Source organism: Aythya ferina (assembly GCF_964211825.1).
Source record: "Aythya ferina genome assembly, chromosome: 2".
Taxonomy (NCBI): domain Eukaryota; kingdom Metazoa; phylum Chordata; class Aves; order Anseriformes; family Anatidae; genus Aythya; species Aythya ferina.
Window position 1 is genome coordinate 27,063,712 of NC_140297.1, and position 65,553 is coordinate 27,129,264.

Consider the following 65,553-nt stretch of genomic DNA (forward strand, 5'->3'; position numbering starts at 1 on the left):
CCATTCAAATATTCATTTACTGACGTATTCAGTCTTCAGCAACTCAATTATTAGTTTCATTAAGGTTATTTAAATGCAGATGTGAGCTAGAGCAAGAGCGTGGAAGACAATCATTTCACACTCTAAAAGAAGCATGACTTATGCAAAGCTCATAAAACCCAACTGAAGCAAATCAGACCCCTGCACATTATCTGCTGCCAGAACAGGATAAGAAGTTGTGATGTCTGCTCAAACTATAGAGACTATCTGTGGTGTGGCACATCGGTCATGGTCATTGCTTTGACCCAAGAGGCCTCCAAAGGGCATTGTGGTGGTTGCACTGAGGGTGATGTGCCACAGACTAGACCAGCAGCAGGCAGAGACCCAAACCCCAAGTGAGGGCTAGTAAGCACCAAGAAACTCCTGAGAGCAGACAGCTAGAGCAAAATCATTGCAAAATTTCAGAAAAGGGAGAGATGAAGGACTTAATTTTAAAAACTGTGACTTCCTTTTATCTTTCAATATCATGTAGGAAATGGCAGAGAATGTCTGGGTCTGCTAAAGCTAACTTTTTGTACATTTTACCCCTTTTCCAATCCATATTCTGATCTCTTTGTCAGGCATGAGGGATGCTTCCTAAAACACATTCAGAAGTTTCCTCCTTGGTGTCAGAGAAGGTGAGAGCCTCCCTTTTGGTTGCAGTTGTGGTTATGTTGTGGTACAACTCAAAAGGTCCCGGTCTGTTGACAGCATTGTGTTCTCCATTAGTTATGCTATTTTTCTTATCTCTTTGACTCATAAAATAAACAGAACAAGAAGTAAGAGAACATGCAGTCAGCCCAATGTTATGTTATCTTTTTTCCAACCAGTCCTGTTGAGTCATGGAGGACATATAAGCCCTTGGCAGAAACAGCTATAAATCTATTTGATGAGCAGCTGCTTGGCTGCTTTTATCTGCTTGTTTTATCATTTGGTAATCAATGACAGATTTTAGCTTTGATCTGAGTTAGAAAGAAATAAAAAAAGACACTTTTCTCCAGTAAAAGCACTACTTCAAATTGTAGGTGATTTTAAAATGTGAAAGGATATAAAGTAAACCAAGATCTTCAGGACTGAAGAAAAAGTCTTCTCTTAACCAGCTCATGCCTTTAACTTAAAATATATCAATTAAAAAAAAATCTGAGCATAATATAAAGATATGTATGGTTGAAGATCATTTTATTCTGTGATTTGAAGTTCTTTTAATAAGTCAAAGTAAATCCAAAGGAAAGCTGGTGAAACTTCAAGACAATGAGATGTTTGTACATCTGCAGTATATCTGTGTCTACCAGCTCCCTGCCTTTGCTGAGCTCAGTTTTGATTCAGCAGGTATTGGCTTCAGTTCCAAGTCTGGAAATTGAAAGATTCTGCTATTGAGAGAATTAGCCAGTTGTAGGAGAGATTATTTGACTGGAAATGAACCTTTAAAGTTCATTTTGAATTCTCTTATTAGCTGTGTAAAAAATGCTAAAAGGACTTTGTGATATTATTTCTACTAATGGTTCCATCAGTGACTAATGGCCTTGTTTAGATCCTGTTACAAATTCCCCATAATGCTAATATGCAAACTGCTTGATGACACTGTGCCCTCCATTTGCTACTTTTTTTGGTATATGTATTGCCTGTATGAACAAACGTCTTTCACCAAAATTACCTAGGGAGACATTTCAGATCATTTATACCTCATATCATCAGGGGAAAGACATATGATAGAAACATCAGTTGTGTCCAGCACACATTGGCTCATAAATGTCCCTTTCCTCTGCCAGCCCTACAAGAAACTCAGAAATCCGCATGAAGACAGATGCACCACTCCTTCATCTCATCAATTAAATGCCAATAACGCTGCATGATGCTGATTGCTGACTTCTCTCTTTTTTGGAAGAAAAACCAGATTCACTATGTGAAAGGACTAACAAAGGACAGAAACCCATTTTAACCACAACCTCTCTTCCACACTTCTGCAGCCCTGGGAATTTCAAAGGCTTTATTTAGCATTTCTTTGAGACAGATAAATATTACCACAAAGTGGTGACTAGAATTTTCATTTTATAGAAAATTTCACTGTTTCAATATTTTCATTTTGAAGTGGAGCAAAACAGCACAGGGAAGTTTCCATGAAAAATAACTGAGGAAAAGACTGGGTGGAAGGCAGCTCAAATAAAATGGTCCAATTTTTCTTCTCTTCCCCCCTCCCATGTGAGATTCATCATATTGAGAAATGACAGTCATTTCAAAAAAAAAAAAAAAAAGAGTTTAAACCATCACATTAATAAAATTAAATTCTTCTCTGCATGAATGTTCATCTTTGACTAAATAGTGTTATAGTATTTTTTACAATGAGGAAATATGACACTAGGGAAAATTATCCATGACATGGTGCAATAGGATGGGCTGCTGGAGGAATGTTAATGTACTGGAGGAGAATGAAAGAGGCCAGGAGTCTTCTCAACTTTTTCTCTCATGTAACTGTCTTTGGCTGCAGCCTCTTTTCTCCATATCTTCTGCACCTGTTTAAGAAACCATCAGGTGTAAAGCACTGGTAGTCTGGCAGAGCATGGCCAAGAGCCCAGGTCTGCTGGGGAATCCAAAGACAGAAATTACAGCCTGTGACCAGTCAGAAGGAATAGGTGGGAAAAAGATTCCAGAATTGGTCCTATGTATTTGTGGCCTCCACTGAGCTCTGGTAAGAGTGGTAAGTGCTCGCTGTCCCTCAAATCTTGATTAAAAAGAAAAGTGTTTTTCCTCATTTATTGATGATGAATATGAAATGAAATGAACAGCTACCCAGCATGGCTGTTTGAAGAAGCATCACACACTAAATTTAAAAAGGAGAAATTACTGAAAAAAAAAATCAAGTTGTGTAGGGATTGCACCTTTGGTTGGGCAGGAAGAGACAAGTCTCCATTTGTGTTCCTCTTTTCTAAAATCTTTAGATGTGGACTCAATGTCACCGTTGAATGGGATGAGAGCAACAAGCAGACACAAATGTGTACATGGTACAGTGAGTGCAATATCAAACTGCACTAAGGTGATTTGGCAAGTGCACCTGCCTTGTTGTGCCCCATAGTGCTTAGGTCTCCGTTTTGTGAGGATAATATTTTCATCACCCTTTCTAGAATAAATCTCTGAAGTCTTACCAGCCAGATCTTTAGTTGATTTAAGTTACTGTGATCCTTTGAAGTCCGCAAGGAAACACCAATTTATAGCTGCCAAGGGCCTGGCCCAGGGTTTCTAAATGAGAATAAACATTTTAATTACATATGGAAAAGCCATTAATTCCAGATTGCATTGAGAGCCAATGGTTATAATTGAATCATAGCTTTCCACTCATGACAGCCTATGACATCAGCAGATTATTTAATTATAGCTTTCTTTCTCAGCCTAGGGTTATATATTATTGCTCTCTGGAAAACTAGATGAAATTAATTAAGAAATAAGGTGTTAGACATTATCTCTAGATGAATGGAACCCCTCTGAGAAAGTATTCAGATATTGTTGAATGTCTTTCAAGAAAACCCTGATGAAATCAGAGGCACCAAGATCACAAGTGAGCTGGGGCATGCCCAGTGGCAAGATCGTTTGAATGGTGCCCCATTTATCTCCAGTCTGCCCCTACAGCCCAATTCCCAGTGAAACACCTGAGGGACTACACAAAGTTGTTAGTATGAGTTTGTCTGTTCAGCCTGATGGTTTTGTCAAGATACTGGCATTCAGCAAATACTTTTGTCCCCAACATCTCTGTAACATGACCACATGAAACCTTAAATAGGTGTTGGTGTGTCACACCAAAAAGCAACAGTCACACTTTTCTGTTTGTGTTTTAGTACCCCCTTGTAATTGTCGAAACGACGATGTGACAGACGCCTTGCCTAAGTAGTAGCACACTATACCTTGGAGCATCTCTCCCAGGAAAACCAATCTCTCTTCTCCAGACCAAAGCTAATGCAAAAGTCTCCCATCACCCGTCAAAACTGTCCCTGCCACTTACAAAGCATAACCGAAAACTTTAAAAGCTGCTAGCTGAGTAAAAGCATCTTTGCACACAGGAACTAAAGGTTGCATTAAAGAAAACATCACCTCATGCAGTATTTACTAGGAAGAAAACAAGGCCCCCTTTTTTAGCACCCTTTTGTTCTTTCCCTCATGCTACAGGGTTGTCTTGCAGGTTTTGTTCCCATTTACAGGTCTCAGAAAACAGAACATTTAAGCTTTCAAGACTCCCAGCAGATGTTTAACAAGTTCAGTCAAACTGAAGTCTGTGCTCCAGCCTGGAGCACAATATTGGTTGACAGCAGAGGCTGGCAGGTGGGACATTACCTGACACCACAAAAAGCTTCTAGCAACGATCAAAATGAGCTGTCTGCAGGAAGCAAGGGGAAGGGGTAGCAAGCAGTGAAGAATACATCAACCTTCAAAAAGTTATGGCTGAATGAAGCACTTTCTCCTGGGCTAGGGGCCCTTGCAAATCCAAAATTGCCTGCTCTGGTAATCTGCAGTCCTGGCTCTCTGTACCCCAGCTATGTGTTTTATCCAAACTGGTGAGGTCTGTATGGAGGCAATAGGGGAGATCAGAAGCCTCGAATTTATGTCATTGCTATTTTTTTTTCCCCTATATCAACACTGTGAATTTAGTATATACTAGTTTAGTACATACTATACTAGTATAAAGGATGTTATAAAAAAATAGTCCTGGTAAAGGACCATGATGGGCTGACCTTGACAAGCTGCCAGATTCCTACCAGCTGCTTTTACTCCTCCTCCTCAGCTGGACATGGGAAGAAAATAGGATGAAAAAGCTCTTAGGTTGAGGTAAAGAGAGAGGGATCACTTGCCATTTACCATCATGGGCAAAACAGACTCAGCTTGAGTTACATTTAATTTATTTCTAACTAAAATAGAGTAGAATTATGAGAAAAGAAAAATGACAAAAACTTGAACACCCCCAAGCCCTTTTTCACAGGCTTGACTTCATTCCTTTGTTACCAGCACTTCTGTCTAACCTCTTCTTGAGCAGTACAGGGAGATAGGGAATGGCAGCTTCAGTCAGTCCTTAACAGTTCATCCCTGCCACTTTCTCCTCCTCACGCTTTTCCCCAGCTCCAGCGTGGGTCTTCTCCATGGGCTACAGTCCTTCAGGATAAACCTGCCCCAGCACAGTCTCCTCCACAGGCTGCAGGGGAATCTGTGCCAGCACCTGGAAAACATCTTCCCTCTCCTTCTCTGACCTTGGTGTTCACAGGGCTGCTGCTTCTTACAATCCTCTCTGTCTCTCCCTCCCTGGGAAAGCCTCACTGGGCAGTGGAAAGCCCCACCCCACCAGACTGACACTTGCACCCCCCCGTGAGTCTGATGTGTTTTATATATATTTTTTTGCCATCCTGTCTGTAGCAGGGTTTCCAAACTCTGTGTTTTTCCCAGAAATGTGTCATCCTATCTAAATAACAGAATAATTAAAAGCTCCAAAGTTCTAAATGTGGCCCTAGACAAAACTTTTCACTGTCACAAAGACTGTGTGGCTAAGGATGTTGATCCTTTGCATAAAGACTACCTTCAGGGAACAAGTACAAAGGAGCTGACACAGGTAAAATAGCCCAGGGAGACACTTTTTGTCTGAATTGCTGTAGTTGATATGCTGAAAACAGGGAAACAGAGAGGAAAATAGAAGTGGAGTGTCTATCTTTTGTTTTTTTTTTTTTTGTTCTAATTCTGTTTTGAAGCAAGCTTCCTCAGCCCCATCAATTCCTGTCTAATGAGACAGACTACCCCTTCTTCAAAGTATCCTAGAACAATATTAAGCATGGGAAAATTAGGAATGTCTTTTAGAAGAACTAAAACACCGACAGGCATCCAAATGGTCTCTCCTGTTTCCCTTTCTCCCTTTCCACCTGCATGCATATATCTCAGGGGCGTCTTTTGCAAAGGACTGTCCTGGTGGTATTGAAAATGGAATAGGCTTATGCTCCAAGATCTGTTTGCAAAACAGCTTCTGCAAGTTAAATAATTGATGCTGTAATAGAGCTGATGAAAGTATACTCCATACAACTACACGGGTTGTACTGTGCATGTCAGACACGGACCCTCACCCACCTCTGCCTAGGCACACTGCCTGTTTCCTGCCTAATGCTCTAATTCTTCTTTACTTTGTGAGAATATACTCTGATAGTAACTTCGAATCTTCATGGGGAAAAACACGAGCTCTTCTCCCATTGTTCTTTGCTTCAGTTTAAAGTGGATGTGCTGCTTGGCGAGCACTATATTTTCTGTACACAGAAAGGTCTCTCAGACGGTTTGTTGCAGGGCTAGTCTACACTGTAGCTCTGAGACACTAAGATGCTTCTCAACTCCCTCTCTGAAGTGCCTGCATGATATAATTGCTGATTTACAAGACTTTTTTTTTTTTTTTTCCTGGCATATATAATACAGCAAAATAATGCTTAACTACAATAAAAGATAGCTATTTTTCCCCTCTTTCTGTTTAAGTACTGTTTGAGTAGACACTGTGATACTGCATTATGAGCATTGTGGAAGACATCACTTTCAAGGAGCTGGTAACCTTGGGCAAGCCAGCTCTGCTCTACTGGACCTTTTGTTTAGGGCTTGTGAGGCCCACATGTCAGCAGGAGCAGCCGCTGCAAGGCAACTGATGGAATGCCCTGTGCTGGCCTGCACTGCTCACTGGTAGATGTTATGAAAGAGATAATATCCCTACCTGTCAGGAGAAGATATATGGCTTTGTTTGTAGCAGAAAAACAAAACAAAACAAAACAAAAAAAAAGTAGCACTGTACGGGGGGATGAGGAATCTCTGTATGGACAGGATCTCTGCAGCGTGCTGTGGGAAATGCATCCAGGATCTGTCCAGTGCTGCATGAAAGCAGGGTTCCCTGCATCTGAAGGGATATAAGATTTGCTTCCTCTCTTTATTCTACCTAATTAAAACAGCTATTTTATTACAGCATCTGTTGCTGTGCCTTTCTTATTAAAACACATAAAGAATCCTGCACCACCTGCCCCCATCACTCCGATGCAGAACAGATACCTGAAGGTATTCCTGCACAATATCATGCCAGAGATTAATCAGACTCTCATCTATCTCTGTTATTCTCATATTAAAATCTTACAGAGATGATGTCATGTTTTGAAGACAAATTCTAAGACTTATCATTAACAGGAATAGGAGGAGTGTTGTCTGCAGTTAGGGTCATTTTACAGGAAGAATATCTGTGGGGATGAAAGAACAATACATCTCTTGCTGGGACTGTGCTCCTCCTCACATGAATGTGTGAAGCTTTGCATCCCCATGGAGACTCAGTCCTGCCTTCCTTCCTGCAGCTGAAGTCCCTGATGGACAGCCCCATCTGTGGTGAGAAGCTGCTGCCCTCGAATTTATTCCTCCTTCACTCCTACCCTCTGGCCTCCCATAAACTGCCTCCCCTGAGCCACAAGGCGATCACCTCCCTGCCCTGCCTCTTCCCAAAATATCACTGGCTTCCTTGGGAATGGTCTATGCCTCATGTCATCCCAAGAAGAGTCTGTGCCTTCAGTCCTGCTGAAGACAAAACATCTTTTGTGGAGAGTTTTCAACAAGTCCCTCAGTCTAAGTCTAGAAATTGGATTTATGAATGGCTTGTCATATTGCTTATCTTGCTTTATCTTGCTCACACTCTGTTACTGTGCTGCCTGGTGCTCAATATGTCAATCCCTTGTCTGGAACAGATCAACACACTGCTATAAACTCCTGGCATCAGTTATCACTTTCCCTCTCAAGACTACACGTTTCCCCATCCAAAAGGTTTTTCTGCCTCAAATCCATAAATATTGTTTCTTTCAAAATGGGACTACATGCACTAAATAATACTTATAAAGTAGTGAAATAAGTAATTTTAAATAGTCATTGCTCAACGCTGTTATATCTGGTATTATGAATGAAGCAAAGTGATTCCTGTCTATAGTGCATAAAGCACTTTGTACACTGTTAGAAGACTTTCATGACATGTTTTAGAGAGGGCAGAGATCTTTACATTTCTATGTCTATTTGGGGGGAAATAAATTGCAAGTTATACAAAAATAACAAACTTAATATAAACTAAAACTAAAAACCTCTCTGCAGAGACTGACTTCTCTAAATAAGATCTCTACAATGAAGTTCTTCTGTAGGTAAAGTAACCTCTATAAACAAAATTGCTTCTGGGAATATCTCACAAGTAATAGGTTGTGAGGATGAAAATGATTCTAGATAGGGGACTAGGTCTGACATGTAACATAAACTCTCCTAGGTTCTGTTATATAGACCTGGCTTTCATCTTGCTAGAGCAGTCTCACCCTTGATGGAAGTGCCTCATGCTCTCCTTGTAAAGAGAGCACAGGTGTGTGGCAGTGAGAAGCCAGGACCTTGAGATGGAAGTCATATCAGCTAGCTCATTAGAATTGCCCATGGATATAGCTGTAAGACCCACCTCTTTCAAAAGTAGAGACATCTCACTTGGAGCAGAAGAGAGGCATCTCATGGCCCTGAGCAGATTTCTGTCTTCCAAATTGATTAAATACTTTTTTGCATTAAAGTGAACAAAAGGAGATTTCGTGGTCCTCTACCATTCAATGAACAACTGCACGTCATTGCACATCACACTACTGAAGTCATGCTATTTAAGGCACCATCATTTCTTTCAGAACACGGAGATAATGCCCAATAAAATCTCTCCAGAAACCCATAAAATGATTCTTTGAAGGAAGCTCTCACAGTTATTCAAGCCTATTTGTCTTGGGGAATTTCTTTCTAATTTTTTCATATCACGTACAGCTGTAATCCAGAAATTCTCAATTCAATCTTCTGTTTAATTGTTTTTCTGAACTTATACATTTAGAGTAAACTGAGATCTCTGATGCAGTTCTGAGGCAACTGAAGAGAATACTCTGCTCAAGTTGACAGGGTTGTGCAAATGTAAATTGTCATAAATTAGACCCACTGCTTGTTTTCCTTTGGTTTCTAAAGACTAGTTTAACAAATCTTGTCACATAAGTACCTTCTAGCACTGATGTACTGAAAAAAGTTTCACTAATCTTAAATCTAGGCCATTTAAATGATAAAAATCAAACCTCTGAGACTTTCAGCTCACAAACCTGCGTTCATTTTCCAACAACTCATTTCATCTGTGTTTCATTATGAGTTCGCAAAATTAAAATTAAAATCCTTTCCCAGCAATCTTACTTTTCCTGCTTTCTTTGTCAGCAGCAGCTTTTGTCTCAAGGTGCTATCTCACTTGGTACCATAATGTTTTGGTGGTAAAAGTGGTAAAAAAATGCCACTCAAAAGACGAAAAACAAAATATTTTTTGCCTTAGTTTCATAATATCACCTTCAGAATGAGCAAGCAAAATTCTCAGCACCAGCAGCATATGGCAAGAATCTCCTCTTCTGATCTACAGAGAAACCAGTTTTCATGAAATAAAAAATGCTTTTAAAAAGCTTTCTGATATAAAGTTGCTTCAATCCTCCAAGCTCTACTTCTCCTTCCCCAGTGGACAAACGGAGAATGAAGGCTTCATTATGCCAATGATTACTGAACACATCTTCTTTCTAGAACAGCGTATACCGCACAGAATATAGCAATTACAGTGAGGCTGAGGACTGTACATATCCTTAAAAAGGGGTGTGTGAACGCACCCAAGTGGAACCAAAAGCCCAAGTGAAGGTATACTGCTGCTTGTAAACAAGAGCGTACAGATCATTAAGTCCTCTTCCTGTGTCTTCAGAGCCTAAGGGACCAAAGTTATCTGTACCAGAATTAGTCCAAGCTCTCACGTGTAAGGCTGTGAACACTGACAGAAAGGAACTGGATTCTCCTAGGATGCTCCCTAGCTGTAACTACACCTCAAAGATGGCACTGCTATGTGGTGTCATGGGTGCAGATGTCCTCATGCCCACTCCCTGTGCTTTTCCAAGGTGGAAGCTGCACTGCACCCCTGGGTACCTCTCTCAGAGCTCCCCCAGGCAGCTGGACCTGTGAGAAAAAAAGGCAGAAAGAGGGCCAAAAGAAAGCTCTGACCACCAGTCCCAGAAAGAAGACTTTCTACTCCTTTTCCTTCCATAGATTTAACCAGATTGATCACACCTTTATCCCCAGCATCTCCTGTCTGCCCCCTTTGCAGAGACTGGCTCTGGAAGGATTTCTGTCCCAACTAGTGCTTTGTTAGCCCTCCTCCCTGTTCTGCTATTGCAAACTTTATAAAAGCAAGAAAGAAGCTACAAGGTAGGTATTAGTTTCTCACCTAAAGCTGAAATTTCTTGAAAGTAGCTAAATGGCCCAGCTGGGAAATACTGAGTTAAGGAGCCCAGGAGAAGGACTGCTTTAGGCAAGAGGTTTTAGCTGTGAAGGTTTCTTTATTTGCTCTACTTGCTGAGTCCACACGCAGTCTATTTCCTTGTTGTGGTTCTTAAAACCTTCTTAGGCCTAGCTTCATTTCTCACCCGTTGTTTCCTAAAGTGCAAACATTGTACCCATCACTGCAGGCCTGCCTCTCTCTCTGCTGGAAGGATAAAGCCACATTAAGTCTGAAAATAATTTCTTCATACAAGGGCACAAGTTCATTACAGGGTACAGCCAGGGATTTTTACAGGTGAGGATCTGCCTCTCAATCCATGTCTATCATCTTGAGTGGGAGGCTCACTCCAAATCAGTATTTTTTTGCTCATAGTATATACAAGGACAAGTTTGCAAACATTCACCACCATTTGTCTTAAATAGTAATATCCATAGTATACCATGAGATCATGTTAGCCCTAGTTTTTTTACCAGCATTGGTGTCAGGGCTGGGGTAGCACAATGAAAAGTGAAGGAAGATGACAAGTCCATTCTGCAATCTACTCTCAGAGCTACAACAGATTTATTCATGAAACTGCCAGGCTCTTCCATTTAAGCAGGATTTCTGACTTCTTGCTGTCTCCCCTTATTTTCATGGTGGACAAAGCTCCCTTTTTCACTTTTATTAAGCTACAGGAAGGAAATTCTCTGTGTAAGACCATGGGACCCTCTCTATCAGCAGCAGAAAACTCCAAGCTACAGTAAATCTACTCTGTCAGAAAAAAAAAAAAAAAAAAAAAAAAAAAAAAAAAGTCATCTCAGGAAGGGTATGTGATGGCTGTAGCAGAGGAATGCTCCAGATGCTCCAGCTGGTACACACGGGCAGCTACAGATGCTCGCTGAATCCTTCCATGCAGGAGTTGACTCCTAAGTGATATATCACAGCTTCTCCCAGTACAATAGCCATGGAAAAAATCTTTTATTGATGCTCATATGCTCTCCTTCAGTAAAAGTAAAGAACGATAATAACAATGCATGGTTCAGCCTAATGGTATACTTTATTCTATTTTATTTATTTTCCCAGTTGATCAGCTGGCTGTTTAATCAGATGAATCATATACTGTATTCCATAAGCCATAGCAATTTTATCTGCTCTGGAGCAATGCAATGATCCAACAGTTTTTCCTAATGCATCACAACAGGAAGCTGACTAAAAATCATAGTTCCCTACTAAACACAGCCGATGGAGCTAAAAAACTGCATAAAGTTGCAGAATGGGATAATTCACAATATTCTGCATTTGACTGGGGAATTATATGACTCCTCTTTAACATGGCAACTAGTGTTGTATTTTGGGCACTTGTTACTCTTCTTAAACGTGTCTTATTCTTTAAGAAGGACCAGATAGACTAACTATCCACTGAAAGAGCATCATAGTACTTTCCAGCATCATGGGCTTGGACAAGAAATTGTCACTTTGGCTGGAAAATATTAAGATTTTTTTTTTAATTTCTTTCCATTAATGCACATCATTGGCAAGTAACATATATATATTTTAATGGTTCTTTCTGAAAAGGCAGCAGGGTTTGTGAACGCTTATTCCTGAATTCAACTTATCCTAGCAGAGATTATTTTTATTACAGTAAAACAAATTTATAATATTGAACTGTGAAAATCACAATCACCAATACTAGCAAATTTTCTAAGATATTTATCAAATTTCAAGCTTAGTGAACACCTTTATTCTACCTCTCAAAAAATGTTTCAATGATCCCCAGAATTAAAGTGCAATGAGAATGTAGAAACTGTAGTTGAGGTGGTGTCAGTCTGGCCTTAGTGGTTATGACCAGACCTGACAATGCAACAAGATTCAACATTGTGGGACTGGCATATTCTTGATAGATAAATGACTTAATAAATTTTTATATTTCCCCTTGTTTGTTGTTGTTGTTGTTGTTGTTGTTTTGTTTTTGTTTTGTTTTGTTGTTTTTTTTGTTTGTTTGTTTGTTTCTATTTTTTAAGAAGCAGTCCTGATTTCAGGTGAATTACCACGTTCTAGTTTACTGGCTCGTTGTATAGTTCTCACTGCTTAGTGTTCCATGTATTTTAAATAAACCATCTTAATGACTTGTCCCAACCTTGTATTTTTGCCTTCTAAATTTTCCCTTTTTAAAGGCAAATCTGTGTGGGAAAATGATTCTAATTACAATTCTGGAGGACAGTGAGATATGCACACTAGTATTTGTGAAACACTCAGGAGTAGCAATTGTTTGCATGAATAAAGCAGCAAGTCCTTAAGCTCTCACAAAAGAGAATAATATGCTACGGATAGTAGCTGCATGACTTTACCGTGAATACTCATAAAGCTATTAGTGCTTTATTTTTTTTTTACTGTTCCATTAATACCAAATTAAACTATACCACAAACATGCACCTTAGTAATCACACACATATAACTTGGAGACACTGATAGGTATTAAGCAGCTGGTAAGACCAATGTGTAAAATGTACTTCAAGTACTATACTTGCATGGCTTGTCTGTCAATTAGCAAATACACCAAATAATTCAACTATAGAGACAATAATTTGCATTGTGTGGCTAAACACAAATAACTGCCCTATCTTGACTAGCAAGACACTGTTGACCTGAACTAAGAATAGATCATTCATATGGGATGATCTATTGTATCATGAGATGCTATGAACAACTTTGAATGAGAGGAAAGAAAAATTCCTTTCCATAAACCTCAAAAGCCTTCACTCTCACTCTCCTCTGATCTCTGGTCTTAGATTTCAGCAGTATCTGTGGCAAGTGAATAAGAGGTTGGCTGGTGACACAGACGTGAGCACAGACTTAATTATTTGATACTTATCTGGTCTCTTGGGAAGTTGGTGTCCACTTCCATGTGGTGATCAGCTGTCTCCTGAAGAACATTATACCCCCTAAAAAAAAATAATAATAATATTAAAAGGTTAGCTGTATGCTAACCTATGCATCTCCATGTTTAAGCTCAACATATTTCTCAGGTAGGGCACAAGGCCACACTCTAAGGCACTGAAACTCATTCTGTTTACTTAACAAGAAGTAGTCTCATAGTGATGCAAAAAGAGCCAGGATAGGGTGAATTAGTAGCATGGAAGGACCAAGAGGGACATGCCCTTAGTCAATGCCTCAAAGTGGTGGGCCAGGACCTGCTCCTGGGAAAAACAAGACCTGATATTCTCTGTGCAATGATATTTTAAGAGCAATCAGAAAAGAGTGGTGAGCAACACATTCACCTTCACCTACTTGCAACCTGATGATGTGGCTAAAAGCTAGAAAGAGTGCTACTCAGGAAAAAAAAAAAAAAAAGATTCAGACCTAAGTGGAAGGGAATAAATTGCATCTGCCTAAAAGCCATGCTAATTTATGTATTCCCTTTTTTTCTATACCGTTGTTTTTTCAGTGTGCATATATATTACATCTTTATCTCACTTTACTATTCAATAAATATATATATACATATATATATATACATCTGCTGTACATAGCCAAGGGGCCATCTGCAGAAAATATATTGGAAAAATTGCAGATCTGTGAAAAACTATTGTTTAAAATACACAAATTATTATTTCATGTATTGATTTATCCTGCAGAAAAACGCTGTTAACAGAAGACAACTCACTTTAATGTGCCTGCATTGCCAAGGATGACAGAAGGAAAAGGGGTACCCAACCCCAGAAAATCAATTTATGGACTCAATGATTTCAGTTACTTTGGTTTCATCAGAAGAAAGGAAACACAGCAAAGAGTCAGATTTATTTTGTCTGGGGCAAATGCGTTTCATTTTTTTTTGCTCTCAATAAACAGTAGAAGAGGACAGAGTTTTCAAAACAAGGCAAAAAGTGACAGATCATTAATTAAAAAGTAAATAAGGAAAAGTAAGTGATTTGTTGTAAACAAAGGCAAGAGTGAAGAGAGCCTCTAATTGAGGGACAAGTTGGAGAAAAACAATTAAGATAACATTTAGAAGAAAGCAAGAGAGGTGGCAGAGGATAAATCATCCACCAAGAAAACCTCTCTAGCTCATTAAATACTTCATAACTATTTATTACAAGCAGTTCTCACTCCTCTTCCCAAGATTTTCTCCATGGGATCATGGCCAGAGCCACATAATTCCCAACATTTGCCTGAGGTTTACATATGTACATTATAAGTGTCTACATATCTAAAGGCTAGGGCAGAGGTGCACTACCAGCGCAGTTGGATGCTGTGGTGTTCCACCACACCAAGCCATAGGTCTGAGAAACCCCATTTGTTCCTCACGTTTAAAACTATACGCTTATTTTTCTTCTTTCCTTACCTCAGTCCTTTTGTTTTCCCAGTTCAGAACCAGACACTTAGAACAGTACTCACTCTAGTATAATATTAGCTATTGCCCCAAAACTACCTTTTAAAATAAGGAATCTGTTTTCTAAGCCCAAGAAGAATTGTGGGTGGGAGAGTGGATTCTGCTATATTACAGGTCTGAAAGAAAAAGGATATAAAAGGATGAACATTAGCAGATTCTGCATCATCAGCTAATTTTGTTCATATGAATATATCAGCACCATAAAGTGTCTGGTAGCTTAGGGCACTGGCATGACATTTTTCTGCTAGGTTTCTTTTCTGTTCCAAGACTTGTTTTAAAGTATTTTGAAACTAGATAGCATTTTTCCATGTTTCCATCTATATCTTTCAAAAGATTAAAAGGTGGGCAATAAGAAATTTTTAAATCAAGTTACAGGTTTTCATGGTCTGAAAATTATTTTGAAATTATTGGAATTGACAGAGATCATGACCAAAGTCTGCATGCAGAATGAAGAATCGAGTCTGTAGCTTTGAACACAACACAGGGGTTGTGAATATACTCACTTAGTTGGTCTGAAACAATTACAAAGGCATCTGCTTATTATCATGCTGGTCTGCATGTAAGACAGCTTGGAACCACTTTTAGGAGACCAGAAAAATGTACTGGCAAATATATGGCAGATAACAAAACCCACTGTGCCATCCCATGAACCATGGCTATCCCCAAATCTGCACCCCAGATCCCCCCAGCATTCTTACAGCTCCCTCACACAGTTTGGAAAAGGACCACTTAATTTTTGACAAAGGGATTAAACAGTACCTGCATAGGGTGAATCATATTCTGGAGGTGCCAGGTTTTCCCCACGGAACTCTGGAAACTAGTTTAGACTAAATGTCTAACTTAAATAAAGATACATCAGATGACCTCTGGGAGGTCACTAATGTTTGCACAAAATATTAATTAACCATAGGAATAATTTATTACTCTAGTATACCAACACTATCCAATCTGTAGCATCTCTTAAGTATGCCTGAAATCATAAAGAAAGTGCTGAAGATTTCTGGAAAAAGTGTCACTAGGCTGTGGATACAACTTTGCTTCAGTCATACTTTACAAAGGGTCTTCCTGCTGCAACTGAAAAATCTTTATTCAGTACGAGCTGATTTACCAAGCTAAATACAATGAGAATGGAAGTTATTGCATGTAAGAACATTAATTCATTCCTGAGCTTTTAAGATAGTACATAACCTGAAAAGCTATGCTATGAGTTAACCTCAGTATCATGATTTACCACTATGAACTTATATAAGTTAAATAAATCACCTACAGGGCTGTAAATATTCATGAAGGATTGGGAATAGGCACTGGTTCTGCGCAGTGTTACTTGGCTTGCTGCTATCAATATTAACAAGGCCTCGCGAGCAGTTGCTTTGGTTGTGAGTGGTGTTACTAAGTGTAAAACTATAAATATTAATGATGTGGGCAAGGCAAGCTATTTGGTTGTGAATTGTGCTCCTTTCTAAACAAGCATATATATTTCACCCTTCCATGTTTTGATGTAGGTTTAAGCAACAGCCTCAGCCTCCGCTGCTGCTACAGTGAAACCGGCACGGTGTTTTGACAGACTCATCCATCCCAAATGCACGAGGTGGTTCCATTTCAGAGCCTTGAACACAGCTCCCTTTGCCAAAGCCTGTCTCAGTCCTGCTACCAGAGCTGCCTTCCAGGGCGTTTAGATTGAGACTGTATCTGCTGAACCCTTGGCAGCCCCAGACACACATTTTGTACTTTACTTGATAAGCAGTGCAGATGGCAGCACTTATGTTTAACTTTTTCCTGATACTTCTCATTGTAGAATTTTGTACTCAGTTGTTGTAAGTTTTCCCAAAGCTTTCTGATGTGTCTGCCCCCAGCTCAGGTGTTCTGTTTATCTGTTTCCTATCAGTGCAGCAGCAAAAGCAAGGACACAGAGCCTCCTTGCATGCTAGAAGAAGGCTGCATCTTCTCCCTCATTCCATCCAATTCCCTCCTGGCTGTGAGAAAGGCAATGGAAGTCCTCCTGTGAGCAAGTTTAGGAATAAAACAAAGAAACCAAGTGATGAAAAGCACATAGGAGTGTGAGCTCAAGGTAAGGGGATAATAGATTATGTCCTCGGTGCAAACAGCTTCTAAGGACAGGCTCTCCTCTCATGTCCCCACACCCCCAGAGCCGGGACTTGTGGAGGTAATCCCGTTTGGAGTAGTGTCTTTTCCTCCATGCCAGCAGAGGCCAACCTCATCAGAGCTTCCTCAGACTTTTTCTCGCCCCACCCAGGGCCTTTCTTTGCTTGTGCTCAGGGAAAACTGCAGTGTTTCATCTGTTACCACAGGGCTTGGGGTTAGAGAAGCTGGAGACGTTAAAAAATAATTTTGTTATGAGCAGTTAATAGGACTGACTAATATTCCAAGACAACTGTGTCAGGAACTTCCCTTGGCTTGTATGTTTCTCATAAAATATGACCAGACAAGGCTCAGGGGCTTCCAAAATACCTGGAAGTGGGAAGCAAATATTCATGTTAACACTTGTTACAGTTTTTTGCTTGTTTGTTTGTTTGTTTAGCAGACCTTCTAAGAATGGAGGTCCACAAGGAGAAGTCAATTTGTGAAGAGAATTATGGGAGGAATGGTTATAGGGCAGAAAACATTAGAAGGAGTACAGAGGCTGCAGATGCACAAAGGTATCACTGCTTGTGTCAGAAAAGAGAAATCAGTTCTCTTAGATTTCATTTCCCTCTTTAGACTTTCATTTAGTAAGCTAGGTTAACATAATTATTTCTAGATCTCCGATAGTGAACATTAGTTGAAACTACATTTTATTATGTCCATGTCTTCCTGACATTACTATCTTTACCTCAGCTCCGGTGAAACCTACATTTTCTGCAACAAACAACCACAAAACTACATTTTGATTCTGAAAGTGTCTTTTTCCATGCCTCTTCTTCCATTTCTAGTTTGTGATGATTTTTTCAGAGTGGCTGTTAAAAAGAAATGGCTTTTGACAATGAGTATCATCCAAATAAAGTTTGTAACATAATACCAATAATATACTTTATTCAATAGATGAAAGGCAGAATGAAGAAAAAAAAGAAAGAAAAAAAAAAAAAGAAAAAAAAAAAAAGACAAATTCTTTATTTCCTTCCTCCAGAGATATGAAGTAGAGAGGTAACAGACTCATTAGTTTTCTAGAGCCTGTACACAAAATTAATATTTTTGAGGGTTTTCTTTGAAGTATAAGTATGAAATTATTGAGAGGTTTCTGTTTCAGGACCCTATGGAAACCAGACTGTAATAGTGTCTTAATATTGTTTGAGAAGTGCCAATTCAGCCATATTTAACTTTCTGAAAAAGATTTTGGAACCCAGGAGGAAAGTCTCTTAGGTTGCATGATATTCTATAAACTGGCATTTCAAAACCAGATAAGGTCTGTTGGTTTGTAAATGAGTTTCTATCTCTATTAGGGCAAAGTAATCCTGATTAATGTCCAAAAGTTCACTGGTGTTCTGGTTCTCCATGCCTGCTCCAGATAGTACTGAAAAGTTTTGACTAGACTTTATTTTTAGTACATAGGACATAGACTAAGAAATTAAATTATATTGGTATCCTTGAAATATTTTTTATGCAGATGTAAATGTCAATTTGTACTCACTAATTTTATTTTGTCATATTCATCAGCAATATCACCATCATCCATGTGATGTGTGTGTGTGTTTGCATGTATATGTATATATGTGAGAGGGAAAAACTGATCACTTACGCATCACTCTGTGATATAGTCTCATGATCTGGCTAATACTTTAAACAAAACAAAACAAACAAACAAAAACAAACAAACAAACAAAAACATTTATCTTTACATACTGTTACTATGTAGGATGTCATTCCCAGAACACCATTTCACCAAACACCAAACAATGAACACCAAAACAATGAGTTCTCATTGTTTTTTCCATCAAGGTTTAGTTGCTATTGACCTTTCCATCCTATTAAGTTTTTCCTCTCCAAGTGTTAGTAGCCATCTCCACACCAGTAAGTTCATCCTCACAGTGAGGCCTCACAGACACATGTGCTTGCTCCACTCCTTACTGCCCAACTCTATGTTTCAGGGAAACATTTCACAAAGTGTGTTGTCCTTCATCATATTCAAAGTTGCCTTGCACCAAATAAAGCCATGTCCAATAGGTATTTACATCCTTTATACAGATTCATTTTCAAGAGTTGAAAAAATACTTCTAGGTTTTACCTAATCTTTATATTACTGCCTAATATGATTTTGACTAATACAGCTCTCCACATATTATGACCATTAATCATTATTTGCATATTGCTCATTTCTGTGGAGGTACTATCTTCTGTATGATGGAAATAAAAGGCAAAAGTGGTTGCATTTTTTAGCATCTATTTACCAATGAAAAAGAAGATTTTTATCTACCTGACTAGCTCAATAACCCATTTAGTAATTATGGTAAGAATTTCCTAATGCTAAAGTAATTAGGCTAATTTAATTAGGATAAAAACTGACCTAGGGATGTTCTCACAGTTTTATCTAGATGGCTGAAAATTTTTAAGAAGGAGAGTGTGAATGACAAATTACTAATATTTTTATTCTTATAGAAGTATAAGTCTTCCAGACTTATAAGTGTGTATAAGTATTACATAAATATGCACTTAGAAATGCAAGCCCTTCAGGATACATGCAGAACACCCATCCCCAGTGATTCCCTGAGATCAAAAGCCTACCTGCACATAGGAAAGTGAGGAGGCATAAATGCAGTTAAATTAAAACTAATCTACTGTTCAGCCTAGTGTTTCCAACTGCTCTCATATGCACTATTCAAGCAATTGCAATCATTGCCAAAGACTGTTTCCACAAATACAGACTACCATGCTGTTTATCCTTTCCTAACCCTGAGGACAGCTACTTCACACACCCTAATATACCTCATAGCATGGCTTTTAGTGATTGCTTAAATGATCAGGTTTAAGCTTTCAGATATACAATGGCATTTTATTTTAAAGAATGTCAGTCAAAACTGCACTGTTCATTTCTAATGGTTTGGTATCTGCTTGCTTCTTGATGCATGGAGAACTGGGTGATTTCCCAGTTGTGGCTGAAATACTAATGTTGAAAAAAATAAAAAGAAACACAAAATCTTACATATAGTCTGAATATAGTGCAGCAGTGGGGATGGGTCCCGCAATTAGCACTCTGTATCCAGACCATGCAGTTGGGCTAGCTGCTGTATCTGTAGTAAAAGTTGGGCAAAGCTGGAGGTTGTTATGGAGACTTACTGCTTCTGCAAGTCTAATATTGAAGTCTTACTGTGAGACTGAGCACAAAATCTGAAGAGCTGAAATCTGAACAGGATTAGGTCAAAATGCTCCAGGCTCCCTGTATGTTGCCTGTATCACAGGCATTCTTCTCCAAATGTATGCAGTGGACAATGTGACACTTAGAAAGGCAGGACAAAGCATTTGAGTAGCTAGGTACAAAAATAAATGTCTTGCTGCCAGCATGTAAGGAGGGTCACCTGCCATCTCTGGGGTTACACCTAGGGCCCTCAGATGTTTTATGTAAAGTCATTATTTTCAGTGTGAATGAAGACATTTTGTGGGAAACAAAACCTGATACCCAAAACATAGTGGTGGATAGTAAAGAGCACCCAAAAGAAGAGGACTGATAGCAGCAACACTTCTGAACACTTCCCCTCCCCCTAAACTTACATCTCCAAGACTTCCTGAACCAGGAGTGTCTTTGCATTTAATAGCCCTCAATAGATTTTTCTTCCCTCTGAGTGTGTAGCATGACTGGCTGTTAATAAACCCAAGAAATGAAGAAATGTATTTATCATCGTGGGAGAGGAGTCCCACAGCTCACCTCTGCACTATGTCTCCTGCTGGTGCCTAATAATGCTCCCTGCTTCTTGTGCATGGAGAGCTGGTGAATAACCAGGTCATATTCATCTCTCCACAGAGGACCATTATCATCTCCCCTTCACGTAGGTCATATAGCCTAAAAAATTACCAGATCATCTGCCTGCCACCCACCTGGAGTCCCAGAGCCACTAAACATCATTGTCGACCCCATGACTTTCAACCAGGCTGCAAAGGCTCCGTATACATTAATGCTGTGCATAAAAACAAGGGAGAGTCTGAGATCCAGAGATGAAATACGGCTAGCTTCAATTAGACAAGTTGTTCACTGAGCAGGAGAATTAATTATTTTTTCTTTCTTTAGGATCTATCCTCTTTTAATTTCCCACTGCATTATCCTCTGGCCTGTTCTCCAACGGAGAGGAGTAGTTTCAGTCCTTTTGTTTCAAAAAGCCAACTGTTTTCCTGAAGCTTGAGGAAAATCTTTTAGAGGTCAATAGGTTTGTCAGACTTGGCTGGAACTGTGACTACTGTGTTGAAAAATGTTTACAGCGGGCTGAAGGACTGACAAAGAAATGCACAAACACCATGATACAAGCCTTAATTTTTAGGAGCTAAGCTAAAACCTACACTGGACAAAACAATTTTTACTCATTCTAAATCACATTTTTCATGTTATCTCTTATTTTATGAGCAGAAAGGAATATTAGACAGGTAAATCCTTCATTCATTGACAAGATAACAGACCTGCTAACATAAAAGTATTTTTATTTTACATATGAAAAGTCTTTTAACTGCTTTAATAAGAAAGCATTTATATTCTTTTTTCTATTGTTTTAGTGATTCAAAAGCTGAGAAACCATGAATTAATTAGAGAATGAGTTAGCTAATAAATTAATTTTCTTGCATATTATTTTACTTCAGAATTTCAGCACCTATCTAAGACAGGCAAAGAAAAGGAAATTCTACAGCTAAAATGTTAATATGGACAGGACTTATGGACAGTCTTCTTTACTCAAAGGAGACAGATTATTTGGCAGTGACAGATGTAAAGAAAGGGAGAGAAAATTTGGCCTGACCCCAAATTTAAATCCCCTTGATGAAACTGGGTCCTCCTTTGATAAAGCAACCTTATGCAATATACTGGCACATTGTAGGCCATTGTAATAGTGTAACGCCATTCTGCTTTCCTATTTCCAAATAGAATTTGATGTCTTGAATCCAAAAATATTTGCTTAATGTCTTTGTGTGCCTTCTTCATTACCCTGATACTCTCAGTGCATTTGCAATGAGTTCCCACATCCTTCCTATTATTTCAGTCATGACAAAGCAGCTCTCTGCTTTTGGACCCTATGGAAGCTATCTGTTTTTCTTGTTTCATGGCACCATTTCTGTTAATCAGCTTCTGATCTTCGTTGTGATAGTCTCGAAGAACTTACTTCAGAGCGATGTTTTTCCCGCTTTGCTCTAAAACGTTCAGCAGTGATTGCAGTTATTTGAGACACAGTGATGACACTGACATTTTCGAAACTGTGCGTGGCTCATCAACGAGGGGAAGAAGCTGCAAGTTGTTTTAGGAATAGAAAAGGCAGCTCTGAAGATCAGTTAACTTCCTTTACACAGACAGATTGTTTAAGTGGAAAAAAGACTTGAACATATTTTGTGTTTCTATTGCATCATTTCATAATGTCCTACCACAGCAAATAAAACAATATGCAGTTTAGCTAACATGGCAAGCTACTTAAGGTTTCAATAGTTCCTTTTTTTTTTTTTTTTTTTTTTTTTTTTCCATCTTTTACCTCCTCTCTACTCAAATAAAACCTTCCCAGTGAGAATATCCACCAGATTCTGCCGGAATGAATGATCACCAGGATGGCCTATGTCACCACTTTAGAGAAATATAAAAACATCTCTAGTGAGACTGCCCCAGGTAAGGTTAATTTACAAGGTACATTCTTCTTAGATTAAAAACGGGGTTTCTGATGCAATAAGGCAAATTATGAATGTAGAGAAGAGCATTAGTTTCTACCAAAACTAAATGGAATATATGATGGATAAAGTTTTCAGAACCATTAGAATCAAGTTCTCTATATTCCTGATTTAAATATAATTCAGAGCTTGCTTCTCGTTCCAGAAACCTTAAAATCCTATTTTACAACCCTAAGGGTAAATTGGTCCAGCACTAGAGATTTGAGTAAAAATGAGAATTGGTAATTTTTCTCTTTAAAAAACTGAAGATGCAGTCACCGTCTGGACTTTGAATGCCATAAGTAACACGATCTTGATTAGGATCCCTATAGGATTTCTAGAGCATTCTTCACTATGAAGTCCTACATATGGCTGATCTTGCAAGAAAAAAAATCTGTTGTTTTGTTGTACCAAAAGATTCTGAAATTATCCCAGCTAAGACAGTAAAAAGCATAAATTATCCCCTGTGATAGGATTAATGTTGTGTAACTGTGTCTGTATAGTATTTAATTATGGTAAAATACCTTTATCTAGGCAATGCCTATATTACTGGACTTGGGATGCAGATAGATTCCCAAGTTCAGGTATATAACTTAGCAACATACCAACCCTATCTTACAGCAGAACTCAGGTCCCATTGTCATGAGGACGTGGAGTAGGAATCATGGAGTGATGCAAATAGGTGCTGGTTGAGAGTAATTGGTGGCAGTCCTGTGGCATATCACAGAGTGTATCAAGAATTGACACAGACTTTGGGCTCCTGCAGTAGGCAGCTCATCTCTCCTGTGATAGGACTACAGAGTGTCTCCATGCAAAAATAGTTCTAACTGCTCAGCTGTGAGATATGGCCACTCAGAAGAAGAGGATGAGAACAGAACAGGAAATTTTTGTAATGGATCTTGAAGAAACCAGAAAAGTACTACTGTTCTATGCAATTATAAATATAATAGCTCCTTTTTGGAAAGGAAGAAAAATATAATGTATCTGTTATTTTTATATTACCCTACTGCTATATTATATTATATTCAGACCATCTACAACTTGAGTGGAATTACTATGTGCTAGGCAGTAATGAATTACACAAATCATCTGTTTTCCCTTATGAGTACAAAAAATAGTCACCATAACTGTTTTTCTCTCTTGGTTGTACTAGCAGCCCTGGACAAGCAACAGTTCCTCTCTCTTGAGAAAGTACAGCACAGCAGCCCTGATCACCAGCAGAACATTTACATGGCCTCAGCCCAAAGTGCAAAAATACTGCACCCCACTGCTCCATCTGCAATTTTTTGAGCTCTTTTCATGCCCACCACTCATACCCCACATTTCAGTTTGTCCCCCACAAAAATAACTTTACTTAAGAGGAGCTTCTTGAATCTGGAAATGTTAAAAACTCTGAGGCTGTGCTGATCTGGTAGAGTGTTAAGCCGAAAACATGTAGCAGACCACCTCAGTGCTGTCAGGAACTGACAGTGACTGTGGCTGAGTAGCAAGTAAAGAGGGGGTTAGAGACATGTTTCCCAAAACAGGGACCACTTTTGTCACCGAGTGTGCCATTCATTGCCAAGTACCTCCCTCTGCCACAGAAAAACTTAGTTTGGGGTGTACCCATGGAGGCCATCCAGTCCAGCATGAGGATAACTTCAAAGTTAGATAAGGGGATGGCAAGTGTGCTCTGCAATTCTTAGCCATGGTTAGACTGAGAATTTGCACTGATGTTCCTCAAGCAGTTAGTTGTGTATCATCACACCCAAGGAAATCATCTCCTACAGCAGAGATCCACCCAACAGGCTGACTGCGACGCTGGAGTTTCCAGTCATGGAATCAGTCAAAGTTGAAGCACCTCTCAAAATTTTTCTCCAAGTCCCAAACTCTACTGTTTGCACCATTCAAGTATCTCCCACATGCAAGTCTGACCTGCAGTTCTGCCTTTAGCTTGTAACCTGCTGTGCTCTACTTGTTTCCTCCTTTTCTCCAATGCCTTGCAGATTCTCAAAGGGTGGGACCCCCTTTCCCATTATGAGACCAATTAACTCAAGTTCTGGTCCTCAGGATTGTCCATGTGGGGCAAGTTGAAGATGTGGTTTCATCCCTAGGTGGTTTTTAACGCTTTGGTAACCCCTTACCATCATCTTCCTCAAGAAAGCCATCAAAAATACTTTAAAAGTCTTCTTCCAGCGTGCACAAGATATTTTCTGCATGTGGCTACTTCATGAGAATCTTCATGCTTTTATACTCTTGCCACCTCTTGCTCCTCAGGCACAGTTGTCATCTCTTTTTCTACAGGTTTTGGGAGCGCACAGGGAATATGCCATTTGGTGAGGATTCTTGGAACACAAAAGACTCAGAATTGATCACAGTGCCACAATCTCTGTTCTCCATGGGCAGCTGCAGCAAAAAATTACAGACTTATCTTGTTTGAGAGAAGGCACCAGATAATTTTATGAATGATTTGACATCAGTGGGATTAAGTGTTGCATATGTTTGCTCTGGACAAGGAATACTCTTCTAATCCTCTTCTTACTTCTCTAAAAAGTCACAACAGAAAATAAAACAACAATAATAAATAAATAAATAAATAAATAAATAAATAAATAAAGTATACAGGAGATCAGGAGATAAAGAATGTAGAAGTAATTTAAGAGAAAATGACTTTGCTCACCTGATGTTTGCTTTCTATGACATACATTTGACTATCTGTGTAGGGCTTGGCAGTACATTAATAAAAGAATTGCAATCAAGTCACAATCTGCCAGAGACAAACCCTTGCTTTCAAAAGTTTGTAAAAAAAAATACAGTACACAGTTTGACTCAGAAAGAAAATGCTGCTGTGTTCTGTCTTTCTCAAGCAAAATATCAAGGAAAAAGTATAAAAAGTAGAGGAAACTACTAATGTTTAATGAAACACTTGAGAACATGAAAAACAGAATACATGATATGTCCTGAGGTAATAAACCTCAGATCTATGAGTAATATTTTTATCTTTGATGTGTCCAAATGCATTTAACATGTTTTTCTTCATTTGCTGCACAAAACTTGCCACTCGAACTAACATTTTTCTGAATTATATATCTGCACATTAATGTGGAAGGATGTGAATATTTCATAAGCACAAATTACTTTCATTCTAAGATGGGGAGGGAAATGTCCATGACACCAGCTTTCACCTGGAGCACGTTTATTCAAGATACTTTCTTACAGTAGACACCTTTAGTCTAAATTAATCTTATATTATTATTAATGAAGAATTTAACTGAAATATAGAACATAGCTATACACATTTTCTGTTTGGTGTGGGCACTACAAGAAACTATGACTATAAAAGTACAACATGTTGATTGTTATTAACTTTACAATATTCAGCTGCAGATAGAGAACTGTCCCTCTCTCTTTGATTTCAATTATATATATATATATGTTTATCCAGCATTTAGCACAAAGCAGATCTCTACTGCCCTGATGGGGAAATCTAAGTCTGTCAGCTATTCAAGGAAACATTTATACTCCTACATGTTCAAATATCCATAGTCAACTTTCCCAAAATGCCTAAATGTCTTCTTCTGGAAGTGTACTAGCCATGCTCGGAAGATAGCTACTTAGATATTGAAAGAGGCTTGGACAGTACAGATCTCCGTGATTTCATTACAAAACGGTACACATGGTCTTAACCATGGTTAAATGGTATTAACCTTTGCTTAGATATTTATATTCCTTACAAAGTAAATCTGGACCCAGCACCAATGTAAAATGAAAGCCACTTAAGCTATGTATTAGAAGAACTCCAATAGATGTATGGATACATCTGCAAAGCTTACCAGCCCTGCAAAGAACAAGATCACCTTTCCATCTAGTTTCACTGACCAGAGCTTTACCTGAAGATTGCTACCTTCATCCTTCTTTTCTAAACTTAAAACAAACAAACAAACAAACAACAACAACAAACACCTCAGCTGTATACATTGCCTTTCATGCATTGTCCAGTGAATGCACATAAATTATGGCACATCCACATGTAAACTACATCTTAGGTTAGATAAAATGAGTAGTATATTTCCAGTCATTTTAAAGGACTGCGGCAACTCCCCTCAGCCCTATGGCAGAAGGATTGCAAATCTTTACTTTCAGGGAAGAGAAAACAGCTGACGAAATGTCTAACTTGAAGATGGGCAGGATAACAGAGCTCCACACTTTCTTCTGACTAACCCCAGGTGGTCTCTCTGTGATTACATGTTTGAATTCCATTTTCAAGCATCTAATTCTTCCTTGCTTTGACAGGAAAAGTAGGACCCTGAATTTCATTCCTATGGGTGCTCAAGTAAGCAGCTAACATTTAAAAATTGCAATCCTTAATTTTTTAATGTACTTAAATTATCTTTTTAAATAAAACCTAAAAATTTTAGTAATTTTGCATGAAAGCATCAAAAGTCTTCTCTCCTGTAATTTGGAATACATGCATTTTGCTAAATAGCCATTCCTTCCTCACATCCTGGGTTGCAGATGAGCATTGGTGCTTCTGGAACGCACAGCCCATGTTTGTGGTTACACACACAGCCCGTGCTCATGGTTACACACACAGCCCATGCTCATGGTTGCACACACAGCCCATGCTCATGGTTGCACACACAGTCCATGCTCATGGTTACACACGTGGCTGTGGGAGCGGAGAGCCAGGCAGACTTGCAGGTTGGCAAGGAGTTAGCACAGCTGCAGACTCGCTCATCATTTCTGTCTGAATTCATTATTCTGGATGTCCTGGGAAAATCAGCTTTCTGGGAAACCAGTCAGAGTATATTGATGATCAATATGAACTACCAGAAAATATCTGTATGCACGCACTACAGTGCATCTGTGAGGGCACTGGCACTGAGGCAGAGCACAGACCTTAATGGCCAGCCCTTAATTATCATTCTGATATAAGTCCTGATGCATCTTCTTACTAGCTAAAATACAATAATTTTGCCTTAACTGATAATGCTATGAATCTAAATGAAAGCCACCTCTTGTTGCTGCAACCGAGCAAAAAGGGAAGGAATTCAGCACAAAGGGAGCTGCCTGCTCACATGTGTGCACCCCTTTGTGAGTGAGGCAGGGCTCGGACCTGGAAACTCCATTCCTCTGCTATATGAAATGTGAACGTGATGAAAGCTTCAGCTTCTAGCTGAGTGATGACCCCATAATGTTTTTCCCTTGTGTATACATAGGATACTTGATTGTGGCACCTTCTTAGTTAATACTCCTTATTTTTTACCTCAAGCATACCAAAGACAACTGGCTGAAGTGTGGATTGGTGAGACTCCCAGGCTGGTGCAGTGATCTCATTTCAGATGAACACAAGCCCATTGGAACTGAAGGCTCTCCCAAAAACACAGGTGCTTCCAGATCAACACTGTATTTACCCTTGTTCATTAGTATCCAGAGGAGTAAATGAGGAAGCAAAATCACTCTAGTAAATGTGACGTGAATGCATGGAAATGAAGGGTGAGGGAAAGGGCTCTTGGAGAGCTCTGACCCTCAGGACAACAGCATCATACCGGTTTTAGGTCAGAAGGGACTGTTCAGTGATGTTTTCTGACCTCCAGGATAACGTGTGATCCTCCTGTCTTGAGCCTCACACCTTGGGTTTGGCTAATGCCCCCCAAACTTGGGCTGGGAGGAACAGCATCCTGTAACTGTGCCTCCAGCACCGTGACAGCAAGAGCAGAACAGGCTCCAGGTGGTGCCTTGTGTACGAATGGGGGAGGTTGGTCCTGTGACAGTTCTTATGCAGAGTACTTAGAGCTTTCAGCCATGCAGACCATGCTTTATCTTCTCCAGACAGTCCACCTCTAGCAAGTACATCACCTTTTGCAGCCCTTGGCACCAGTTGCCATCTTGGAGGAGAAAAATGCTCTTCAGCAGGTACAAGATGTTCATCTCCTCCAAGGAGAAACAGCCCTGAGTGTGAGGGGACCTCACACCTCCTGGGACCTTTCCTGGGGTGGGGTTCAGCTTCCTTCTCCCATCCCACCCCACAGTGCCCACAGTGCTCTGAAAGACCATCCCCTGGTGGCAGCAGGAGCCCAGCCCTGGGCACGTTGCTGCCTCTCACCAGCCCAGACACACGACAGGACATCCTTCCTTCTGAGCCCCAGCCAAGGCTGCCCGCTCCTCCAGCTCGTCCTCCAGCCCTTTGCAAATGCTCTCAGGCCTTTCATCACGCACATCAAAAGGAATTCTAGCAGAAATAGATGAAAATAACCTAAACAGAGTTCTCGCTGTATCAGGGACGTGGCATCAAGCAGCGGGGGTGGCGGGGGCAGAGGAAGTTTCTTTGATTTCCTGAGCATGGAGGTGTCCCCCGGGATTTACTGTGAGGCAGTCCCCCCTCCTCCTCTTTCTGCCAATGAAGGCTGGGCTCCCAGCTTGTTAAAGTACCCATGTCAGATGTGGCAAGGCTTTAAAATCACTCAGAAGTCAGCATGGAGTGAGTGGGGAAGAAGCACAGCAAGACAATGAAGCCAAACAGATAAATATCTTCATGTGAAACCCCATGAAAAAAACTCAGGTTTCCATAGCATCCTCCGGCATCTCAGTCACCTACCTCCTTAGGCCACACTTTTGAATTCTCGCACAAATAGCCCTGCTGTGGTCAGGCAGCTACTTTTGTAAAGCTTCTGTGTAATAAATGATGACTATAAATCCATTTCACATGTTTTAAAATCTTTCCAGCTGAATGGTTTGTCAGGAAGTGACCTACTTAAAAATGAACTTGTCACTGACACAAGTTTAGAACTTAAGAGTTCAAAAAAAATGAATGTATTATACGGTTCAAAACTGGAAGAGAAGACAGACGAGCCACGGAAAGATATTTTACTTCAAGTGATTATCAAAGCAGCATGAAAGACTATCCTTGCTATTTTCTCCCTTTCTCTACTTTTTGTCTGCTTTATTTGAGCATCTGAACTTCTTAAATCTTCCACATATTTCCTCCTCAGGCAATTTCTTTTCCTTTACTTTACTTTTATCTCACCATGCACAATGCTATATCTAAGACTAAGTTCACAGACGTTTGCTCCAGGAGCACCAACTTGCACTGCAACAACTTGCCAACAAGTTGTTGCATGGGCCTTCATATATGAATTAAGGATTTAGAAGGAAGTCTCATCAAAAATGTAGAGTAAAAAAAAGCAGAAAAGTCAACAAAATGATGGAGGACTTCAAACTCTTCTGGAGATGCGGTGAACTTCTGCTTAAGGTATATGAGGAAGGAAAAAGATAGAGATGCAACAAATACAAATAAGGAAGATTTTGCTATTAAGAATTTGTGAAAGCTGTTTAACGTGACAAAACTGGTAGGTTGTAGTAACAACTACCTAAACGAGGCAGTTGTAGGAAAATGAGAATTAATTTAAATTTTAACTGAAACTACAGCCTTTTATCCTGATGACTTCTGAATCTTTTTCAAATGTACTGCACTATTGAGAAAAAAAATAAAAAATAAATAAAAATAAATAAAAGAGTAATATTGAATGAAGATAAAGACATATAAATTATTTTGTTTTTAAAACAAAGTAGAAAAGAGACCATTTCAGTGACTTGCAGATTGTACCAGGGATGAGCAGTGTTCATCCCTTTCTGCTGTTGCAACGAGCACCTGGAGGCTACAGGCACTGGCAGAAAGACCCAATGCCAAATAAGCCAGGTACTCAGCATGATGATGGCAGTCTTTGGTGGCAGGATAGATATCAGATAGATATTCACTGTTGAATACAGGCCAGAGGGACTGGCTTTGATGATCCATCTGCAAAATTTCCTAAGACCGAAGCTATTTTTTGAGTGCTCTCTGAGAAAAGATTGTCCTTCCTGCAGAAAAGCTTTGCTGAAGGTGTGCTAGGACTTGATTAAAAAACTACTTTTTGCTTTCATCCATTGATGAAGTAAGCTTAAACCTTCCCTTTATCCTCACAAGTCACTGTGAGGTAGTTTTCAAATAGGCTTGGACAACCAAAGCAGAAAGCCTTAGAGTGAGAGCTCCAGACTCGGAAGGTTCAGTTTGAATCAAATCAACTTATTTATAAATATATTTGTAATCTAATAAGTGTTCGGGAGACAAACAGGGTCTCTGTTTGCATCAGAACAAAGCAATGTCAGCAGTTTTCTGCCAAGAGTGATGAACTTGGTTAATCTGAAGAGCCTGCCTGTCAGCTGCTCCAAGCCCTCTGCGTTGCAAGGAGAGGTCACGTTGCAGATTTTCTGGCTGAGCTCAGACCAGAGATGCTCACAGTCTGCCTGAACTTCCAGGAATATTTTGTGCCACATTTCATGGTTGTCCCTGATCATTCTGTTGGTTATGGCAAATGTGGAAAAAAAAAAAAAAAGATTTACAGAGACAAACACTGTCTCTGTGAGGTGAATACTGTTCTGCATTTGCTATTAACATGTGTCGTCAGAATGGTGCTCAAGGTTGGCTATGAACAAATCCCCGCAAATACTGCATCTTCCATGCCTCAAATCAAAATATTTGAAGAAGTATGGTAAGGTATCTCTGAGTATCTGCATGTCCAGATCTTGCTTTTGTTCAGGCTGAAAGAAAGCAGGCACAGAAACACCCCAGAGGCTTTGGCAAAGGCTGAGCCCCTGCAGCCAGGCACCGCTGGGCAATCAGGCAGCCACCTCCCTGCTCCTCTCCACCAGTTCCCCACATCTCCTGCAGATGTAGAGGTGGTTTTGCAGGGCTTTGCTTCTCTCCCTCTGAGACCTCCAAATGGCTGAGGATAAATGTTTTTTCTCCTCCAAGGACATGCACTCTGTCTCCCATAAGGATCCTGGCAGGACTTCATTTATTCCTTGCTCAGCTGATCACCTATAGAGCTACCAGACTGGGAGGTCAGCCTTGATTGTGGTATCTACATTATGTGTTTATAGTCGGCATCTTAATACCCCACCATTTATTTTCATTTCAGCTGTATGCCTAACTTAGTGTGGACAAAAATGGGCCTTGGATCGTGGTGTAGGAAGTTCACTCTAGATAACTCTGTGCAAATGATACCAATGGCTTGGCAGGACAGAGAGCAATGATGGTTGTGTGAAAGGTCACAGGGATCAGAAGAGTGGGGAACACCATTAACTTTCCTTTTCAAAGCTAGAACAAAAGACCAACATTGCATTTCCAGCTCTTAACAGAAAATTAAGTGTGAGATCAGCCTTTCTTCCTCCTGTACCTGCCCAGGAAATGGCATTCCTGTGGCATAGAGATCTCACTGCTGCACTTCTTGCCTGCCTGTGAGCACAATATGATTGACCCTATAATGTCTGATTTCACAAGTAGAACAATAATCTCTCTCGTGCACTTCATGGATGGAGAGAGAGAGACAGAGCGAGAAAGAGAGATGCATAATTATCACATATGCTTCATGCATTAATATGTACAGGCATATGCTCTGGAAATGTAAACCTTTGTTAAAAGAAAGAAATTAAAGCCAACAAATTTGTAATGTAAAATTTAAAATACAGGTGAAAGTAATTCACTAACCCAGTCACATTTAATTATAAAATGAGGTTGCTGTTGTGAGCTCTGCTAATTTTTCCAATGCCACTTGGATGCTTTGTCAATAAATACTCTTACAGTGTCAAAATCCATCACTGTGTTACAAAGACACCTCATCTGTGATCAAAATCATTCTATTTCCCCTGGAGATCCATACCTATGAAAAATTTAAGAGGTCATCAGTCACAGTCTCTTTCCAATATTTATAAAGTTATAGCTCTGGATAAGAACATTCCCAGAATTCTTGTCACAACAGAAATCAGAGCTGAAATCTGGGCTATTCACAGACAGGATCACTATGCTTAGGTAAACCATGTTTCATCCCAATTTTTTGAAGTTATATAAAATATCTGTTCTAGGGCTGAATCTCTGTTATTTTCAGATATCTGGTGAAAGGATGAAAGGGATCTCAGAATACATGAGACTTAGGCTCTAGGTTTAAGTATCTGGCATATGATTATATAGCATAAAACCACTGAAGAACAATGTCAGGTGCATTCAATTAATGTCTCTGAAATGTTATATATTCAAATAATTCAGATTTGCATTCTGCCCCAAATCTTACATGGCTACATTTAATTTGCTGTTTTCACAGGGCACATTAGCTGTTTGTTGATGGACAAGGATCACTAGATAATAGCATAGCAGCGATTGTCTTTTATCATTAAACTGTTGGACTTTTTACTGGAAACCAAAGCATCATCATAAAATTCAAATAAACATTTCACAAGGATCATCACACAGGATGTATCATATTAAGCCCATCTGAAAAGCAGTTCTCTGAGGTGTGTTTCATAGGCAATTGCTTCCCAAATAGTTTTCCATTAGTGTCGAGATTGAAGCCACAACAAGCGCCTCTAATCTGGTTCCTAAGCTCGATTAGGGAGATGTCTGGATAATAACTCCAATAGCGCTTTTTTCTGCCACTTCCGTGGGAAATGTTGACCACTGTTTGGTTTACCGTGGGTCTAATGATCTCTTGATTCATGAACAAAAGTCTTTGTGCTAGCTGATACAATTCATGCAGTCTCAGTGTACCGGGAGGGTGGGATCTCTGCATTAGACATGTACAGGGTGGACATTCAATGCAGACACCTTGTGCCTACACACTCTCACGTAATAATTCACAATGTAACCCACTAATACTATGCAAATACTTCTGCTCTTGTGCCTGAGGCAGAGGAAGATTTTGGCAAAAGCAAGGACATTTTACTTTGCCCTGATGCAGCCAGAGGGCAAGGACCAGGCCGCACAAGGGCAAGATCTGTAACTGCTTCCAGGTTGAGATGTGGCTCTTCCTCCCCTACTTGAGCCTTCTACCTTGCCTTCATGTGAAAAATCAACTCAGAAATCCTTGCTAGGAAGCAGTTTTGCTAATTAGCCATGAAATCCACTAACTTCCTGACAAGTCCATAAGTGTACTGTCTGGGTATCTCAGGTCAAAGAAAGATCAAGCCGTCGATTTGTTTCAGAAACAGAGAAAGACAAAAGTAAGCTTGACCTATTAGTCATTTTTTCACTCCCACCCAAACTATTAAGTAAGTCTGAGATAACGTGCTTGAATTCATTAAAGTTTCTAAGGAATGGAGAGGACCAAAATACACATCTTTTCATTTTTCATCTCTTGCACTCTCTTAAGAAAGAAAATCCCTGTAATTCCACAGGTCAGGCTATGATTACATCCATTTTCATTGGGCTCTGAATTACAGAAGAGAGAAGACTTTTCAGTTCAAACCTATCATACTTATCACAGCTTAGACTCCTCAGTGACAAAACTGACTTCAGAGGAAGCTCTCAGTGTTTCTGTAAAACATAAGCTTCATCGACATGCCTAGGATTGCCTTGCCTGGAGCCATATCTCTGACCTCTCGGTCTGTTGTTACAGTGAACAGAGGCAGCACGATGAAATAAGACAAGAAAACAGTTTTCCTTAGGGACTCTTCAAAGTTCACGTATCAAAGGGAACACTGCAAAGCTGCAGCACGAAAATCTGACAGCTTGGGTTCCCCAGGGCTGCTGAACGGTGCGATTTTTGCTTGCTCGCTGCTAGGCATGACGAGGAGCGTGCACAGCACTCATGGTAGAAGTGTCAGCAGAGGTACTCCAGCAGGTGCCAGACTCCGTGCCATCCCCAGGCAGGTGTCCCCAAACCCCATCTTCCTCAGCCACCACCTCTGACAGCCCCTGTTGGCCATGGAGGGTCCCTTAGGTACCCAGGTCACATCCTTCCTCCTTTACCTTCTGAGTCCTGCAGGGAGCTGGGAAGAGGCTTGGCCCCTGGCTATGCTTTGGGGGATACTTTGGGGGCTAGGGAGCATTTGTTTGTTGGGGAGGCCTGGAATTAGCTGTGCCTCTATTTAGCAACCAAGATGCTGGGTCCCCACAGGGACCGGCTGCATCCACAGCTGTATCCTAACGCCCTGTCCTCAGAGAGGAGGGTTACGGCTGTCAGCAAGACACCTAGGTGTCCCAGAACCCTGGAACAAACCGAGGGATGGTACAAGGGAGCTGATTCCAGCAATCTTGCCTTTCTCAGAACAAACACTGCTAGCTCCTGCCAAACTCTGCACAAAGTGCCTTACGGAGGCTGCAGCACAGCCTGGGTGCTGGGGATCCACCAGGGCTGCCTGAAACACCACTGGCCTCAGGGAAATGGGAACAGCCGTGCAACGGAGAGGAGCAGGAGGAGCTGTCCGAGCCCCTAGGGAAATGCAAAGCTGCTCTATGGGATGGGCGAAGGTAGGGACATTGTTCCGGGGGAGCAAGGTTCCCCCTTTGCCCCCTCAGACCCGCGCTCAATGCTGCCTCAGGAGGCGGCACGGGGGTCCCCAGACCTGGCGGAGCTCGGGGGGCTCCCTGCAACCCCATGCCTGCTGCTCGCCTCACCCGCACCCTATAGCCGCAACCTATAGCCGCACCCTATAGCCGGGGTCCCCGCAGCGGCAGCGGGGTTTTGGGGGAGTTTGGGGGGAGCCGGAGCGGCCCCTCAGAGAGCTGGGGGCGGGGGCTGCTCGCCGGGGCGGGGGCCGTCACGGGGCTGGGACGATAAAAGCGGGGGTAATTGCATTTAGGCAAATGAGGCTGCCTCGGCCCTCCCCGTCCCCGGGTCTATAAAACGGGGAGCGGCGCCCGCCGACGGCCAATGCGCACGGAGCGCCCGCCCTGCCGCTGCCACCGGTGCGTGAGCCTCGGGAGCCTGTCCGTCCGTCTGTCCGTCCGTCTGTCCGTCCATCCGTCCGTCTGTCCGTCCGTCCGTCCGTGTGCGCCTGGACGCGTGGGGCTGCGCTGGGAGGGTGTGTGCGTGCGGTGTGTGCGGGGCTCCGTGCGCGTCCCCTCTGCGTGCGGGGTGAGGGGTGGGAGGGTGGCTGCTTGTGTCCGTGTGTCCCCCCGCCGTCTGTCCGGCCGCACCCCGGGGTGCCAAGGGGGAGTGGGTGCCTCTCCCCCGCCTGCACGTCTGACCCCGCGAGTCTGGATGCTGTGTGGGGTTTGTTTTTTTGGGGTGGGGAGCCTGCCGGTGGGTGTGCGTGTGCCCGGCCCGACGTGCGGGGTGCCCACACGCACGGCTCTGTGCCTGCCTTGGCCCTGTGCCCCCCGAGGAGCAGGCGGCCGTCGGGGGTGGGTTGTTGGGGTGTAGGGCTGTATGTGCGAGGTGTGTGGGGTTGTAGGAATGCAAGTCCCGGGTGTGGGGGGTTTCAGGGCTGTACGTGCGAGGTGCCCCTGGGCACTCCGGGGCCTCACCCTCTGCCCCCCCAGGACGTCGAGGCGGCGATGAGACTCCCGCTGGCTTTCGCCGTGCTCCTCCTGGCCTCGGCGCGGGCACTGGCCGACGAAATGGGAGCCCCCGACGATCTCAGCTACTGGGCAGACTGGGCCGACGGCGAGCAGGCGAAGGTGAGCCCCGACGGGATGTATGGACACCTCGGGGGGACCGAGCTGGCTCTGTGTGTCTGTGTGCATGCTGTGAGGCTCAGTGCCGGTGCAACCCCTCGGGGGCTGTGGGTCCAGGGTCCCCACTGATGGCTGCCCGCTGTCACCCCACAGGAGGAGCTGCCACTGCCCCTGGAGCACTTCTTGCAGAGGATGGCGCGGAGACCCCGGCCCCAGCAGTTCTTCGGCCTCATGGGCAAGCGGGATGCTGGTGAGTGGGGTGGGGGTATTGTGGCATGCCTTGCACCGTGCCTCCCTAACCCCTTGCATCTCCCTCCAAAGATTTCATTTCGGTTGCTTGCATGTTTTTAAGTGTCATATAAGACAAACACTCCACACCTAGCAGCACGGTGTAACCCTGGTGCCATGCAGGACTGGGCGTGTGTATGGTCTGTAACATGTCCCCTGCATGAAGTGGGAACTGGTCAATGCCACTCGGGGCCAGCAGATCTAACTTGTGCAGGCTTATCTGAAACAAGGTTTTGTAGTCTATTCAAAAGGAAGCACGGTTGTAAACATCACCTTAATTTTCCCTATAGGGTGGTTTCTGGATTTGATGCTTCAAAGTGTTACAGTAGCATCGTATGTGTATGGCTATTCCTTTTATAACTTTATCCTTTTTTTTTTCCTCTTTCCTCTCCTCCTCTAACCAGGATACGGCCAGATCTCTCACAAAAGTAAGTTAAAATGCAAATATTTTCAGTAATTATGAGAAGATATTCAGGTAGATAATAGCGTTTTTCAGGGAATTAAGTAGAAGGTAGTTGAGTTTAGCTGAGGAATGGCAGCGCAGAGGTGGAGAACTGTTCTGCTAAAGGCAGAATACCCCACAGTCAAGTCTCAAACCTTACCTAGTCTGAGCTGCCACGAGCTTAGGGATTTCAAGCCACATTAATGTGTGGATGCTGCAGTTCTCTTTTATTTCTCTGGGGGCTTTCTGTAGCCTTTCTCATCGGCAAGGCAGGCTTACTGCCAGACTTGGAGAGGAACAATTAAGACAGCAAAATCTGGAAGATTACAATAGCAAGCTCCCGAGTCCCTGCGAATGATTCCAGGGGCGAGCCCAAAGGATGGGATGTGAGATGCCGGGTGGGTGCTGCCCATGCTGTCCGGGCATGAATCAGCCCCCACTCACCGCACAGCCTGGCTGGCCATGTTCTGCCCTACAAACACATCTTGCACTGTTAATAAGCGTGCCTTGCTTTGTTTCTGTGCAACACCGCATGGGAGATGGTGTCAGTAGTGCAGTGCTACCCAGTTGTGCATGGTGACAGTTTACTCTCTAAATATATATGTGAAGATGCTTAGGCAAGCTCTGGAAGACTTAACAAGGGAAAAATATCATTTTTTTTTTTTTTTTTTTTTTTTTTTACTTTGGAAGACCTCCTCTGTCCACAGAGGTCAATAACTGCCCCAGCGTTCTGTTAGTTAGGTTTTATAACTGGGGTTATTTATTGGAAGACGAATTAAAGAGTCTGATACAAAGCTCATGCCAAACAGCCTGCTGACTAAAGTAAAAAAATTACAGCCTTCTGAAACTGCTTCGGCTAAAATTAATACCTGTGATGTCTGAAGATCATTTGTCTTGGCTTGTACATAAATCAGACAAGCAAAATTATTTCCAAAGAGAAATTTCTAAGTTTGCCTCAAAGTCAGCTTAGAGAAAGAAGAATGGCTCCTTCTCAGTCCTTACCTGAAACTTCAGCTATCACTATATCCAATATTTGCTGTAGGTCAGAAGTTGGACTAATTTATCCTCTACACATCCAGTGCCTCGAGGAGTACTAATGGGACAGGGAGACAATATCAGAACTCATAAATATTCCAGAAATAGAGCCAGACTGTCTAGCTCAGACATGTACAGACATTGAGCCCCATTGGCTTCATCTCCAGTGTGAGGGCACTGCCTTGTCTGTGGGGAAGATTTTCTTCCACATTACAGGAAAAAAAAGCACCAGTAGGTAAAATAGATGCATCACAGAGATGCAAGCTATGCCGAGATACTGCTTTCTCATGTGTCTGTCCAAATTAATCAGAATTGTACTAGGGGAGGAATAAGAATCAGTTATTGGCCATCGTTTTTCTGCTGTATTTAAAAAAAAAAAAAATAATAAAGTCCATCCAAGTAAATGATTGATATTCATTCTACATGTTCTGAGAGTGGCATGAAAAATTAGTGTGTGAGATGAACAGTTTGGGAGCCAGTGTCTTTGTTGGGAGAGCACATTTTCTTAAAATCCTGCTTATTTAAAATGTATTAAAACAGCCCCAAATATATGTTTTTCAGGGCATAAAACAGACTCCTTTGTTGGACTCATGGGCAAAAGATCTTTAAATTCTGGTATGTATATGACTAAGTCTGGTACTCTGCTATACAGCTGCTTAACTCTGTTGCCTCTTTGTTCCCCCCCACTGGATGGCAGAAGCAGTCTTTAGTGGAGACACGGAGTTCTCTGAGAAGGGGCCTGGTTTTTCTTTCTGAACCAAAATATGTCAGAGTGCCCTTCACTCCAACACTTGGGGTGGCCAAGCACTGTCATGGTGCACATGAGGTCAGGTGAAGGTCCCGAGGGCACTTGCCTCGCTCCCCCTGTCCTGGCTGGCAGCATGTGCTTCTGGTCCCCAAGGTGCTAAGGCAGAAAACAAGAAATGTTATTGATGCACCTGTACCTTTTTCAGTATCTGGAAAAAAATCCAGATACTGAAAACATAAACCTCATTTAAACTTGTAATTGAAATACTGATCTCCTCAGATGAAGGGATACTCTCGTCATCTCTGCAGATCATTATTCCTCATAAACTTGGAGCAGGAGGTGAAAGAGCAGAGACCAGCCATTAACACCACCTCAGTTTGCAGGTCAAGCTGCTAAACATTCCCAGCCTCTTCCAGCTTTACCTAAAAATAGCAAAAAGCATTTTAAGCTTTGAATAGATACAATGAATTTCTATTGTTTTCCCATGGCATCCATGTGGGGCAGAATTCTCCTCTCTCTTGCACGATCCCTGAGGGTAGTTCCAGGCTGCCAGGAGCTCCAGCTTCCCTCTGCTACAGGGTTGCAGTGAGGAAATCCCTCGCTGTGAACCATAAAGTGTCAGTTAATTCCCTAGAACAGGAATTAAAAAAAAAAAAAAAGGAAAAAAGAAAAGAAAAAAAAAACTAATGCCTATTTCATGTCTCTGAAATAGTTCTCGCTGTTTTTGTTAAATGGATGATAAAAGTTAAATTACTAGCTGACACCTTTATATTACTTGGATACATGCTGTGATCTATATTCTGCAATTATGGTTGTCAGTAACTTTTATTTTCAATTAAACCCTGTTCAGACTAGTAATATTGCTCTCTGCATCATTTTGCAAATTGCTATGTATCATGAATAATTTCGTACAATTTTATCTGTGGTGGCAATAGCTATTAAATGCATAATACCTGTAAATATATCTGCTATCATAAAAGTAAATAGCCTGGAAGTAACAGACCAGGTTTGCTTTCCATGGGGATTACATTTACATGAATATGAGGATATAATATACAGCAAATATTTTTAAAAGGCAAAGATTTGACTGCTCTAATTTCAAAATTGCTGGTATAGTTAGGATACTGTTGTGTGGTATTTAAGTATTTATCAGTAACAAAGGGGAATAATGAAGTTTTACCCCATTGGACTATGTAATACTGCCTGACAGGTAAAAATACAATTCACTGCTTTCCTGCCTGATTCCCCGAGAGGGAAATGGTAGGAAATTTCTTCTCATCCTCTTGAGAAGAAAGGTGCCAAGGGCTGATCAGGAATAGGTGCAAGGGTAGCTGTCACTTCTAGCTAACCCTCCCCACTGAGTGATGTTTAACTGGGCAGGATTTAGACCTTTCTGTGGCACCATGCCGTGGTTTTCTTCTTGTGCAGAAGCGCTGTGCCTCCTGGCAGTGTGCAGGTGTTTGTACTACCCTGGCAAAGGCTGGTGTGACAGCAGGACTCCATAATGCCAGCATCCTTGTCCCTGCTCTGGTGATGCCAGGATGCCACCCCAGGTGGAAAGTGCCGAGTACAGTAAAGATGCCGTAATAATCTGTATTGAGAAAGGAAGCTCAATTCATTTTTTTTCATTAGCCTGATGAAAATTGAAGCCTTCTGAATGTAAATCTGTCACTGATCCAACACAGTGCAGAATGCCCCTGGAGAGACGTGCATTTGCTTGCATGCACACACTCTGCCAAAGCCAGGATCCCTCGGGTTTGAAGCAAAGGTGACTCTGGTGACCAGCCACGTCCCACAGAGGTCAGGCTCTGGTGTCCCCTCTCGTGTTAAAAGAGCAAGAAGGAAAGCTGCTAAGCACCAAATTTGTTCCTGAAGACTATTTAAGTGGCAGTTGGCCCACAGGGTAGTCTGGGTTAGGTCTGGCCTAGCTCCTGCTTCAGACTTTAATAAAAGGTATCACTGTGTGTATGGGCTGGAGACAGGGAAGCTTTAAACCCAGCAGAGAGCTGCCAGCGCAGGACAGAAGGTGGGAATGGCAGTGCTGAAAGCCTCTGCTCACAGATTGACCAAGCGTTCAGGTCCCGCCTGTTCAATGCAGTACTGGGAGGTGAAGGGGCTCTGAGCTAACGCTACTGCGGGCAGCTCCACAGGCAGAAAGCACTGCTCAGACCTTGGGCAACCCAAAGAATCCCACAGTCTAAGGGGCAAGAGCAGCCCAAGGAGCTCAGGGCTGTGCCAGGACCCCACATCACTGCCTGGAAGGTGAGCAGGGGCAGCAGCCTCCAAATGGTGCTTTCCCCATGCACCCACCCATGGGCTGTTGGGGACAGGGTAGGATGCATCCCCATGGGAGCTGCAGCCACCCCATGCTCCGGATGCTGAGGTCACAGAGGCTTCCTTGTACCTGCTGGGGTCTATGCAGGGCTGCATGATGTGCTTCATGCCATTTTGTGCTTTTTTTTTCTTTTTTGCAGGATCCTCTGAAAGGAGCATAGCACAGAATTACGAGAGGAGGCGTAAATGAGACATTCCCGTGCATTATTTATTAAACTTCATTTGTTCCAATGGCCAATGCAGTGTAATATAAACTAACCATTGTATGGAATAATTATTTATTTAACAATAATCAATGGGATTTTTTGTTGTTGTTGTTTTGAGTTAGACATTCAATAAAATGATTATTTTTCATATTGTGGCAGCGATACACGTTGTGTTGGTACATTGCGGTTCTGGAAGGACAGCTCCTTCAAGACCAGCAACCCTGGTGATGTCTCACAACAAAGCACATCGTTTGATATGACCTGTAAAGTTACGTTCACTAAACAGAGAAAAGATTCTTTTGTTCATCAAAAGTGAGTCTATATCAGCTTGACAACCAGTGCAGAACAGAGCTGATGTACAGTCTAGTGCCTCAATTTGTTTTCATGGTTTATAATGTACTGTAATTTCCGTATCAAAAAATATATTTGTATCATTGCAGCATGTTTTATGTTTTGTGACTACGTATCTATATATTTTAAAAAGGGGAGGGAGGGGGGTAAGGCTTGAATGTGAATCTGAGGTCTTCATTTCATAGTCTGGAATTTTATGATAGTAACATTTTAAATAAAAACCACTCTGGGGATTTTGCAACATACTTCCTCTGGTGATAGTGATGGCGTTATTTCCAGTGTGAGATACGGATCCAAGTAGCAGGGATCTCAGACTAGAAGGACATATCAGTGTAATGGCTTCCTTTTGCTATGATCCTCCTCCTGTGGGTTTGGGGGAAGCTCTGGGAGAGCTGCTGCTGGAGACAGGAGTTCCCAGGGCTGATCGGGGTCACACGAGGTGCCATTTGTTCTCGCCACTATGGGATCCAAGACATGCACTGACTGAATGAGAAGGGCTTGCTCTATCCCCCGGCTCCAAGTGGAACAATTTTCTAGGGATTTCATCCAATATTGTAGGTTTGTTATTTGAAAGCCAAGCTTTTAATAAATTCTTGCCCTCAGATTCACAATAAAAACACCTGTTGACTCAAACCAATTGAATGTGAGAAAAAAAAAAAAAAGAATGTAATCACCTTTTTAATTAAAATGTCTGCTTACTATATTTCCAGGACAGTCCCAAAATGCTACATACATCTCACCAGATGCCAAAGCATCTGTCTATTTGCTCTCCACCTGCTAAAATCTAGAGTTCTCTGATGCTTTTGTACAACCTTTCATCACAGATTAATCAGCAGTAAAAACAGCCAGAATACACAAGCCAAATTTCAAAATAAGCAATACAATTAACGGGTTGTTGGTTTGCATTTTTGAAGTGAACTTGGCAAACTCCATTTTCAAGTTTAACTGAGGCCTCCCCACAATTGCACCCATTACAAGTGCTGGTGGACATAGGACCTTCCCCTGCTCAGTTATGGGCATCATCTAGGCCTGCCCATGCTTAAAAGAGATCCCGCTCCACAGCATCACAGAATGGCTGAGGTTGGCAGGGACCTCTGGAGGCCACCTGGTCCCACCCCTTCTCCAGCAGGGCCACCCAGAGCAGGGTGCCCAGGCCCATGTCCAGGCAGCTTCTGAAGGTCTCCAAGGAGGAGACCCCGCAGCCTCTCTGGGCAGCCTGTGCCAGTGTGTGGTCACCTGAACAGTGAAGACATGCTTCCTGATGCTTAGGGGAACCTCCTGTGCTTGTGATTTTGCCCATTGCCTCTTGTCCTGGCACTGAGCACCACTGAACAGAGCCTAGCTCTGTCCCCTTTGTTCTCCAGGCTGAGAGCTTCGATGGAGCTCTCCTCATTGAAGGGGAGCTCCAGTCCCTTCATCATCTTTATGGCCCTCCTCATACCAGCAGCTCCATGTCTCATACCAAGGAGCCCCGAACTGGACAGAGCGCTCCAGGTGTGGCCTCACCAATGCTCAGCTGAGGGGCAGAATCACCTCCCTTGATCTGCTGGCAGTGCTTTGCCTAATTAAGCCCAGGATACAATTAATCTTCTATGCAGCAAGGACATGCTGCTGGCTGATATTCAACTCAGTGTCCACCAGGACCCTTCGGTCCTTTCTTGCAAAGCTGCTTTCCAGCCAGGCAGCCCCCAGCACGTCCTGATGCCTGGGGTTGTTCCTCCCCAGGTGCAGGACTCTGCACTTCTCCTGGTTGAACTGCACAATGTTCCTTCAGCCTGTCCAGGCCTCTCTGGATGGCAGCAGGACCCTCTAGTGCATCAGCCACTCTGTCCAGTTTCATGCCATCTGCAAACTTGCCGAGGGTATGTGCTGCCTCATCTTCCAGATCACTGAGGAACACCTGTAACAGCAGAGCTCAGCCCTTGCAGGTGTGGCTTCAGAAACCAGGGACGATCAGCTGAGATGGGGAGCACAGGCCAGTGGCAGCAGCTTCAGGCTGGACACTGCATCCTCACCCCCATCATTTTAGTGCCTGCAGGGAGGAGGCAGGGGCTGCACAGCACAAAACATGAGGCAGATCTGTGACAGGCACCTCACAAGTGTGAGACATGGAGGTACTAGTGCTCTGCCAGGGCTTGTTTTCAGAGCAATGAACCCCACTGTCAGCTCCCACTGAGCTCGGTGAGGAGGAAGCTGACTGCTGGGCTGCGGCATGACAAAGGGAGTGCAGAAATGTGCAGATGTGCACTGGGTGATGCTCAGCGAGGGGTGGAAAAATAACAACCCCAGAGCGGGTCTCACATGTTCAGAGGACAGCCCAGGCATTCATTAACAGCATCCAGCAAAGGACTGGGCCCTGAAACTTCCATTAAAATGATTTTCCCTAGAATAGAAGATAACCCTCCAGCTTCAAATACTCTCCTGTTACATGGCTTTCTGAACAATGCCTTTAATTTGACCTTTGAAAAGATTCATCTCCACATCTGATGGTACATGTGCTAGTCCATGTTTTCAACAATAAGATTACAATTGGCATTGAGGATATGCTTGCACAGTCACACATTCCCAGATACAAATAAAACACACCAAGAGGTACGGATTAACTAACTCCAACTATCTCCACCTACAGCACACACACAAAAAGTATATAATCAGGGCAGTATGTATCAGGGCAGTTTTCCAAAAGCTATATTTAGGATGACATTTGGAGCAGCAGCTTGTCCCTTCAGTGTGAAGGGAGAACATGCTTTAGATCAACAATGCTCCAGAGGAGAAAGAGGAAGGAGGAGAAGGAGAAGGAGAAGGAGAAGGAGAAGGAGAAGGAGAAGGAGAAGGAGAAGGAGAAGGAGAAGGAGAAGGAGAAGGAGAAGGAGAAGGAGAAGGAGAAGGAGAAGGAGAAGGAAGGAGAAGGAGAAGGAGAAGGAGAAGGAGAAGGAGAAGGAGAAGGAGAAGGAGAAGGAGAAGGAGAAGGAGAAGGAGAAGGAGAAGGAGAAGGAGAAGGAGAAGGAGAAGGAGAAGGAGAAGGAGAAGGAGAAGGAGAAGGAGAAGGAGAAGGAGAAGGAGAAGGAAAGAGGAGTTCTGGTTTTTTTTTTTTTTTGGTATTCTGCCTAAGTCTGTCTTGCTCTCATCAGGCTCCTCCTGATGTCTCAAGGCTCAGGTGGGAATTCACAGCCTTATTCTCACACCCTTTTTTTGCCTTTATTAGAAAGCAATATAGTTCATACATTATTGAGTGCTTAAACATCAGAGGGACTTTTTAATAATTTCTGTTGTCTTTACCCTCCCTTTTGAGATGGTTGTCTCCTTTAGCATTTAAATGCTTTGTTTGTGTGCGCGCGCACGCGTGTGTGTGTGTGTGTGTGTGATGGAAGGCATTGCTTGCAGCCCCAGGCCATGTGCGTCTTCAGCTCTGCAGCTCCATTGCAAGGTTTCAGGAGGCTGTCAGTGAGTCCCCTGCTGCCTCAGCCACAGCCAGCCACATCCATGACACAGACTGAGTCGTGTTTGATGTAACAGCCTGACATCCCTTGAGCTGCATCATCCGATCGATAAAGCTGCAGCAAGGGCATCAATCAGTGAAATGTGAGTGAGCTTTAAAAACTAAATATTAAAAATCTTTCTAGGAAGTCAGCACGGAAAGCAAGCCCAGGGTGATGCTCAGGGTAATTGTCCCACTGGGGAGGTGATGCAGGCGGTTCAATAGCACAGCTCGCTACATGCTCTGCCCCCTTTTTTGCTTCTTTCTTCCCCAAAAATAGGTCATTTATGTGCCTCATGGCTGGTGGCCACTCACCTGCTGCCCACCAGCTCAGGCTTAGGTCCCAAATCCCAGGAGATGCTGAAGTCAGGCTGACAGCAACCTGTCTCAGCCAAGCGTGACCCAGAGGAACATCAGTTCAGTCCATCACACTCATCTCTTTGCCATGGCATGGAGACGAGTCCCCAATGTGAAGATGCAACAAAATTTACCCCTGGGGACTGGGAAGGGTCTGGCTTCTCTGCACACTTTGCCAGGGGAGCCTGGGCTCTGCAGCGCTTGCCCACCCAGCTGCCATGAGCAAGTCCTTTGCTGTGGCCATGCCAGGCCCTTCTTTTCAGTGTGATCCTAAGCAAAAGGAAAGGAAGACTCTGGAAATGTCTGAGTGGGGAAAACTCTGTGAAGGAGCCCAGCCCCCAGCCATTGTTAGCTGGAGCAGAATGATACCAAGAGTTTTAATTTTCATTATTTATTTTCATTTTTCAAATTATTGAAGTTATTCCATTTTTTTTTTCACTGTAAGCCAGTAACAGCTCCTTCAGAGCTACCAAGAGCCATTATTTATATGCAGACTTTGTCCCTGTACTTTCTTAAACTCTAGCTCAGATAACTGCTTTAGCACAAAGAGATATTGCACAAGTCCCAGTGCAAACCTTGCTAATGATCAAATTTTTCCACAACGAGCCTGAACAGTTCCCTCAGCCATAATATTGCAGACTTTGTTAATGAACTTCTCCCAGAGCTCCGGGACAGGAGCACGCGGTGGCTCCTTCCCTGAGGTGATGCTGTGCTGCTCTGCCATGCAGCCGCCTGCGAGTTCACGTACAGCTCCGTGTCCTCATGCTACCTCCAAAACAGCTTGCTTCCAGGTACAGAAAAGAGTTGTTACTGGAACTGTAGGTTTTATTTTGCTTTGTTTTTGCTGGGAGCAAGCATACAAATCCATGCTACCAGTCTACAGCCTTATCTACATCCTTCAGAGATGACAAGCAGATTCTCTTCACATTATTCTCTCAATATTTTTGGAATACCATAGACTGAGACATTTGTCAACAGGAAGGATGTCTAGGCTCTATGAAATTCATTATGTTATTCATTAAAAATGACCACTGCTCCATCCCTGATAGATATCTGGTTTCTGTCAGAATATAACAGCAACTCCGCAGCTCAGGGCTCAGAAAGAAAGAGAAGTAAACAGAGAGCACTACAGCTGCCTAAGTGCAAAGAAACTTATGAAGAATGATAAAAGACAAGGCAGAATGTTAAGAAAAAGTTCTAGCAAATTAACAGTTTTACTTGGAAAAAATAAATAAAATAAAATAAAATAAAATAAAATAAAATAAAATAAAATAAAATAAAATAAAATAAAATAAAATAAAATAAAACACAAACAAGAAAACAAAATCAATTAAACCATTTCTTATACTGCTATTTAAGAACCACAGCTACAAAAGAGTTAAAAGATATACCTGTACCAACAAGTCATTATACTTCTGTCATTTCTTTATACAGGAAGTAGTTGGAACTGAAAACATCTAACTGAACAAGAGATGAACACTTTTAATCAAAAACAACCAATTTTGGCACAGAAATGCTTTTTAGTTTCATTGTTGTTATTCTCAGAAAACAATAAGCACAGTGTATCAAAGCACTAAAATTCAAGCAATTTCCTTTGAAAGCAAAACTTGCTTGGAGAAGATATTCGTTAGTTACTGAAGGAATATATGTGTACAGGAATATATGTCTACATTAAGACTGCTTTTAAAAGCAGAAGTTAAACATTAAATCCTGCTGGACAGGTAATCAAGCAATGGTGACAGGTCTTCTGAGTGAAAAATAGGCTATGGTTATGTCTGTTAAATTATATGATGAGCACAACTCAGAAATGAACTTTTCAAGGTGATAGAAAAGAGATTTTAAGAGACATTTTGCATGTACCTATAGTTATTTGTTTGCAGATGAAAAATGTTGCATACACACTTATTTGTTTCTTTTTTATTGCTCACAGGACGTACCCATGTACTTGAGTTTATTTTAACAGCAGTACACCACACAGCTGAAGAAATAATTCTGCTCACTGTTTCATTTCTTTCACAGCTTTTGTATTTGAGATGCACCATGTGGTGCATTACGGGGCACTGGGACTCTGCTTAGAAATGGAGCTGCTGCATTCATTACCGTGAAACCCTGCGGGGCAGCCTGGCATAAGCAGCCCCGTGCTCAGCTCACCCCTGTGCCATGGTGCTACCTGCAGCCCAAGCAGCCCAGGGCCACGAGACCTCATGCACGTCCTGATGCCACACTGGAGCCTGGATGGGGTGAGCTTGTTTTACAGATATCCCCTCTAAGGATTATGGAAATCACCTGGAAAAGAAGATAGAACGGTACAAAATATTCCCCCCTCTACTTTTGTAAATTGCCTACCTCTATTCAGAGCTGAGAGTCTGAGAAGAGTTTATTTGCTTATTTTTTTCAATTGTTTTCCAGGGAAACATTTGTTTTACCATCGCTGCTGGTATTGATGCATTTAAAGAACACAGCTACGTGCATTGAAGAGGAGATGATTTATTGTACTGAATATAAAAAGTGAATCTCAACCAGCATTTACCATTACAATGGCTAAAACAATATGGGCTGGAGCACTTTCCAGCTCAGACAACTTACAACTATTTGCAAACAAAACAAAACAAAACAAAACAAAACAAAAACAAAAAAGCTTTACTGCAGAGCACAAATATAAAACTTACAAACCAAAAAATACCAGATTTTTAAGTCTCTCTCAAAGCAATGAATTTACTTTGTCTCCCATTAGGAAGTGTTTGTGTTGAATAGAAACCGATGAGCCTGCTACATATTATAAAACAGGGGAAATGTTAAAGGAAGTCAGCTTGAACCATAACATGAATACATTATTTGCATATTTCAAAGACCTTTATTTGATGGTATTAGATTTTATAGGTGAACTATGGAGCTAAGAGAGAATTTTTACTTTTTCCTTTGGCAAACAGAACTGGTGTTTCATAGTTTTTAATGCTAGTTCTTACAAAAACTTGTTCAAGATGCCCCTTGAGAAAGATGACCCATGCCAATGAAGTGCTGTTACGTCTCATTTCCTCTGATGTTTTCAACAGAAACCATGCACTGGAGTCACGAGTTATATGAGATTCTCAAACTTCATGCTGAAAGAGAAATAAAGTTTCTAGGCACCATGTTAAGCAGAAATTTTTAAAATGATTCAGAAAGCAGAATATTTTATATATATATGTGTATTTATGTGTATATATATATATATACACATAAAAGCCCAGAAGGGCTGCACATCACCTTGGTTTAGAGGAGTCCAACAAGCCCATGAGTAGGGCAGAAGGGCAGAAGACATCTAGGAACTCCCTGTTGGTCACAGCCATACCATCTGAGCATGCAGAGAGAAGTCCTAGCTGAAGGACAAACACATTTCACATGGCAATTTTTAAAACTTATATAGAGAGAGAGCTTTGTTGCAAAAGGTATTTCTAAAGATTTTCTCCATGCTCCTCAGCAGAACTTTTGCTTTGAACTTTCACTGTTTGGCCAACCATTAGAATTGTAAAGAGAGCTTTCAACTTCCTGACACAGCAAGTGTATGCAGGAACTGCCATGCAATGTCATTTCTTTATTAATATTTGGCTTTTAATTCACATTGTGATGTTCAGGAATAGACACTATAGGGAAAAAAAAAAGTATTTCTATTTATACAAGAGGTTAGCAACCTTATCTGAATAGCATATTTCAGTGATCTGAGATTCAGAGCAAGCAAGTCAGATGTTCTTTGGTTATCCAAAAAAATTTAAAAAATAAAATAAATAAATAAATAAATAAATAAATAAGGAAATAAATAAAAGAGAAAAAGAAAAAGAAAAAAAAAAAAAAAAGACCAAAGTTAAAACCAGGGTGTAACATCATATCATGAAATATTTTCTTGAAAAGATCTATACAAGCTCCTTCTGAAAGAAAACCACGAACCACGCAGGGACCAGCAACACTGTCCAGCAGCCAGAATCCTCTCTTTCAACCAGCTTCACTGACAGAGAAAACCACAATTCAAAACCCAGGGTACTGTAGACAGACAAGGGTGCTCAGGAGTTCAGAGCAGCAGTATGACCATAGTCCTTTGCTTCACTTGCTTCACTTTTAAATACACCTCGAAAGATACAACAATCACAGCACCCCAAACGCACACTTCAAGCATTCGATCCAGCTGAGGCAGCTATTGCAGCATTTAAGGGTGATTATGTCAAATTGCTAGAGCTCAATATTTCTTCAAAGACCTGATCTACTGAAGTGCTCATGTATCTTTCTGGTTTTGTCTACTCAGAGCAAAGGAGATCAAAAGTTGTAATAGAAACACAAATGGCTCCTGAGTGGCTGCAACACTTTTTCAGGTAACTTAATTGAAAAGCATGAGTGATGTCTCCTATACCTTGTTTTTTGATATCGATTCCTTCAGAGACATCTAAAACAGAAACAATTAAAGAAGCAAATAAACATCCAGAGATTTAAAGTAAAGATAATCCTTAAGTAAAAGGGAATATTTCACAGAGTACCCTGGATGGAGCCATCTGATCTGTTTGACAAGTAATGCTATCACTTCAGAGAACATTAAATTTGCTAATATACTTATCCCTTTCCTTGTGTTTGAAGCAAAAACAATTTAGCTTGTTCCACTTTTTGTTTCATCTCTCACACAAAGGCACTTCTCCACCTGCTAAAATGCAGTGTTACATGGAGCTGAGCTTCTCCTCCTCTCGGGGAGTCCCCAGGGACAAAATCACTCCACTTCCAGCCTTGAGACAGGTGTCACCTCGGAAGTGGCTTTGTGACTCCTGGGATCAGCTGGTAATTAGAGCACAGAATGTAAATACTGTCCTTTCATCAGCACTCTGATGATAACAATATTTATCCTAAACCTGTGCTGAGTGCACATCACATTTCTTACCCAGTAGTTAAAAACTTCTGATCTCCCTGTAATATCAATTTTCTATGAAACAAGGGCAATTTTTATCCACAGGAATAATGTAGGAATCTCTCATTCCCTCCTAGAAACTTTGATGGAGCCAGGTCATCTCTGGAAAGTATTTGCATATTTAAACTGTTTCATTATCTCATAAAAGTCTCTAATTGGTCATTTGCATGCTAAGAGAAGAAGAATGTTAACAAAAAGGAAGAGACAGAGGAAATCAACGCAAATACCTCTTCACAATCTTACAGAGCAAAAGATTTAAAAAAAAAGGGGGGGGGGGGAAAGTGTATTTGGGAAGGAAAGAAATGAAAAAAAATACAAAAAAAAAAAAGTCCACGATGAAAAAATATTACATCACAGTAATTATTTCTTTAATAGACTACTTCAATAAGACATTTGCATAGAGGGCACATTTCTACAGAGCTTTAGTCATTACATTTATCTTCTTTTCTATTTCAAGCTGGGGCAGTAAGCCATGCTTAATTTTAAACTTGACAGGAGAGCCGTCTGACAGCTCCAGCTGTTTCGGCTTGTGTTCTTCTGCACCAGAGCAGAAATATCTGCACAAACCCCTACATTAATCACCCTGAGCTATTTTGAAATCATTTAATTCTTTAACAGTGAAGGAGGTGTGATTTAAAAATAAATAAATCATGCTGAGATGTCTGAACGAAATTCCTGTAGCCTGGCATCCACCACAAGTACTAGTTGAAAGATAAAGTGAGACAAGGGGTGGGGGGAAAAGAGATCTCTAGATCATTTATATATATATATAACATAAATATATAATACATATTATATAATATAAATATTTATTTATTTATATTTATCTATGTGAACCAAAGTCAGATGCATTTTAACTTACTTGGGGCAGCTAATTGTCTTACTGATAACATATGCATCAATATAAACCATTTAATCATTTCACCTTTACTTCAGGTCCTGTTTCCCAATATAGACCCTGTCTAGTAGGTGACTGGCCTCTTTGGTGTCCTGCTCTTTGGATGTTGCTGAGTCCCTTCTTCAAGGTCCTGAGCATCACTAGAAGCTGCTGAGATCATCAGACATGGAGAAACCTTACTTCCCAGCGGGAAGGAATCAGTAGAAACTAGTGGTTTTCAGGCTGGACTAAACAGGATTTTTAGCCGTGTCAATGAAGCTTTCAAGGGGCTACTTAATTCCATTTTTATAGAACCACATGTTGGGTTGGGTTGGAAAGGACCTTTAAAGATCATCTAGTCCAACCCTCCTGTTGTGGGTAGGGATATCTTTCACTAGATCATGTTTTGTTTCATTAGACCTACGTATAGTTTTAGGGTAAATACCTTTCTGAAAATAAAATATAAATGTTTTTATATTAGACCATGGCAAAACCAAAAAAAAAAGAGAAAATAAGTTTTCCTTTGAATTAAGTGTTTTGTATTTCATGTTTGTGTATGTTTGTGTTTGTTTTTTTTCTTGAAAACAATTTCATGGCACAGATCAGGCCTGGCAGTCCTGCACTAGGATGGACAGCTTAACCAAGAGAAACACATTTGCCTGGACGCGGTCAGCATGTGGCGAGTGTGAGCCACCAGGCCCTGAGCACAAATCAGGAGAAAAAGTGAATTTTTCCACCAGACTAAGCACACTGAACTCAGGAAGGTATTAAAATAGTTACAATCACTCTAAATTAATCCAATGTGCTTCTGAAACAAACACAAAAACACCAAGCAAACATTACCCAACCAGCCATTGCTTTCTGGGAACTTCTATCTGGATTTACCAAAAGATACAACACATTGTTGAAACAACGCTAGACTGGTTTCAAGAAAACCTAAAATTTAAATAATAATTAAAAAATCAGCTGGCATCTGTAGTCAAGCCTGGCATTTACAAAGACTCAAGTCTGGAAAGGCTCAGAACTACCTTGCTGCCCCCAGCTTGGTGATCAAGCCCAGGAAAGGAGTGTCCCAGTGTCCGTTCAGGACAGGGAAGTTCTGCTACTCCAGTTTAGGTACTGTTCTTATTTTCCTGAGGCTGCAGGATAAGGAGAGGGATTCTGTAGATGACACCAAGATGTGTGGTGAGGATGACATGCTGAAGGGAAGGGATGCCATCCAGAGGAACCTTGACAGGCTCGAGAGGTAGGCCTGTGTAAACTTCATGAAGTTCAACAAGCCCAAGCTCAAGATCCTGCACCTGCTTTGGGACAATCCCAAGCATGAATATAGGGTGGGAGATGACTGGATAGAGAGCAGTCCTTTAGAGATGGACTTGCAAGTATGGGTGGATAAAAAAATAAATATGAGCTGGCAACATGCACTTGAAGCCCAGAAAGCCAGTTGTATCCTGGGCTGCATCAAAAGTGGCGTGGCCAGCAGGTCAAGGGAGGGGATTCTCCCCCTCTGCTCTGCTCTCGTGACACCCCACCTGGAATGCTGATTCAGCTCTAGGGCACCAGCACAGGAAAGGCATGGGCCTGTTAGAATAAGTCCAGAGGAGGGCCACAAGGATGATCAGAGGGCTGGAGCACCTCTCCTGTGAAGACAGGCTGAGAAAGTTGGTGTTATTTAGCCTGGAGAAGAGAAGGCTCCAGGGAGACCTTGTAGTGTCCTTCTAGTACTTAAAAGGGGCGTACAGGAAAGATGAGGAAGGACTCATTGTCAGGGAGTAACAGGACAAGGCATAATGGCTTTAAACTAAAAGAGAGAAGATTTAGGTTAGCTACAAGGAACAAGTTAACTCTGAGGGTGGTGAGGCACGGGAACAGGTTGCCCAGAGAAGCTGTGGATGCCCCATCCCTGGACGTGTTCAAAGCCAGGCTGGATGGGACTTTGGGCAGGGGGTTGGAACTAGGTGGTGCTTAAAGGTCCCTTACAACCTGAACTGTTCTGTGATTCTATGAATCTATGAAAAATCCTTCTCAGAAATAGGAACTGCAAGCTCAGGATACAGCAGCATGTCTGCTTTGGGATGTTTCTACAGACCAGAAGGCAAGACAGGTAGTTCAGGTGCCATCACTTTAAGAGTGAGAAGATTTGTCTTCTCTGTTCTACTTCTAGGGCACCTTGGGCTTGCAGGTCTTCACATCCCACTCTGCCACATCCCTCAGGATAGGTGGTGATGGAGACAAGTGGTGCCGTCACTCAGCTAACTTACGTATCTGGGTTGTGGCTCTGCCCAATTCCCCAAGCAAAATTTGTTTACATCCAGAGCCCTCCAAGGTGTTGTTTTTCTCTCAGACGCATCGCCCGCTCAGCAGAGCTGAGGATTTCAATCCCCCAAAGAATGTCACAGTGTTTCGCAGTCCTCCGCTTCACTATTTAACAGGCGTCTCGCTTAAGCAGAGATGACCTAAACCAGATGGATTTTGCAAAACATTTCTATTATTCACCCAGCATGTAGTGCAGCTGATTTTGGTTTGCATTTTTATAGCTCAAACAGGAAAACTCATCTCCAAGTCGCCATTGAGATAAAGGATGTCGATTTAAATAAAAAAATGAGGGCAGGGGGCACACGCAGGGAAGAAGACTAACAAGTTGTCTTTGAGCCCAAGCATTGGAAAGGCCCAACTCATTTGATGTCAGCTTATCCTACCACAGGGGATCCCATATTAATTTGCTCAGATACCACCACCATTGGTGGTGTCTCTATGCAAGGCTGCAGGTTTCTGGGAGAACAGCTATGGCTCCATCCCCTTTCTCACCTGACACCTACACAGATGGGGTCCAGACTTTTGCTTTTATGATATCCACTTTACAACCACACCCTGCCAATGTGCACTCAAACCAGCATTCCTCTTTCTCTCAAGCCAGCACCCACAAGCTCTCATTCACCTGAGTAACACCGTAGTAGCATTTCTTTCCTTGACTTCTCTGGTCTGGCCAGATCCTGAGCTCAAAGCTCTGGCTGGGCTCACTGACACTATGACATATTGCTCTCAGCCATATATCTTTGGTGATGCCCAGACATGACTGGGCAGAACACATAATTCAGTAAGAAAGAAGCTATCAAACATCACCATCTCACATTTAGTATCAAAGCATGGACTCACTCAACCTATGTGGTCAACTCAGAGTTACAGTGCAAAGAGAGGGAAGCCTGTCTCACTGTCTCCAAACACCATGTTTAAGTCCAAGGTCCCCATGCCTTTTTTTTTCCCCTGTAGGAGAGGAAAGATACATAAATAAATAAATAACACCTTCCTGATGAAAACTTCAAATCAAGATTATTGTATCAAGGAAAGCATATGCAGACAGAAGTGAAAAAAACATGAATCTCAGCTGGTTATTCCCGAATTTACTTTCACAGCATTCTTTTGAGAGCAGAAAATAGCTCCACAGAAGAGGGCAGTGAGGTTTTCTCCAGTTCACGAAGCAAGTCTATGTTGGAGTGAAAAATCAAGTCCAAGTTTCCTATCCTCCTAGGAAACCAGATGGTTCAAGAACTGTGCTGAGAGTGGCATTTCACTGTGCCTCAAAACATGACATAAAATGCATTATTTCAGAAAACAGAGCTGGGTGTCACAGTACCCTCATATGCACATATCCCTTTTCCCAGTGACCGTCGATTTGTTAACACATCTTTTCTGTAAGTAACTCATCTACTGCAAAGAGCAGGCTGTCACACTACATTTCATTGTACAATACACTCAAGTGCAGTGACAGCAACAGGGAAGAGTCTGTATGAAATGATGACAAACACAGCTGGAAAATATGTGACTCTAGATACAGAGTCTGAGGGTGCTCACAGGGAAGCACAGGGGTGCCCCACACCATATCCCTGACCTCAATACAATTCCTAACACTGGTGCTATTGCAACTTAATATATGGATTTCAGTGTAAGGGGAGAGGAGGCAGGCAGAATTGTCCAGGGTGGAGAACCACAGACAGCAAGACAATGGTCGCTAGAAAATAGGAAGTACAGTGAGAGTAACTAATAGAGACATATCAGCTTGTCATCCAGCAGAGCATCACAGGGGTGTCACTACAGATGTCTCGCCTTAATCCAGGAGGCTGTCTCATATTTTGAATGTCACCAATAACACCTGACATACTGACCTCTTTGCTATGCAATGCATAGGAAGGACTTAGTTCTTTCTTCCAGCAGGCACCTCTGTCATCTTCTATGCCAGATTCTGCATACACTCAAATCATACTGATTTAGAATCATAGGATAATTTAGGTTGGAAAAGACCTTCAAGATTAAGTCCAAACATCCCCTAACACTTAAGTCCACCACTAAATCATGTTCCTAAGCACCACATCCACACATCTCTTAAAATACCACCAGGGATGGCAACCGGACCACTTCCCTGGGCAGCCTGTTCCAATGTCTAACTGCCCTTTCTGTGAAGAAATTCTTTCTGATATCCAATCTTGGCACAATGCAAGGCCTTTTCCTTGCATCCTATCACCTGTCACCTGAGTAAAGAGACCAACACCCTCATTGCTGCAACCTCATTTCTGTCAGTTTCAGAGAGCAATGAGGTCTCCCCTCAGCCTCCTTTTCCCCAGACTAAACGGCCCCGGCTCCTTCAGCTGCTCCTCATATGTCTGGTTTTCCAGTCCCTTCACCAGCTTTGTTGCACTTTACCACACATGCTCAAGCACCTCCATGTCCTTCTTGTAGTGAGAGGCCCAAAACTGAACACCATACTCGAGGTGCGGCCTCACCAGAGCCAAGTACAGGGGGACGATCATCTCCCTGGTCCTCCTGACCACACCATTTCTGATGCAGGCCAGGATGCTGTTGGCCTTCTTGGCCACCTGGCATGCTGCTGGTTCACATTCAGCTGTCTGTCAGCCAGCACCCCTAGCTCCTTGTCTGCTGGGCACCTTTCCAGTCACTCCTCCCCAGGCCTGTACCACTGCACGGGGTTGTTGTACCCCAAATGCAGTACCCCGTGTTTCGGCTTGTTGAATGCCATGAGACTGGCCTTGGCCCATTGGTCCTGCCTATCCAAATCCTTCTGCAGAGCCCTCCTACCCTCAGGCAGATCAACACTCGTATCCAACTTGGTGTCATCTTCAAACTCAGTGCACTCAATCCCCTCATCAATGTCATTAATAAAAATATGAAACAAAGCTGGTCCCAATACTGGGCCCATTTGGGGAACACCATTTGTGACCGTCCAGTAACTGTATTTAACTCCTTTCACAATGACCCCTTGGGCCTAGCCATCCAGCCACATTTTTACCCAGCAAAGAGTTCATCCTTCCAAGCCATGAGCAGCCAGTTTCTGCAGGAAAAGGCTGTGGGAAAACAGTATTGAATGCCTCTATGTCAGCAGACTTTTCAGTTACAGGCAGTGAAAAAAAAATCCTCCTTATAATATAGAAAATACAACAAAGGGCTTTCACAGGAAATGGGCATTTGAAGCTTGGATTCCCACAGATGGCACCAACTCGGCTCCAGTAGAGCCTGAGCCACATGGGGCCAGTCCATAGCATGAAATTCACCGAAATTGTGCACAGAAATCCCAACTTCAGCATATTCCTGAAATATGGAAATATGAAATACACCATAATGAACTGCAACGTCCGCAGATGGTAGCCAATTATCAGGCCAGGCAATGGCAACCTGTGCATCCACAGCGGAGCTTCCCTACACTTCCTCACCACCATGATTTAAGCTGGAGGAAACAATCAAATCTTCCTGCCCTGCCCTCAGAGGCTGCCAAAAGAGTTCCAATTAGTGTCAATTGGGATAATAGCTCTATTTGCATTTTTAAGCTATTATTAGCAAGTTGTCAGTCAGCCAGTAATTTGTATCACTTTGGTATAATGAGTATTTAAATATTTAAAAAGAGAACATTCCTTTCTACCACCCCCTTCCTTTTTGTGCTAAAATAATAATGGTTTTAATCAAAAGTAATTTGTATTAATATACATTTTGCCCCAGGTGTTAAGAGCAATCTTCAAGAGCAGTGGTGAGAGATGTTAAATAATACAGTTTATTAATATAGACAACTCTTTATAGCCACGACAGTAGCAGAAATGGAGGCTGCTTTTGCAACCAGGTCGTTCTGCCTCTCTCTTTGGCTTCTGTAAGATGATTATAATGTAGAAATTGAGGTCAGTTTCAATTTTCTTTACCCAGGATTACAATTCCCTAAAGGACTAATTTGGATCCATTATTCCATCCTCTCAATGCAAATTCCACAACTAAGCACCCAGTAGTGCACGATGCTTCTTCCCAGGGTCCTCCCAGAGCAGGTGAAAGGCTGTGCTGGTCAAACTGGACAACCAGCTGCATGCTGCCTTTGTATCACCAGAGTTGCTGGGAGATGTTGTTTCCTGACAGGATTTTATTCTGCTTTCTGAGGTACAGTCTCTGCACCATTATGTCATCACATAAAGCTCACAGAACACATGGATTGCTCCATGTATAGAAATAGGAAATCTAAATGCATATGATGTGCTGCATTTTACAATGTTTATTCAAAAGCCAAACTAATTATTTTGAGGGAAGAAAAAAAAAAAAAAAAAAAAAAAAAAAAAAAAAAGCAGAGGTATGGCCCCTATGCACATCTGTAAAACTTCCTAAGAGGATTCATAGGCATACAGAGTCATACACAATCTGAAATCCCATGATCCATATGTTAACTGTGACAAAAAATGGGGTGGAAGGGCAGACTTCAGAGGTAAAATCAACATCTCCCGTTCCCCAGCTGCATTACCTACCATATTCCTTAGAATTGGCATTCTATACCTGTTCTAACTCACATTTACAATTTATAATATTGTAAGCAGTTTTAAATTATTTTAAAATTTAATATTGAATGCACTCAATATTAATGTATTCAACTCTGCTGCCTTCTCACCTGCAGCACCAGAATAAGAAGCTCTGCACAGTATCTTGTGAGCAAGATTAATTAAACCTACTTTTCCCCTCATCATCTTCACTCCTATTCTAATTTACTGTTTATTAAATTCACTTCCATGAATCTCATAAAAAAAAAAAAAAAAGTCAGCAACAAGCACGTGTGAAAAAACAGGCTACAAGCACAACTGAAACAGGATGGAAAGCAGTTTTCACCATGCACGGAGTCTGTTTGCCCTGACACGTTAACAACGGCTGCCATCTGCTGGATAGAAAGCCACTAGAAAAAATAACTTTCAATCCAAATTCAGACTTTGACAGACTGTTTTTGGCCTGCTGGAGTTATATCTTGCCCTCCTCAGACAGAGGCTCATGCCCCACAGCATGCATGCAGAGCAAGGGGCAAAAGTCTGATGCTCTGCAGTGGCAAACTCTTCTTATGACCCCCAAGTACAGGTGGAACAGTAGCATTGAGTGGATCTTAGGGTACCATTGGCATCTTCTGTTGTAGCTCCTTGGGCATTTCGAAAGATCCAAACACAAGCATACATTACCCTACCAACCTACAAAATACCAGAGCAGCACAAACCACCTTTGCTTCTTCTTCAGTTCCTTCTCTCCTTCTTCGAGCTTTGTAAAAATATGAGCCATTACTTCTACCGCAGTCAGGTTCATTCATACCCTTTTGAAAGCTTCCTAACTGCAGCCCCTATGCCAACTATAATGTATCAGTTCATATGTAAATAAAGAATTCCAACAAAATGGGAACCCCTAACCTTCCACACCTCACCAGCATCATCCAGGTGCTTCATGTGCATGCCTGCTGCCCTTAGGAAACACCTGAGGAATATGAGATTTACCTAACTAGAATAGCACACAGGCTCTCCTGTACCTCAGCTCCAGTCTTTGGGGTTCACTGCTCAACAGCCAGTTCAAACACAGGTTTACCTTGTATTAATCCCCCTTACATTACTAATTTTTTTTATTTACTTGTCATGTATTAGGTCTGTGTCAGAATAAAAGACTAAGTCCAGTCCTCCAGAGTCTCAGAATAATTTTTCAGTATTTTATTTTTAACTCCAATTTACGACATTTTCTCAGTTCTGAGTACAGAAACCTGACAGCTTTGATTGACACTAACTTTGAATAAAATTCTCTAAGTAATTAGACTCCAGAGTAGACATAAACACTGGTTCCTGCAACCTAACTTTCCAAAAGCATTTTTTTTTTATCTTGATGAAATCAGTTAAATAAGCATCACTTTATAGAGGTCCATCAGAAGACATTTCCCACACTAAAGGGCTCTCCATATTCTCTTAAGCTCAGATAGGCTGCTTTTACACATTATTGTGATTTAAAAAAGAGACTGCTTCAAACATTGTGGTATAATTTCAAACCATCCCACCTAGAAATCCCTGCCTGATGGATTAAGGGTTCCCAGAGTCCCATCAGCTGTTCCTCATTTCTTATGTATTTGTTTGTATAGGAAAGCTTCTCTATACAGACTCTTTTAGGGATACTTGGATGTGGAGACAGTCAGGGAAGCCCCACAGAAGCCAATCAACAGGGGGTTTAAATAGCAGGCAGATTTTTTATTAAAGTGAGGCATGGGCATCACGGAGCAGCCTTAAGCAATTAGTATGGCCCACATGCTTCTAACACATACATTGTTTACTTCTCCTTTATCAAAACAGGGAGTGACTGCAGTGCAAACATCCAAAGCAAAAAAAAAAAAAAAAAAAAAAAAAAAAAGCACAAACAACAAAAATAAAGAGTCCCACTTTTATTCACTTTGCAAGAACCTTACAGGTTCTCCCCCAGCAGTCCTGTAAGCCAGGGAGTTACCTGTCTCCTTCTCCTTCCTCCCAGGTGGACCACTGACTTGACTTCTCCACTCTGCCTCAGACTCGCTAGTCTAACTAGCTGCCTCAAGCTGTCAAAACAGTCTAGCTTAATTTTCTACAAATGAAATGTAGTGAGAAAAGGAGGCAACGACAACAACAAAAAAAAAAAAAAAAAAAAGTAAAACAAGACAGGAGAGCATGGCATTCTGGACCTGCATCCCATTCCTCATTCCTTCCTATCAGATGATCCCAAGTAGCTGTGGTCTTAAAACAGAGAAAGAAGAAACTACAGAGCTTCACAGAAGTCAGAAAGTCTGTAAAAGTCAAGCCCGTACATGGGGAATGAACTTTTTACTCCTAAGACCCCTCATATATATACCTCTAACAAGAATAAAACAGCAAGCAGTATTTATCCTCTGCACTTCAGTGAAAAGCTAAAAATAATTAGGATCACCGGTCTGCAGTCTTGCCTTGCTATGTAAATGCCCAATTCATTAGAAATTTAAAAAATAATAATAATATATATATATATATATTATTACGGTGGATTTCCTTGAATACCTGGCTGCTCCACAATATTACTTATCCCTGCTAGAGCCTAGCACTACATCCGAAATAAAGAGCAACATTTGAACAGTGTTGCAGCAGAAAGTACATTACTTACAGAGTTGTGCATATTTTTTTTTACTATCATTTTTCCTATCATCTGCGCCTTGGGAAGTTTACAGTAAGTATTAAACCTTTACACACCAGTAGCCAAGTCAAAATATACTTTACTGTTTTAACGAAAATCCAAGAAGGCAAAGCATGTGGCCCTTAAGTAAAGAAGTCTGCAGGAACTTACTATCTTACTCATCCCATGTTCATAAAACAAGTACATGCAAATCAAAATACGGCCACTACTAGTAAAGCTGGACAGCTCATGGGCTCCATGGCACCACTGAGACGTTTCAGTAAAGCTTCCAGAACAGACTCAAATTCAGGATTAGGAAGGGGGAGGAAAAAAAGTAATAAATAGACAACCATTTTACAAAGATCTTTAAAAAAGAATTGCTTATATTTTATCTTTTAAATAACAGCTGCTTTGGTTTCCTTGTTGAGAGGGGCATTGAACTAGACTACTTCATCAAAAGCACGATGTTAATCAAGGCGATCTGTAGCACTTATGTATATTTTTGACCAACATCACATTTATGTTACCTTTAAAAAAGCAGGCCCCTATACCAAACTAATTAATAAAAAGTTGTCCCCAATAAAAAGTAAGTTGTTTGAATTAAAAGTTTTATGCTTACTGAACAAGGTGTTTGTTTTGTTTTTTCTCCTTTTCCTTTTTCCAAGCAAGGAATCCAATCCCATTGTCTTTGTAGGTGCTTTGTCTGACTAAAATCTATGGTTAACAGGGCTGGTTCACCACACAGTCCATCACATGCAACTGAACAGCAACACAGTCCACCTCTCCAACATACAGGTGGAAACATTATCACAATAAGTGAAAAACTTCTTGAAATATTATGTCAGGCAACTTCCATCAGACAGATACAAATCACCCGGTTAACACTCTGTTTTCAAGAATAACAAATACATTTAAAAACTGAAGCCTTTGAGTTAGAAACAAAAGACATAACTCAGCTTCTTGTCTGTTCTGCTCTTTGATAACAGTCACAGTACCTTTAAACTTGTGGTACATTTAAACGATTCAAAATGGCCAACTGGTGGCTTTACAGTAAGGAGTAAGATTTCCTTTAATTTCATTAAGTACCAGCACCACCATGATTATAAACTATAGTTAGCACCTCTCCATAGCTACGTGTATCTTTTGAACACTAGGCCAAGGTTCTTGGGAATTATTACAAAGACACTCAGAACAGAACAATATAGACACAACCTATCCAAATCCCACAGCCAGATACACAAATCACTAAACAGCTACAGTGAAGTTGCCATATGCTCAAAGGACCTTCACCAGTTCGCATCACTTTGCCTTATTCAAGTCCTAAAATCAGAGTTCACATTAAAATATATTAAATGACTGCAAGGCAAAAAAATACAATTGAGGCCACCACATAGGAAACAGTGCTGCTGAATAAAGTAGTTCCTTGTCCATAAAGTATTTTCCCATAAATCCCCAAATTTAGGTACAGCAGGGTGAATTTTATAGTATATTTTATAGCATACTAACCACAGAAAGCTCTCATTTCCAGTAGCATTGTCAAAACACATCTTAAAGACCATTTAAGATTTAGGTTTGCATATTCCTTTTTTTTATTATTTTTATTTTATTTTTAAAGCGGAGTGTATGCAAATTGCTTGCAGTACTTCTATTTGGGGGATTATTTCAACAGCCTATTCTTGGGCAGCTGACTTGTAATGTTTCAATGTGCGAGCAGAAGGATCAGCAGTTTTAACCCATCTTGGCATCCAGTAGTGGGGCAGCCAGCTGCTTCGTCCTGGGTAGTGCTTCTCAAAGATCTGACGGTAATAATAACTTTCTTTTGTTTTAGGAGGATTAAAAGGGTATTTCTCCGCTGCCTTTTCAAGCAGAAGGTCATCAACCTACAAAAACAGCAACATTCAAATTAAAATGCAAATACATTTCAAATTTATACAAGCCAATTTGCTGCAAATCAGAGTCATGCAAGGATTCACCACTGAATGCCTATAAGTTTAATATATATACATATACACACAAACAGATTTATTTTAGAGGCATAGGTTTCTCACAGGTGCATTTTTGCCATAGGCTCCTTTGATCTTTATGGACTATAAATAGACTATACATTTCCAGTGCTGTTAATATTTCTCTGTGTATTACATGTGATTACATGTAATTTCCTTTGGGTTAGAATCACCTTTGTTAGCTCAAAAAAATCCCCAATAACCTTCTTTTCTATCCTTCTCTTCATTGTCAATCAACTGGCACAACTTAAAGCAGTCTTTTGCCATATAAGTGGTATCCTGTTTTTTTTTTCAGCTCGGACAGAGCTGTTGACTCTGCTTGTATAACCAGGCTTCTCAGCAACAAAAGACCTGTGATGCAGAGCCAAAAGACACCTGCAGCTGTAAGCTGGCTAAGAAAGGAAGGATGAAAAGTTGCACCAGTTTAAGTAATTTCTACAGCAGCTTTCCCTGCCAACGTGCTATCTAACTCCCCACAGCCTTGAATGAAATTTGTCCCTACCACAATTGTACAGGCTCAGTAGGGGCAGCACAACACTGCTGCGTTACCCAACGACTTTCTTGTCTGCAGATACAGTAGAGAAGGAAAGTGGGATACAAGCAGTTGATGATAGGACAGACAAATACACAGAAATATGTGTAGTTGGGCCTATGGATGGGTAACAGAGCTGCAGTGTAAAATGAATTCTTAGTGATCTTGATCACTCTCAGTGATCAAACTGCCTTCATACACTAGAGATTATGCTTTGTCCAATGCAAAAATGCTGTAAATATTCAGTGGATAGCAACTCAAGGAGATGCATTAAAAAGCAAAAGGACTTAGCTGGGCATTATCTTGGAAAAAGCAAATGAAATAAAGAAGAAAGGGCATTATGAAGTCATTATACTATTCAGCCTCAGAATAAGTTCATGCAAGTGTCTTCAGCTGAAGCAGCTGCTTCAGAAATTTAGCCCAGAAATTGTGTTTGCCAACACATAATCTAATTTGCAATCCAGATACTTACATGATGCTCATTTCCTTACATAGTCATTTCTGTCAGGCTCTAGCATTACTTTGAATCTACGGTTTCAAATGCCTTTACGCAACACAGGTAGCTGGAAGACTGTTGATTAAAATTTATCTTGCTCCTCCACTGTGAAACTCAAGTTACTATCATACCCAGATTTATTCTCCCAACTAAGCCTGTGTCCTGCCTCTCCTTGGCAGCAATATCTCAACAGACTTAAATGTGAAAAACAAACAAACAAACAAACAAGTGGTACTATACCTGTTGATCAATATAGTCCTGAAGAATAGAAAACCACGATTTCTTTACTGATGTTATACCATCACTGAAAGCCTCTTTGGGTCTCCAGAGTATTTCTTTGGGAAGTAAGTTGGAGTCTTCAAAGGACTGTCTTAAAAGGTATTTTTCGATTCCATTCTGTTTTCAGAACAACAAACAATGCCATGAGCATCAGTACAATGCAGAACTGCAGTACAATGATTTAAATACTTGACTAAGAAATGGGTTCCTTTCAGAACGTCTGCTCAGAAAAGGGTTCCCAAGAGTCCAACAATCCAGCAAAAAACATTTAAGAGCATACTTGGCATTGGTCTCAAAGACTGAATTCAGCTATTCAGTCATGCTTACAAATTAGTGGATACGTGTTCTAAGCTTACATTTGGATCCAACCCTAGTTTTACATACCTTTGGGGTTCGCATTTCTGCTGGTAGAGATAAATAATAAGAAGTAAAACGATGATCCAAAAATGGGACTCTCAGTTCAAGACTAAACAGGGGAAAAAAAACAGAAATGACACTGAGTTAACCCAACACATCATCCTCTTACAAATTCCCTACCACATAAGCTTTCTTTGTCTTTCACATAAATACAAGGTTACCTGCTTTCACATGAAAGACATTTCACTTGCATATTCATGACTATCTAATTTAATTAATCGATCTAGAAAGTTACATTTATTGTCTGAATGGATTAACTACAGATCTCAGATGATTTATGATGCCATCTGCTGGACGGCTTCTAGTACAATGATTTCCAGACTACAATCTTACAGGATTTGCAACATCTGTGGTTTCATGTAAAAAATAAATACAAAACCCACACTGAACAATGCTGTTGTTCCCAGAGAACTACCAAGAACCTTCAAGTTGCTGACTGGGATTTGCATCAGCATTTGTAAAGATGTCACAGAACCAAGCAAAGATTCCCACAGTCATTTCTACAATCTACATTTGTTTGTATTTTCAAAAGACAATTAAAAGGAGCCTGTATGGTTATTAAGCTACTGCCTACTGATCCTGCAGCATTTGCACACTAAGTTCTCTCCTATGTCAGTAGCAACTATAAGAGTACAAAGCCTTCGTACTTATATTCTCTTATATATAACATGGCTTTTAAAGACACTGAAATTAGAGTAATGGAGGCAACAAATAAAATTACAAATAAAAGTATTTGGTAGAAAGAACCCTTCTCAGTATTTTCCCTTAAGAGACATTAAGCTACCTAGCCTCAAAGTCACATGGAGATTTTATACTAGACACAGAGCTGAAGCAGTGTACAGGCTGCAAGCAATTTGCTACTATGGCTCTGAAGACTGATGTTCTTCCGAGAGTAGTTTAGACCTAGACACTAAGAATAATGTCATCCTGCATCACAATATTCTGCACCATTTAGTAATTCAAACAGCAACAATTAAATTATACAATTTCCTCAATGGTGGAAGAACTTTTATGATACTTTATGAACTTCTTTTTTAGGAACTTTTTTGACAAGCTTGAGAGGTAGGCCTGTGCGAACTTCATGAAGTTCAACAGGCCCAAGCTCAAAATCCTGCACCTAGGTTGGGGCAATCCCAAGCATGAATATGTGGGTGATGACTGGATAGAGAGCAGCCCTGAGGAGAAGGACCTGGGGGTACGGGTGGACAAAAAAAAGTTAAATATGATCTGGCGATGTGCACTTGCAGCCCAGAAAGTCAACTGTATCCTGTGCTACATCAAAAGCAGCATGGCCAGCAGGGCAAGGGAGGGGATTCTCCCCCTCTGCTCTATTCTCCTAAGACCCCAGCTGGAGTGCTGCATTCAGCTCTGAGGCACCAGCACAGGACGGGCATGGACCTGT

The 65,553-nt window shown here is 41.4% G+C and overlaps 2 protein-coding genes and 1 long non-coding RNA gene across 7 annotated transcripts in view; 2 read left to right on the top strand and 1 right to left on the bottom strand.

Moving 5' to 3' along the window:
• Positions 1-35,125: 35,125 nt before the first annotated feature.
• Positions 35,126-41,589, top strand: TAC1 (tachykinin precursor 1). 5 transcript variants are annotated; one of them, XM_084507906.1, is made up of 6 exons: positions 35,126-35,229; positions 35,806-35,943; positions 36,094-36,190; positions 36,633-36,656; positions 38,267-38,320; positions 40,928-41,589. In XM_084507906.1, the coding sequence occupies exons 2-6, from the start codon at positions 35,821-35,823 to the stop codon at positions 40,975-40,977; spliced, it is 348 nt and encodes a 115-aa protein (XP_084364032.1). In that variant the 5' UTR covers positions 35,126-35,229; positions 35,806-35,820; the 3' UTR covers positions 40,978-41,589. The 5 variants fall into 5 exon arrangements, 3 of the variants coding, with proteins under 3 accessions (XP_084364032.1, XP_084364033.1, XP_084364034.1); XM_084507907.1 differs by having other exon boundaries at positions 35,190-35,345; XM_084507908.1 differs by having other exon boundaries at positions 35,196-35,358.
• Positions 41,590-44,427: 2,838 nt separating this feature from the next.
• LOC311432286 lies at positions 44,428-47,743 on the top strand. Its single transcript, XR_014689940.1, has 3 exons — positions 44,428-44,501; positions 47,199-47,485; positions 47,589-47,743. It is a non-coding gene; the product is annotated as an uncharacterized lncRNA (long non-coding RNA).
• A 14,246-nt stretch (positions 47,744-61,989) lies between these two features.
• ASNS (asparagine synthetase (glutamine-hydrolyzing)) overlaps positions 61,990-65,553 on the bottom strand; it is a 16,271-nt gene continuing 12,707 nt past the window's right edge. Inside the window, exons 10-12 of the mRNA XM_084507909.1 lie at positions 64,119-64,200; positions 63,696-63,851; positions 61,990-62,304 (exon numbers count right to left, since the gene is read on the bottom strand). Of these exons, the coding sequence (XP_084364035.1) occupies positions 62,095-62,304; positions 63,696-63,851; positions 64,119-64,200 (448 nt within the window). The 3' untranslated portion in view covers positions 61,990-62,094. The remainder of the gene's footprint in view (positions 62,305-63,695; positions 63,852-64,118; positions 64,201-65,553) is intronic.

Excerpts from the sequence above, each read along its gene's own strand:
- TAC1 (XM_084507906.1), top strand. The coding sequence starts at position 35,821 with ATGAGACTCCCGCTGGCTTTCGCCGTGCTCCTCCTGGCCTCGGCGCGG. Across the intron at positions 36,191-36,632 it reads CATGGGCAAGCGGGATGCTG|GATACGGCCAGATCTCTCAC; the intron begins GTGAGTGGGGTG and ends TCCTCTAACCAG. Across the intron at positions 38,321-40,927 it reads CAAAAGATCTTTAAATTCTG|GATCCTCTGAAAGGAGCATA; the intron begins GTATGTATATGA and ends TCTTTTTTGCAG.